This window comes from Manis pentadactyla, chromosome 6 (genome assembly GCF_030020395.1).
Source record: "Manis pentadactyla isolate mManPen7 chromosome 6, mManPen7.hap1, whole genome shotgun sequence".
Classification (NCBI taxonomy): domain Eukaryota; kingdom Metazoa; phylum Chordata; class Mammalia; order Pholidota; family Manidae; genus Manis; species Manis pentadactyla.
Window position 1 is genome coordinate 111979117 of NC_080024.1, and position 72089 is coordinate 112051205.

The following is a 72089-nucleotide window of genomic DNA, read 5'->3' on the forward strand; positions in this document are numbered from 1 at the left end:
TTTTAGGACTAGTGGGGAGAAAATAAAAGGAGGGGGAAAGGTATAATACAGAAGTCAGCTCTCAAACACTGTCTGATGATTCCTTATCTTTCTGTTTATAATCCATCAGTGTACCTATAACATCTTTATATTTGCCCTGAGAAATCACACTTTGATTTCAGGCAGAAATGGCATTCTAAGGCAAGGTCTGAGGATCAAACTCCTCCCAGAAGTCAACATGAGGCTGTGGGGTTATTTACACAGTACTCCCTCGTTCCTGGGGAGGAAGAAAGAGAGGGCAGGTGTCAGGTTGTGATGTACAGGGCTGAAGAACTTTGATCATCAAACAACTGAAGTTATATAGCTAACACATGGAATAATTATCCTGAAACCATAGCTTTTTCCTATTATGATCTAAAATCCTACATTTTAAAAGCCAGAGGTAAATAATCTGTACATAAGGCCATTTGCAATTTGGTCACTGCCTATATCCTCATTCTCATCTTTTCAGTGCTTTCCTAAGGGAGCCTTCTGTTTCCAATCACACCAAGAGACCCCTCATGGATCACACTTTCTTATGCTTCTGTCCCCACTTCCTGGAGTAGTATTCATTGTCTTCTCTATATGCTTAACTTTTATTCGCATTGCAAAATTCAATTTTCCAGAACAGTGAGTAAGGATTTTTGTAAATCCACTACTCTATAAAGTGATGAGAACACTGCAAGAACTGTGAATTTCAAGTTTATCAGAATCTGGAGAGTTTATACAAGAAAGCAGAATCTTGGTGAGAACAAGATTTATAGCATTTTTACTTGCCCTAATCCTATCTCCTTCTCACTAGTTCCATGGTAATCTTGAATATCAGCAGCCTCACAACTACGATAACTGCAAAATCAGCACCCTAGCAGTTCACAGGAGAAGGCAGAACAGATTTGGAGAGCCTCCAGAGACCCATATTTAGAGAACTGTTATTATTTGATATGTCTAGCAAGTCACTGAAAAACTTTATTCTTAGTACTTGAATTTATCTCACTCAATTCACAGTTCCAATTGTATGGATAGCACTATCTTTAGGTAATTTGCTGACAACAATCAAGAGCAATTGTTTGACACTGCAGCTTCCTGTGGCAGTGTTAGCAGTTAGGGCTAACAAGAAACTGACAAAAAGCTTAAAAATAAAAACTAAGTATGGAAGGTTTTCATGGGTTTTGAAAAGTTCCAGCATATTGGTGGAAATACAAAAGGCAATTCACATGGGCAGGGCCATGTGCATAAAAGGTAGAAAGCCCTAAACTCTCAGCTTTGGCTAAACTTGAGGCTCTATCTAAGCAGGAAGTAAAGTCTAAAGTGCAGTTGTAAGCACCGGATCATTGAAGCATGAATCAGCATGTTATAATCCCTCAGCAAAAGCTGGAAAAACATCTTGGATTGAGGTATTCAAGGAAATCTATATCAAGTCATTAGCTGAGCACTACCCTAACCAAGAAGAGAATTCAGTGGCCACATGGAACAAAAATGCGTACTTGACACAATCAGTCCATGAAAGTCAACAGGCAAACAGCAACAACAAAAAAATGGAGGAGGGAGAGGGATCTCATTTCCACAGTTGCCACTTTATATAATTATAAAGGTCTGCTTTTCAACATCAATAACTACAGAGTCAAACAAAGAAATAGTAAGGCATGGCTCATATAAAGATAAAAAGCAGTCAACAAACTAGCCCTGAAGAAGTTCAGACAAATTTACTAGAAAAAGACCTAAGCTATTACAAATAAGTTCAAAATTCTAAAAGACACTATATTCAAAGAATTAAAGACACTATATTTAAAGACACTATATTTGAGAAGAATGATGTCTTACCAAATACAGAATATTGATAAGTAGAAAAAAATTACAAAAGAAAAACAAATAGAAGTTCTAGAGTTGAAAAGTAAAATAACTGAAATGAAAAAAAAAACACAAACACCATTGCACTAAACTGTAAATTTGATCTGGCAAAAAAAGAAAAAGAAATTAACTTGAAGACAGATCAATTGAGATTATACAGTCTGAGAAACATAAATTTTAAAAAATGAAGAGTCCTAGAGACCTATAGAACACCAGTAAGTGCACCAGCACATGCATAATGGGAGTCCCAGAAGGAAAATAAAGGGGGCAGAAAAAAATATTTGAAGAATTAATGAATGAAACTTCCCAAATTTGATGAATAACACCAATCTACAATTCAAGAATCTTAATGAAATCCAAGTAGGATAAGCCTAAAGAGAGCCACACCTGGTCACATTATAGTCCAAAGCCAAGGCAGGACACCAATGTTCATACCAGCACTATTCATAACAGCCAAAAGGTAGAAACAACCAAAATGTCCATTAAAGAATGAATGAATAAACAAATAGTAGTATATACATACAAATGAAAAATTCATTAGCTTTAGAGGGAAGAAAATTCTGACACATTCTATGGCATGAATGAACCTTCAGGACATTATACTAAGTATAAGCTGGATAAAAAATGGCAAACATTGTGTGATCCCATTTATTTGAGGTACCTAGAATAGTCAAGTTCATAGAAGCAGAAGTAAAATGGTGTTTTCCAGGGGCTGGGGAAATGAGGAAGTATTGTTTCAATACTTCACAATGTGTGGTGATGATGATTGTATAACTATGCATATGAACTTAATGCCACAGAACTATAAACTTTAAATGGTTAGAATGATAAATTGCATTTTACATATATTTAACTACAATTGTAAAAAAAAAGAGAATGATAGAATCTTGAATGTAGCAAAAGAGAAGTGATTCATCACATACAAGGAATTTTTTTGTTAAGGTATCATTCATATACAATCTTATGAAGGTTTCACATGAGCAGCATTGTGGTTACTACATCTATCCATATTATCAACTCCCCCAATACACCCCATTACAGTCACTGTCCATCAGCAGAGTAAGATGCTATAGAGTCACTACTTGTCTTCTCCATGTGATACTGCTTTCCCTGTGACAGCCCTCTATTATGTGTTCTAATCATAATGCCCTTTAATCCCCTTCTTCCTCCCTCCCCACCCACCTTTCCCTTTGGTAACCACTAGTTCCTTTTTGGAGTCTGTGAGTCTGCTGCTGTTCTGTTACTTCAGTTTTGTTTTGTTGTTACACTCCATAAATAAGTGAAATCACTTGGTACTTGACTTTCTCTGCCTGGCTTATTTCACTGAGCATAATACCCTCCAGCTCCATCCATGTTGTTAATGGTAGGATTTGTTTTCTTCTTATGGCTGAATAATATTCCATTGTGTATATGTACCACATCTTCTTTATCTGTTCACCTACTGATGGACACTTAGGTTGCTTCCATATCTTGGCTATTGTAAACAGCATTGTGATAAACACAAGGGTGCATATGTCTTTTGAATCTGAGATCTTGTTTTCTTCGTGTCTATTCCTAGGAATGGAATTCTTGGGTCAAATGGTATTTCTATTTTTAGCTTTGAGGAACCCCCATATTGCTTTCCACAATGGTTGAACTAATTTACATTACCACCAACAATGTAGGAGCGTTCCCCTTTCTCCTCATCCTTGCCAGCATTTGCTGTTCCTTGTCTTTTGGATGTTGTACATCCTAACTGGTGTGAGGTGATATCTCATTGTGGTTTTAATTTGAGTTTCCCTGATGGATAGTGATGCAAAGCATCTTTTCATGTACCTATTGGCCATCTGAATTTCATCTTTGGAGAAGTGCTGTTCAGATCTTTCACTCATTTTTTAATTGGATTATTTGCTTTTTGGGTGTTGAGGCATGTGAGTTCTTTACATGTTTTGTATGTTAACCCTTCATTGGATATGTCATTTGTGAATATATTCTCCCATACTGTAGGATGCCTTTTTGTTCTGCTGATGGTGTCCTTTGCTGTACAATAGCTTTTTAGTTTGATGTAGTCCTATTTGTTGATTTTTGCTTTTGTTTCCCTTTTCCAAGGAGATATGTTCAGGAAAAAAGTTGATCATGTTTATATTCAAGAGGTTTTGCCCATGTTTTCTTCTAAGAGTTTTATGGTTCCATGACTTACTTCAGGTCTTTGATCCATTTTGAGTTTACTTTTGTGTATGGAGTTAGACAATAATCCAGTTTCATTCTCTTATATGTAGCTGTCCAGTTTTGCCAGCACCAGCTGTTGAAGAGGCTGTCATTTTCCCATTGTATATCAATGGCTCCTTTATCATACATTAATTGGCTGTAAATGTTTGGGTTTACAACAGGGCTTTTTATTCACTTACATTGATCTATGCATCTGTTCTTGTGCCAGTGCCAAATTGTTCTGATTACTGTGGTTTTGTAGTAGATTTGAAATTGGGGAGCATAATTCCCCCAGCTTTATTTTTCATTCTCAGGATTGCTTTGGCTATTTGGGGTATTTTGTGGTTCCATATGAATTTTAGAATGGTTTGTTCTAGTTCATTGAAAAATGATGTTCAAATTTTGATAGGAATCGCATTGAATCTATAGATTGCTTTAGGCAGGATGGCCATTTTCACAATATTAATTCTTCCTATCTATGAGCACAGGATGTATTTCCATTTATTTGTGTGTTCTTTAACTTTTTTCATGAATGTCTTGTAGTTTTCATGGTATAGGTCTTTCCTCTTCTTGGTTTATTCCTAGGTATTTTATTCTTTTTGCTGCAATTGTAAATTGAATCGTTTTCCTGATTTCTCTTTCCACCAGTCCATCATTAATATATAGGAATGCAACAGATTTCTGTGTAGTAATTTTGTATCCTGCAACTTTGCTGAATTCAGTTGTTAGTTCCAGCAGCTTTGGGGTGGATTCTTTAGGGTTTTTTATGTACAATATCATGTTATCTGCAAACAGTGACAGTTTAACTTCTTCCTTACCAATCTGAATGCATTTTATTTCTTTGCATTGTCTGATTTCTGTGGCTAGGACCTCCAGTACTATGTTGAGTAAAAGTGGGGAGAGTGGGCATTCTTGTCTTGTTCTCAATCTTAGATGAAAAGGTTTCAGCTTTTTGCTGTTAAGTATGATGTTGGCTGTGGGTTTGTCATATATTATGTTGGGGCACTTGCCCTCTATAGCCATTTTGTTGAGAGTTTTTATCATGAATGAATGTTGAGTTTTGTTGAATGCTTTTTCAGCATCTATGGAGATGATCATGTGATTTTTGTCCTTCTTTTTGTTGATGTATGAGGTTGATGGATTTTTAAATATTGTACCTTCCTTGCATCCCTGGAATAAATCCCACATGATCATGATGGGTTATCTTTTGATGTATTTTTGAATTTGGTTTGCTAATATTTTGTTGAGTATTTTGCATCTATGTTCATCAGGGATATCAGTCTGTACTTTTCTTTTTATTGTGGTGTCTTTGCCTGGTTTTGGTATTAGAGTGATGCTGGCCTCATAGAATGAGTTTGGAAGTATTCCCTTCTCTTCTACTTTTTGGAAAATTTTAAGGAGGATAAGTATTAGGTCCTCTCTAAACGTTTGATAAAATTCAGTAGTGAAGCCATCTGGTCCAGGAATTTGTTCTTAGGTAGATTTTTTTATCACCAATTCAATTTCATTGTTGGTAATTTGTATGTTCAGATTTTCTGTTTCTTCCTGGCTCAGCCTTGGAAGTTTGTATTTTTCTAGAAAGTTGTCTACTTTTTCTAGGTTATTCAATTTGTAGCATATAACTTTTCATAGTATTCTCTAACAATTCTTTGTATTTCTGTGGTGTCCATAGTGCTTTTTCCTTTATCAATTCCAATTCTGTTTATGTGTGTAGACTCTTTTTTTTCTTGATAAGTCTAGCTAGGGGCTTATCTATTTTTTTTTGTTTTCTCAAATACCCAGTTCCTGGTTTCATTGATTCTTTCTATTGTTTTATTCTTCTCAATTTTATTTATTTCTGCTCTGATCTTTATTATGTCCCTCCTTCTACTGACTTTGGGCCTCATTTGTTCTTATTTTTCTAGTTGCATTAATTGTGAGTTTAGACTGTTCATTTGGAATTGTTCTTCCTTCTTGAGTTAAGCCTGTTAATTAAGTATATTGCAATATACTTCCCTCATTATGGCCTTCAACGCATCCCACAGAATTTTCAGTGTTGAGTTCTTGTTTCCATTTGTTTCCATATATATGTATATTGCTTGATCTCTGTTTTTATTTGGTCATTGATCCATTGATTATTTAGTAGCAAGTTGTTAAGCCTCCACACGTTTGTGGGTTTTTTCTTCTCTGCACAATTTATTCCTAGTTTTATATCTTTGTGGTCTGGGAACTGGTTGGTGCAATTTCAATCTTTTTGACTTTTCTGAGGTTCTTTATGTGGCCTAATATGTGATCTATTCTTGAAAATGTTCCATGTGTACTTGAGAAGAATGTGTTTCCTGCTGCTTTGGGGTTGAGTTTTCTGTAGATGTCTGTTAAGTCCATCCATTCTAATGTGCTGTTCAGTGCCTCTGTCTCCTTACTTATTTTCTGTCTGGTGGATCTGTTATTTGGAGTGAGTGGTGTGTTGAATTCTCCTAAAATGATTGCATGGCATACTATTTCCCCCTTTAGTTCTGTTAGTATTTGTTTCACATATGTAGGTGCTCCTGTGTTGGGTGCATAGATATTTATAATGGTCATATCCTCTTGTTGGACTGACCCCTTTATCATTAGGTAATGTCCTTCTTTGTCTCCTGTTACTTTCTTTGTTTTGAAGTCTGTTTTTTCTGATACAAGTACAGCAACTTGTGCTTTTTGTTCCCTATTATTTGCATGAAATTTCTTTTTCCATCCCTTCACTTTCAGTTTGGGTTTGAAGTGCATCTCTTGTGGGCAGCATGCTGATGGGTCTTGCTTTTTTATCCATTCTGCCACTCTATGTCTTTTGATTGATGCATTCAGTCCATTTACATTTAAGGTGATTATTGATTGATATGTACTTATTGCCATTGCAGGCTTTGGATTTGTGGTTACCAAAGATTCAAGAGCAGCTTCTTTACTATCTAACAGTCTAACTTACCTTGCTTATTACACTATTGCAAACACAATCTAAAAGTTCTTTTCCTTTCCCTCCCTTCTTTTTCTTTCTCCTCCTCTCTTTATATATTAGATGTAATATTCTGTAGTCTTTGTGTATCCCTTGACTAATTTGTGGGTAGTTGATTTACTTTTGCATTTGCTTAGTAATTAATTGGTCTACTTCTTTTACTGCAGTTTTATTTTCTCTGTTGACAGTTATTTAACCTTAGGAGCACTTCCATCTAGAGCAGTCCCTTTAAAATACACCATAGAGATAGTTAGTGGGAGGTAAATTCCTTCAACTTTTGCTTATCTGGAAGTTGTTTAATCCCTTCTTCAAATTTAAGTGATAATCTTGCCAGGTAGAGTATTCTTGGTTTGAGGACAGTCTGTTTCTTTGCATTAAATATATCATGCCACTCCCTTCTGGCCTGTAAGGTTTCTGCTGAGGAGTCTGATGAGAGCCTGATAGGCTTTCCTTTGTATATGATCTTTTTATCTCTCTGGCTACTTTTAATACTCAGTCCTTGTCCTTTATCTTTGCCATTTTAATTATTATGTCTTGGTGTTGTCTTCCTTGGGTCCCTTTCATTGGGAGATCTGTGCACTTTCATGACCTGAGAGACTATTTCCTTTCCCAGATTGGGGAAGTTTTTTGTAATTATTTCCTCAAAGACACTTTCTATCCCTTTTTCTCTCTCTTCTTCTTCTGGTATAATACAAATATTGCTCCTTTTGGATTGGTTGCACATTTCTCTTACTATTATTTCATTCCTAGAGATCCTTTTTTCTCTCTGTGCCTCAGCTTCTTTGTATTCCTTTTCTCTAGTTTCTGTTTCATTTACTGTTTCCTTTAGCTTAGCTCATCTAATCTTTTAAATCCCTCTGTTGTATGTTTCATTTCAGATACTGTATTTTTCAAAGTTTCTATCTCTTTCTTGAAGTCCTCTCTGAGATCTTGAATATTTTTCTGTAGCTCCATGAGCATATTTATGATTTTTATTTTGAAATCTTTATCAAGAAGATTGGTAATTTTAGTTTCACTTACTCCTCTTTCTGGTGTTTGAGGGATTTTGGTTTGTTCAAGATCCTTTTGCCATTTCATATTTCTAATGATTACTATGGAATAATAACTGTGTAGGTGGTGCCCTCTAGTGCCCACAAACTCTACTTTCTGGAGCTGCCAGCACCTGGAACAATAGTGGGAGTCACAGGTACATGGCTCCAGTGCCAGCAGGGAGGAAAGGGATCTGTCCTGCTTCCCAGCTACAGTAACTGCCTCCACTGTCAGGGCCAGTGGGCCAAGCATGCTGGGAGGATCCTCTGTGCTATGCCCCTGTAGCTGCCATAAGTGGGGCTGCCCTCCTGCTGGTCTGGCATGATGGTTGGGGCAGCAGATGTGCGGACCAGTGCTGATCAGGAGGAAGGTGCAACAGGCTGTGGATCGCAGTGGGTAGCCTCAGTGTTGCATTGTCACTCAGCCAGGGGGATGGACTGCCTGAAGGTCCTGAAAGTTCCCAACCTGTTAGGCTGAGTGTGCTGGGAGGATTTTGTCCACCTGTCCTTTCTTGTAACCAGCAAGCTCTGTGTTATCCCCGTCTCTTTAGCACCCCTCTCATTGTTGAAAAGTCTTTCAAAGTGCCCTCCTTTCTTTTGTCCCAGAGCAGTCAGTTGTGGTTACCTGTTCTCCACAAGTGACTGGTATCTCAGTCTCTCTGAGTATTACCCCTGTCTTTGCTTTCCAACCCCTCTAATCTCCAGAGCACCAGGTAATGTGGGTTTGTGCTCCCAGAACAGGTCTAAACATCTAGGGATGGGTGTTTAGTAGTCCTGAACTTCTCTTCCCTCCCCAATCTGTTTCTGTTCCTCCCACCTGTGAGCTGAGGTTGGGGGGAGGGCTTGAGTCCTGCCAGATCATGGCTTTGCTACCTTACCCTTTTCTGTGAAGTTTTTCCCAGATGTAGGCAGCTTGTAGCAGTCTTCTGGTCACTCTTTCAGTATTAGTTGTGTTTGCTGTATTTTCATGTTATATATGGTTTTGGGAGGAGGTTTCTGCCTCACTTCTCATGCCACCATCTGCAGGCAGCAACGTCGGGCCCAGAGTCCTGGTGCTCCTCCTCCTCCTCCCCACCAGGCTGAGGTGGTGAGGTCCATACAAGGGATTTTTAAAAGTTTAAAAGCTAACTTCTTGTTAGAAACCATGAAGACCAAAGTCAATGGAATAATGTACTCAATATACCATGAGTTCTACCCAGCAAAACTATCCTTTTAAAACAACTGTGAAATTAAGACATTCCCAGAATACAAAACAAATAAATTTAATAAACCTGCTCTGCAAAAGACTAAGAACAATTTTTTACGCTGAAATAAAAGAACACCAGAGAGAAACTCAAACCTACACAAATAAATAAAAGATACTGGTTAAGATAAATATACAGATAAGCATAAAAGACAGTTTAATGTATTTTTTATAACTCTTTTATCCCCTATCTGATGTAAAAGAAAACTACTTAAAGCAATAATTATAAAAATATCTGAATGGGCTTGTAAGATATAAATACATAACTTATATGAAAATAATAATAAAAAGAGGGAGGAAAGGGAATGGAGCTATAATGGAGCAAATTATGTATACTACTGAAACAAAGTGGATATTAGTCTAGCTAGACTGTTTTAAGTTAGGATGTTCATTGTAATCCCCACAGCAACCACTAATAAAATAATTCAAAAGTAAATTATTACATAATCAGCAAGGGAATCAAAATGGTATGCCAAAAAAATATCTACTTAACACAAAAAAGGTCATGACAGAAGAATATGAGGACATAAAACATACAGATGATAAATAGCAAAATGATAAACAACTTTTAATAGTAATGATCATAAATGTAAATGTATAAACACTCCAATTAAATGACAAAGATTCACAAAATAGACATAAAAATCTCATCCAACTATATGTAGTTTAAAAGATACATATTTTAGATTCAAAATCACAAGTGGTTGGATGTAAAAGGCTGGAAAAAATGTGCTATAAAATAGGACATTTTATAAGATAAAAGGGTCAGTTCATCAAGAAAGTATAACAATTATAAACATATATGCACCTAACAAGAGAGCTCTAAAATAAATGAAACTGGCAGAATTGAAGAAAGAAATAGAAAATTCAACAAAAGTTTGACATTCAATATCCCATTTTCAATAACGAATAGAACATCTAAGGAGACCAAGGAAATAGAAAAATTAAATAACACTATAAAGCAGGTAGACTAACAAATATCTATACACACTCCACCCAGCAACAGCAGAATTCACATTCTTGTCAAGTGCACATGAAACATTCTCTAGGATAGACAACATCAGAGTCTATAAAATAAGTCTCAATCCTTTTAAAATTATTGAAATCATAAAGTATATTCTCTAATAACAATGGGACGAATTTAGAAATCATTAATTGAAGGAAATTTGGAGAGCTCATGAATATGTGGAAACTAAAAAACATAATCCTATATAATGGGCAATTCAAAGAAGAAATCACAACAGAAATTAGAAAATACTTAGAGAAAAAAATTAGAGACGAATGAACATGACAACACAATATATCAAAATTTGTGGAATTCAGTGAAGGCAGTGCTAAGAAGGAAAATTATAACTCTAAATATTTATAGCTGTAAATATTTAAAAAGAAGACTTCCCAAATCATTAACCTAACCTTATAATTTAATAAACAAGAAAAATAAAAGCCAACTAAACCCAAATCAAGCAGACAGGGGAAACAATAAAGATTAGAGAGCAGATAAATTAAATAAAAAGTGGAAAATAAACAGAATGAATCAATGAAACCAAAAGTTAGTTCTATGAAAACAGTTAATGAAATTGGCACACCTTTAGCTAGACTGACCAAAAAGAGAGAGAATATGCAAAATGTTTAAATAAGGAATAAAAAATAAGACATTGCTGTCAACCTTACAAAAATAAAATCAGTTATAAAGGACTACTATGAGCAATAGTATTCAACAAATTACATATCCTAGATTAAATGGAAAAATTGCTAGAAAGGCACAAACTGCCAAAACAGATTCAAGAGGAAACAGAAGATGTGAATGAACTTACAACAAGTAAGCAGATTGAATTAACAAACAAATTTTTTTCATAAAGAAAATGCCAAACCAGATGGCTTCACTGTTGAATTCTGAATCAAACGTATAAAAAAGAATAAACACGAATCCTTTACAGACTCTTCCAAAAAAAGAAAAAAGAGAAAAATAGGGTAATTCCAAAACTGGATACAGATACAACCAGAAAATGAATTTATAGACCAATATACTTGTAAATACAGATGCAAAATACTCAACAAAATGCTAGTAAATTTAATCTAGCAACATATAAAAAGGATTATGCACCAAGACCAAGTGGAATTTATCCTGGGAATGCAGTTTAGTTCAACATACAAAAATCAATCAGTTTAATGCATCATATGAATAGACTAAAGGACCATAACATACATTGTTATCTCAATAGATGCAGAAGAGCATTTTACAAAATCCAATATTCTTTCAACCAATTAAGAAAATAAGAGAGCTTACTCAACCTGATAAAAGCCATAGCTAACATAAGTATGAAGTCATAGTCATAGTGATTATACTGAATGCTTCTCCTCTAGGATTATGAACAAGACATGAATGTTCCCTTCATCCCTTCTACTCAGCATTGTACTTAAAGTTCTAGCCAAGGGAAGTAGGTGAGAAAAAGAAATAAGTATCAAGAGTTGAAAGGAAAATGTAAACTATCTCTATTCACCGATAACATCGCTTTGTATATAGAAAATCCTAACAAATCCACAAACCATCTATTAAAACTAATGTACTCATCAAGATTTTAGGATATAAGACCAGGAGAATATACAAAATTCAACTGTATTTCTAAACATTAACAATTAGCAATTCAAAAGTGAAATTAAGAAAACTACCCCATTTACCAAATCAGCAAAAAAACTCATTTAACTAAAGAAGTGCAAGATTCGTACCTACCCTGAGAACTGTAAGACATCATGTAAAGAAATTTAAGAATACCTAAATAAATAGAAATATATCCCATGTTTATGAATTGGAAGATGGGGTATTGAAAAGATGGTAACACTCCCCTATAAGACCTACACATACAAGCAATCTCAGTCAAAATTCCAACTGTCTTTTTGCAGAAATTGACAAGCCAATTCTAAAATGTATATGGAAGTACAAGGAACTCTGAATTACCAAAATGATCTTGAAAGAAAAGAACAAAATTGGAGGACTCACACCTCCCAGTTTCAAAGTTTCTACAAAGTTACAATAATCAAGATATGGTCCTGTCACAAGGATAGACATATAGATAAATGGAATAGAATGGAGGGTCCAGAATAAACCCACATATCCATGGTCAGTTGATTTTTGACAAAGATCAGGAGAATACAAAAGAATGAAGTTGGACCACTACCTCATACCATATACAAAATTTAACTTAAAATGGATCATAGCCCTAAATTTAATAACTAAAAATTTAAAACTCTTAGAAGAAAACGTAAGCATACATCACTGTGACCTCGCATTGGGCAATGGTTTCTTAGACATGACACCAAAAGCACAAACAGCAAAAGAAAATATAGATAAATTGGACATAATAAAATGTTTTAAACTTTCCTTTAATAATACCATCAAGAAAGTGAAAAGAGAATTCATACAAGAGGGAAAATACTTGTAAATCATGTATCTGAGACTTGCACATATAAAAAAATCATAAACAAGAAAATGCAAATAAACTAATTTAAAAGTAGGTAACGGATTGAATTACCATTTTCAAGAAGATATAAAATGGCAAATAAGCACATGAAAAGATCTTTAGTCACTAGGGAAATGGAAGTGAAAAATCACATCCACAGGATGGCTATAATCAAAAACACAGACAATAGTAAGTGTCTATAAGGATGTGTAAATGTTAGAAAACACATATTGCTGCTGGAAATGTAAAATGGTGCAGCAGCTATGGAAAACAATTTGGCAGTTCCTTAAAAAGATAAACTTAGTGTTACTGTTTGATGTAGCATTTCCATCCCCACATGATTTGAAAACAGGCCAATTGAAATTATATACCCACAAAACAACACCAATGTTCATAATAGCATTATTCATAAAAGTCAAAAATTGTAAACAATGCAAATGTCCACCAGTTGAATAATGGATAAACAAAATGTGGCAGACCCACATAATTAGTTAAAAGGAGTGAAGTACTGAACCGTGACAACATGGATGGATCTTAAAAAGATGCTAAGTGAAAGAAACCAGATACAAAAGGCCACATATTATATGATTCTATTTATATGAAATATGCAGAAGAGGCAAAGACATAGGGACAAAGAGTAGATTAGTGGTTGAGGGACATTCAGAATGGAGAGTAAGCATTTCTTTTGGGGGTGATGGTTACACAACTTTGTGAATATACTAAAACACTGAGTTATATACTTTAAAATTGTTGATTTTATCTTATGTGAGTTACGTCGCAATAATGCTGTTATATATACATTTTTATAAAGATTCAATGTGAACCATCTCTTTCTAATTTTCCTGTACAGTTTTGCAGGCAGATAAGTATCCTCCCTCTCACTGCATCCTGTACTTCTCTTCCGCATTCCAGCAGACTGTAATTAAGTCACTTCTCTGCTTTATTTCTGAGTCATCATCACTTACTGGCACAGGATAGCAAATTGTAATTCTGGGAGACGTAAGTGACCTTTGCACCACTTAATGCCCAGATTGTATCCAAGATAAGATGACCAGCTCTGCCACCATCTATGGGAACTCAGGAACATCTAACAGCCTCTCCAAGCAGAACTTGTATCATCTGTGAGGTAAGAATGGTAACAATGTCTACTCTGGTGGTTTAACCCCTCACTGGACAAGTAGGGTCCAGGGCTTGAGTCGGACTTTGGGGGATTGGGCTGGCTGAGGGAGCAAGGGTGGATCCTTCCATGATCAAAGAGGGGAGACCAGAACAGAAACTCTAGACAACAGGGTGGGCAGAGAAGTAGAATGTCCAGACACCAGGCACCAGGCACCAGGGTGTGTGGCATGGGGACCACAGACCAAGAAAGGAAGATCCCAGAACAAGGAGGTTTGAGTGGAGGGCAGAGCCTGTTGAGACTTCCTGAGCAGTGGATGTCATCTGGGGGAGCCTGAAGTATTGCTGGGAATGGGGAGGAAGCAGCCAAGCATTGCAAGCTGGCTGAGTTATGGGTGTCTTAGAGGCCAGCCAGACTCCCCATAGGTAAGAAGGGTGGGAGGGGAGAGTCTTCAAGTAATGGCCCTATGTCCCCATAGGAAATATGGGTAGAGAGTGAGGAATCAGAGTGGCCATGCTGGCTGCTGGTGGCCAGAGGGACCTAGAATGGTAAACAATGGAGGCAAAAGATGCAGATATAAGAATCATGATGACTCATGGTGAAAGGGACCTGCGGAAGTATAGTGATGGATGACATAAGAGCGCTTGCCATGACAACCCTATAAGATAAGTACACTTATATTATCTGTTTCAAGATGAGAAACTTGAGGCTGAGAAAGGGTAAGTTATTTACCTGGGGTCACTCAACTAGTAGGTGGGGCTGGGAGATACAGGCTATGTCTCCTTTGTCCTTCAAAGAGGGAAGAACCTGATGGGAGGATTGTGACTGAGATCTCCCCTTCTGACTTGAGAAGGGTGAGTACAGATGAGGCACACACATCGACAGCACAGGCATATTTCTGCATCTTCAGCAGATTAGACTTTGAGTCTGAGTCTTCCCAGCAGCAAGCTGTGCATCTGGTAGAGGCAGAGAGAAACAAGGTTGGAGTGGGCATGGCACCAAATCCACATTTTGTTTCACTGTGATGAAGGAGAGGAAATAATAGCCTAAAAGGAGTCTGTTTTGAAAACTCAAAGTGCTTGCTCATCCACAAAGACTCAGGTTTACAATCCAAACAACACGTGGAATTTAATGTTTTAGAGCCAAAATGGAGAAAATTAATCAGTTTGTAACACAATATATACCAAGGCACCTGCAGCCTTAAAAGGAAGGGAAAAGCCCATAGCTAGCATTGGCCCTGAATTTCCTATGATTTTCATAGATGTGTATTGTCTGAAAGGAATTATTTTGGGGGTCTGTTTTGCCTTTTTTGCCTTGAGAGAGAAAGACAAGGAGAGAGAGACAGACAGACAGAGAGACAGAGAGACAGAGAGACAGAGAGAGAGAGGAAGAAGCCATAGTCATAAACATGTCAAAAGTTGCTGTGGGATGATGAGAGTCAAGGGTCCACTTTCCTCTTGTGTATATCTTTGCTCTTGTGTGTATCTCCCCAAAACCTAATTGGGCAATGTAGCAGGGTTGGGGGAGATCTGTGGTGCTTAAGTGATTTCTTTATAATCTTTCCAAAAGCATGTGTCAGTGTTATGATATCAAGCTAAAAGCATGTAATCCATTCTATATTGATATTTATATTAAAGGCACCACAATTTGGGCACTAATGTGGCTGGGATACATAACTTAATGATTAAATGATATGGATTTCACAGTGGAGAACTTATTTTCAGCTTCTAATTAGAGCCAAAATGAGCTGTGTGCATTCTTGTTAACTCACATGGATTATCTTGTACATTATAATATTAATAAAACTTTTTTCATGTGATTTCCAAAGGAGTCAGGGAGCCAAAGTGGGCAATCAGAGAAAAGGGTTTTCTGCTGGGAGTCCCCAGCCCTAGTGCCTGAGGACAGGCCTGTGAATGGTGTGAGTACAGCTCAGGAACCCTCACCAACAGTCACTAGAGATGCCTACAGGATGCTCGGTACTGGGCATCAAATGGGGGCTGAACAGATGACCTTACAGCTACATGACAGTGAGAATCTGTTGTTCTTGTAGGGGTTGTTCTGTGACTCTCCTTCCAGGCAGTTCCTTGCTCCCCATGGCAGGAAAGGAGCAGGACTTGCTATGTCTACCCAAAGAGAGGATCCCTTTGTGGTGTTGAAAATATGCATTCATGAGAACTGCTATTTACTTAAGTAATCTTCATCTTGGCCATGGGAGTTTTCTGGCTTACTATTCATACACTTTTATTCACGTCCTTACAACAAGTACCTGTGTGCCCAAACAAACCAGCACCTCAGCTAACCGAGCATGCAGCTTTGACCTTTACCTGTGTTCTCGTACTAACAAGCCTCAGTTCCTCCTCAGCTCCTGCCAGTGAGGGAGGAAGAGGCTTCCTTGGCCGGGTCTGTGAATCAGGAAGATGCACTGGCCTCATCCACCTTACTCTTGGGCTTTGAGCAAGATGTAACTCTTCACTTAAACCAGGGAAAAAAAGAAGAAACAGGGAAGTAGTACTTTTTGTATTGACTAGTTTGGCCCTACACCACTTGTACATATGTTCCCTCATTCGATTCTCACAAAATCTCTGAAGGTGAGTGTTGCCATCTGCACTTTACAGATGATGAAACAGAGCTCAGGGAGGTTAAGCAATGGGTACATGATCACACGGCTCTAATTCAGAGCTGATTCAAAGAAGGGACCTCCACTGTATCGCAACGTGGCCCTCGGCAGCTGTCACCTTCTCCCATCTCTCCTGAGGAAGGCAGCTCCCCATGTCCTAAAGACGGGCCACTCACACTGTGCTGGGGGACGAAGCTCCAGCCGGTGCAGCAGTCATGGACTACTAGGAACTGGCGAGCTGGCGGGCCTGTAACGTGGACCTTCCTAGTTTCCCCCTCCTACCATGTCCTTTCCAAACTCTGCCTCTGCATCTAGATGTAAATAAATAATTGAGAAAACAAACATGTCTTCTGAAATTTGATTAGTTTCCTGTCTCTGCAGACTGTGAGAATATGTGCATTGTTCTCTCTGCTGAAGACAGTTTTCCTATAAATAAGGGATTCAGTGTGACTCTATTCACCAATGTTAAAATTCCATTTAAAAGTAAATTGACTTCCTGAAATATATGTATTGGCAGCAGTGGCCACCACAGCTGGTATTACATTTTGCATTTAACATAGTGCCATTTGCCATGACAGATTCCATATTTTTTCATACATAAATCAATAGAGTGATGTTTGAAGAGCTTGAAACTATCTTTCATCATTCCCCCCACTCCAACCCTGCATTCTAAAACCCATAAAGAAATAACTTTCCAGCAGGTGTCACTTAGTTGGAGACTATCATTTACAGCATTTGACCATAACACCATCCACTGCTAACTCAAACAGGAAATACTAGGATGGAGAGCCAGCAATGCTTCTGAAAGGGCATTCTAATGACTTTAAAATTCATATTTGTGTGTGTATGTATATGTGCATGTGTGTACATCTTTGTGTGTATGTGTTTTCATGTAAGTGTGTGCATGCATGCATTTGTGTATGTGCGTGTGTGTGTGTGTGTGTCTTAGGAGACCAGTTATACATTGGTGCATCATGACTCTCTGACCTCACTGTGGTGGGCACAGGTATGGTGGAAGAAGCAGGGAACGAGCATTCGTGGGAAATGGTTGGATGGGAGGAAATAAGAGTATGTTTGAAGGGAAATGGGGATGTAAGTGGAGGCTCATAGAAGTTCTGGATCTGGCCTCTCCTTGTGGAGCAGCACCTTTTAGGATCAGCATTTGGCTTTGGAAAGGAAGAAGACCACTCAGACATGTAACCTCCGCTCAGCTCCTTCCTTTAACCCTCAAGAAGGCAGGTATAAGTCAGATACTCACATTCTAAGCTGGAGATTTGGTTTATTGTCTAGTGGGCAGGGTTGGGGACCATACAGAAGTGTGTACAGAAAATGGGGAGTCTTGCTGGCTCCATTTTTTTTAATACAGCAGGATGGTAATGGTTTGAATCTTTTTTTTTTTAGACTAATGACCCATCATTTGTTGTTACCATAGAATGACATGACTTGTAGCCTAATTTTCTAGAATTGGTTGATTGATTTAAAACAAAGAATAAGTCAAGGACTCTTGGGACCTTGTACTGTTTAACACTGTGGACAAAGCCAGAGATGCTGAGTCACCATCATGGTAGATGAGGGCCATAAGGAAAAGGGAGGGTGCACGGAGATGAGACAGGCTTTGGGAGCCAGGAGCTCGCCCAGTTGTCCATATTTGCATGGCCCTAGGACACAGCTCAGTATGAACTGTTGTAGTATTCCTGTATTTTGGGAGGTCTCCACTCTTCCCCTCCCCAACTTGCCTCTGATGAAAAGATTATTTATTTTATTTTAATTTGAAACATTCTGTTTGTTTACATATATGAAAATTCACTGGTGTGAATTCAGAAGAATAATTTACTTTGTAATTTTTTTATTACTTTGTAATATTACAAATATTATTACTTTGTAATTTACTTTATAGTGCCTATATTTTCACATCATTTATTCTTTCCAATGAATGATATTCATTAGAAAGAGAATCTTATGTAATTTAAGTTTATTCCTTTGTCAGTCCATGTATTCTAATTTTAGGGACAGAAATGAGGGTCATTCTCATGACTTTCTACAAGAGAATTGTCTCTGTCCCCTTGAATACACTCTCAAGGGAGAAACCTGTAGGACCAATAGATAAGGCCACGTTTTTGGCAGGCTGAGTTTAGAGATAGGCATAAGCTTTTACTAGGCTGTGAGACCCTCTGCTCCAGTTCTCATCCATTAGGAATGTATCTATTTGGCCTTTGTGGAGCAGTATAATCCAAAATTTAGGTCTGGACATAGAGAAAAGAGGCTACTTAGGCCTCAGTCCTGAACAAATGAGTGTTTCAGGATCTAGTCATCCTATTGGGTTCTGCATTGGAATTTGGGCAAAAGCTATAGGCAATGCAAACAATTCTTTGCCTTTGATTTGCTAATGATTGTCCCTGTGCCTCGGGGACCTAGGAAGGAACTGTGATCAAGAGTGGGGTTTTAAGAGTCTTGGCTCCTTGATGAAGTGCTCTCAAATACCATCTGGAAGCTTCCAGTAGCACTATGTAACAACTGTACCAATAGGTCCTGTGATATTGACAGCTGGAGCATACAGAGAATTCCAATCATCCAGGTTACATGGCTAAGAACTGAATTAGAGAAACCCTGTTTAGATTCACTGGCCAGAAGACCACAGAGAGAAGCAGTTTGGTGAAAGCAGAGGAAACCAAACCCATCTACTCAGTGCTCCTTTGATCATCCAGCTGCATTTTCTGGATAATCAAATGGATAAGCCCTGGCTGTTTCCAGGAAGGTCTCTGATGAATTTTCACATCAGGGTGCTTTGCTTTTCCATCTGCTCATGGCACACAGAACACTCACCACCACTGTCCAGATCTTACCCACTCCTCAAGATCCAGTTCAAGTTCAAAGTCTTTCCTACAGTGCCAGACCATATGGACCCTTCCAGAGTCATTTGGAACATAATATGCTGTGTTCTTGTATTTCTTAAGTTTTCTTTTTTATTCTATATGATTTCTTTTTTCAACTAAGTTATAAACATCTTAGGGGTTTTCACCATATTTTATATTTCTCTGTACTCCCCACAGAACTTCACAGAGTGACTTGTAAATAGCATGTGCTCATATACTATTAATGGACTTCTGAATGAGTAGTCCAAAAGGCCAGTGAATGGGAAAACCTGCCTGGATTTTTCGTGAAAAAGGAAACCTAATACCTCAAATCTTCACCTACAAGGCTACTCTTGAATGAGAGCTTCCTTTGACACCTTCTTCGCATACTATCACTCCTACTGACTTATTTCAAACTGTAGTTAGTTACTGCATTATTACTATTATTATTATTATTATTATTATTTCCGATTTGGGGAAGAATGTGTACTCTGTATTCCAGCAACTCTGAAATGCACATTTTTTCACATTTAACACTGACAACTTTTATAATTAACACTATTTTTCCCTTTTCTTACTGTACTGTAAAATAATAATGTTTCTTGTAATGGATGATGACTTAAAACTAATGGAATAGGGTATGTTTGTATCTGTCATTCATCATCTGGCTATCTAGTAATTCATCTATAACTCCATGCAGTGGCCTTTACTCGACAAATGAATTTGGAAGGAGTCATTAGTTACATCAAAACGTGACAGCCTCCTTCCCTGGTTCTGCCCCTGCTGACAACACCTGGTTTTAGGCATTCCCTTAGTGCTTTGAGGGTGTAAGTGGACTCAGAAGTGGAAGAAGGGAAAGATGCATGAATAAAAGGAACAGTGAGAAAAGTGTATCCAGAGGAAGACACCCAGACACAGCCAGACCTTGGCACAACTAGTTGACTTAGTATTTCTACTTGCATTTTATCCTCTCTTTATTTGTTCTTTATGTTTATGTGGTCTAAAACCACTAATCTGTGATTTATTGTGATGTTGGGGGTAGAAATAATCATGTACTGTAAAAACACAAATATCTTAGTTATTGTCTTACCAACCTTACCATGTTCTTATCTGTCTAGCTTCTTCTTACTGTCCAACAGAGATCAGCAACCCCGATGCAAGGGACCGTGGAGGAGAGGGGCAGATGGTGTGAAGAACATGGGGCCATCATACGGGTTATTTTGCACTGGTCTACAAACCCCCAGTTTGATGTGGACTACTCTGGCTTCAGTGGAAGCCTGGATGTGCTGGCAAGAAGGCTGTAAGGAGCACAGGGGAAGGGGAAGGTTTACAATCTGGTCTCAGAAGGAAATGGAGAGAAAACTCTGCTCCCTCTTGCTTCGTGCTATAGCACCTGGTTGGACAGGGCTGTGGTATCTGGCTATCTGCTCTCCATCCTCCCTTTTCCTTTTCTCTCCAGGTATTGGCCTTTTCCCCTTTTATTCCAGGAGTTTCAGGGAGACCTCACCCCACTCCCACGCCTGATTGGCTAAAGTCATGAACACATTCCATCCCACAAAAAATGTTAAAAATGAACAAAAGACCCTATCTGGGGCAATGAGATGTGTGTGTCTGAGAAAGAATCTTCACTCTGTTTCTGAGAAGGCCAGAAGAAGAAGCACTTTCATATGCTGAGGCCATGGCGGCATGAGGCTACAAAGTCCCATTACCTTTTAGGGCTATGTAGATTTTTGTAGGTTGGCCTACAAACCCAACCAACATGTATATCACTGTTTTTCTCATTTTAATTTTTTTTGGTGTCATTAATATACAGTTACATGAACAACATTGTGGTTACTAGATTCTCCCCATTATCAAGTCCCCACCACATAACCCATTACAGTCACTGTACATCAGCATAGTAAGATGCTGTAGAACCACTACTTGTCTTCTCTGTGTTATACTGCCTTCCCTATGCTGCACTCCTACATTGTGTGTGCTAACCATAATGCCCCTTTTTCCCCTTATCCCTCATTTCCCATCCATCCTCCCCAGTCCCTTCCCCTTTGGTAACTGTTAGTCCATTCTTGGGTTCTGTGAGTCTGCTGCTGTTTTGTTCCTTCAGTTTTTGCTTTGCTCTTATACTCCACATATGAGTGGAATCATTTGGTACTTGTCTTTCTCCACCTGGCTTATTTCACTAAGCATAATACCCTCTAGCTCCAGCCATGTTGTTGCAAATGGCAGGATTTGTTTTCTTCTTATGGCTGAATAATATTCCATTGTGTATTTGTACCACATCTTCTTTATCCATTCATCTGCTGATGGACACTTAGGTTGCTTCCATTCCTTGGCTATTGTAAATAGTGCTGTGATAAACATAGGGGTGCATATGTCTTTTTCAAAATGGACTCCTACATTCTTATGGTAAATTTCTAGGAGTGGAATTCCTGGGTCAAAGGGTATTTCTGTTTTGAGTTTTTGAGGAACCTCCATACTGCTTTCCACAATGGATGAACTAATTTACATTCCCACCAGCAGTGTAGGAGGGTCACCTTTTCTGTACATCCTCTCCAACATTTGTTGTTGTTTGTCTTTTGGATGTTGGTCATCCTAACTGGTGTGAGGTGATATCTCATTGTGGTTTTAATTTGCATTTCTCTGATGACAAGCAATGTGGATCTTTTGCATCTCTGATGACAAGCAATCTCTGATGACAAGCAATGTGGATCAAAGCAATGTGACAAGCAATGTGGATCTTTTGCATCTCTGATGACAAGCATCTCTGATGACAAGCAATGTGGATCAAAGAAAAGCATCTTTTCATGTGTTTGTTGGCCATCTGAATTCCTTCTTTGGAGAACTGTCTATTCAGCTCCTCTGCCCATTTTTTAATTGGATTATTTGCTTTTTGTTTGTTGAGGTGCATGAGCTCTTTGTATATTTTGGATGTAAACCCCTTATTGGGTATGTCATTTATGAATATATTCTCCCATACTGTAGGCTGTCTTTTTCTCCTATTGATGGTGCCCCTTGCTGTACAAAAGTTTTTTAGTTTGATACAGTCCCACTTGTTCATTTCTGCTTTTGTTTCCCTTGCTCATGGAGATGTGTTCATGAAGAAGTTGTTCATGTTTATATTCAAGAGAATTTTGCCTATATTTTCTTCTAAGACTTTTATGGTTTCATGACTTACATTCAGGTCTTTGATCCATTTAGAGTTTACTTTTGTGTATGGAGTTAGACAGTAACCCAGTTTCATTCTCTTACATGTAGCTGTCCAGTTTTGCCAACATCAGCTGTTGAAGAGGCTGTCATTCCCCCATTGTATATCCATGACTTCTTTATCGTATATTAATTAACCATATATGCTTGGGTTAATATTCTGTTCCACTGTTCTATGGGTCTGTTCTTGTGCCAGTACCAAATTGTCTTGATTACTGTGGCTTTGTAGTAGAGCTTGAAGTTGGGAAGCGAGATCCCCTCAGCTTTATTCTTCCTTCTCAGGATTGCGTTGGCTATTCGGGGTTTTTGGTGGTTCCATATGAATTTTAGAACTATTTGTTCCAGTTCATTGAAGAATGCTGTCAGTATTTCGATAGGGATTGCATTGAATCTGTAGAATGCTTCAGGCAGGATGGCCATTTTAACAACATTAATTCTTCCTAGCCAAGAGCATGGGAAGAATTTCCATTTATTAGTATCCTTTTTAATTTCTCTTAGGAGTGTCTTGTAGTTTTCAGATTGTAGGTCTTTCACTTCCTTGGTTAGGTTTATTCCTAGGTATTTTATTCTTTTTGATGCTATTGTGAATGGAATTGTTTTCCTGATTTCTCTTTCTGCTACTTCATCATTAGTGTATAGGAATGCAACAGATTTCTGTGTATTCATTTTGTATCCTGCAACTTTGCTGAATTCAGATATTAGTTCTAGTAGTTTTGGAGTGGATTCATTAGGACTTTTTATGTACAATATCATGTCATCTGCAAACAGTGACAGTTTTGCTTCTTCCTTACCAATCTGGATGCCTTGTATTTCTTTGTGTTGTCTGATTGCTGTGGCTAGGACCTCCAGTACTATGTTGAATAAAAGTGGAGGAAGTGGGCATCCTTGTCTTGTTACTGATCTTAGAGAAAAAGCTTTCAGCTTCTCACTGTTAAGTATGATATTGGCTATGGGTTTGTCATATATGGCCTTTATTATGTTGAGGTACTTTCCCTCTATACCCATTTTGTTGAGAGTTTTTATCATGAAGGATGTTGAATTTTGTCAAATGCTTTTTCAGCATCTATGGAAATGATCATGTGGTTTTTGTCCTTCTTTTTGTTGATGTGGTGGATGATGTTGATGGATTTTCGAATGTTGTACTGTCCTTGCATCCCTGAGATGAATCTCACTTGATCATGGTGTTTGATCCTCTTGATTTATTTTTGAATTTTGTTTGCTAATATTTTGTTGAGTATTTTTGCATCTATGTTCATTATGGATATTGGTATGTAGTTTTCTTTTTTTGTGGTTTTGGTATTAGAGTGTTGCTGGCTTCATAGAATGAGTCTGGAAGTATGTCCTCCTCTTTTATTTTTGGACAATTTTAAGGAGAATGGGTATTATGTCTTCTCTAAATGTCTGATAAAATTCATCAGTGAATCCATCTGGCCCAGGGATTTCATTCTGGGGTAGTTTTTTGATTACCAATTCAATTCCATTGCTCTTAATTGATCTGTTTAGATTTTCTATTTCATCCTGGGGCAGACTTGAAAGGTTGTATTTTTCTAGAAAGTTGTCCATTTCTTCTAGGTTATCCAGTTGGTTAGCACATAGTTTTTCATAGTATGCTCTAATAATTCTTTGTATTTCTGTGGTGTCCATTGTGATTTTTCCTTTCTCATTTCTGATTCTGTTTATGTGTGTAGATTCTCTTTTTCTCTTAAAAAGTCTGGCTAGGGGTTTATCTATTTTGTTTATTTTCTTAAAGAACCAGGTCTTGGTTTTATTCATTTTTTCTGTTGTTTTATTCTTCTCAATTTTATTTATTCTTCTCTGATCTTTATTATGTCCCTCCTTCTGCTGACTTTTGGTCTCATTTGTTCTTCTTTTTCCAGTTTCAATAATTGTGACTTTTGACTATTTATTTGGGATTGTTCTTCCTTCTTTAAATAGGCCTGTATTCCTATATACTTCTCTCTTAGAACTGCCTTCACTGCATCCCACAGAAGTTGGGGCATTGAGCTGTTGTTTTCATTTGTTTCCGTATATTGCTTGATCTCTTTTAATTAGGTCATTGATCCATTGATTATTTAGGAGCATGCTGATAAGCCTCCATGTGTTTGTGAGCCTTTTTGTTTTCTTTGTACAATTTATTTCTAGTTTTATACCCTTGTGATCTGAGAAGTTGGTTGGTACAATTTAAATCTTTTTGAAATTTCTCAGGCTCTTTTTGTGGCCTGGTATGTAGTCTACTCTGGAAAATGTTCCATGTGCACTTGAAAAGAATGTGTGTCCTGCTCCTTTGGGTGTAGAGTTCTGTAGATGTCTTTTAGGTCCATCTGTTCTAATGTGTTGTTCAATGCCTCTGTCTCCTTATATTCTGTCTGGTTGATCTGTCCTTTGGAGTGAGTGGAGAGTTGAAGTCTCCTAGAATGAATACACTACACTGTATTTCCCCTTTTAATTCTGTTAGTATTTGTTTCACATATGTAGGTGCTCCTGTGTTGGGTGCATAAATATTTATAATGGTTGTATCTTCTTTTTGGATTGACCCCTTTATCATTATGTAATATCCATCTTTCTCTCTTGTGAATTTCTTTGTTTTGAAGTCTATTTTGTCTGTTACAAGTACTGTAGCACCTGCTTTTTCCTCCCCTTTAGTTTCATATTAGCATGAAATATCTTTTCCATCCATTCACTTTTAGTCTGTGTATATCTTTGGGTTTGAAGTGAGTCTCTTGTAGGCAGCATATAGTTGGTTCTTGTTTTTTATCCATTCAGTGACACTGTGTCTTTTGATTGGTGCATTCAGACCATTTACATTTAGGGTGATTATCGATATGTATGTACTTATTGCCATTGCAGGCTTTAGATTCATGGTTACCAAAGGTTCAAGGTTAACTTCCTTACTATCTAAGAGTCTAACTTAACTCACTTAGTATGTTATTACAAGTGCAATCTAAAGGTTCTTTTTTATCACCCCTTCTTTTCTTCCTCCTCCATTCTTTCTATATTATGTATCATATTATGTACTCTTTGTGTATCCCCTTTTATTACCTCTGATGGCAGCTATTTAACCTTAGGAACACTTCCATCTACAGCAGTCCCTCCAAAATACACTGTAGAGATGGTTTATGAGAGCTAAATTCTCTTAGCTTTTGCTTACCTGGAAATTGTTTAATCCCTCCTTCAAATTTAAATGATAATCTTGCTGGATAAAGTATTCTTGGTTTGAGGACCTTCTGCTTCATTGTGTTAAATACATCTTGCCACCTTCTGTCCTGTAAGGTTTCTTTCTGAGAAGTCTGATGATAGCCTGATGGATTTTCCTTTGTATGTGATCTTATTTCTCTGTCTGGCTGTTTTTAATAGTCTGTTCTTATCCTTAATCTTTGTCATTTCGATTATTATATATCTTGGTGTTGTCCTCCTTGGGTCCCATGTGTTGGTAGATCTGTGCACCTCCATGGCCTGAGAGACTAACTCCTTCCCCAGATTGGGGAAGTTTTTAGAAATTACTTCCTCAAAGACACTTTCTATCTCTTTTACTCTCTCTTCTTCTTCTGGTACCCCTATAATACAAATATTGTTCCATTTGGATTGGTCACCCAGTTCTCTCAGTATTCTTTCATTCTTAGAAATTCTTTTTTCTCTCTGTGCCTCAGCTTCTTTGTATTCCTCTTCCCTAATTTCTGTTTCATTTATCATCTCCTCTACCATATCTAATCTGCTTTTAATACCCTCCATTGTGTTCTTCAACAATTGGATCTCCATCTTAAATTCATTCCTGAGTTCTTGAATATTTTTCTGTACCTCCATGAGTATGTTAATGATTTTTGTCTTGAAATCTTTTTCAGAAAGATTCATGAGGTCAATATCACTTGAATCTTTCTCAGATGTATTCATAATTTTGCTTGAACCAGGTTGCTTTGACATTTCATAATTTGTCTGTGGCATCTGCCCAGAAACTCTACTCTATGGAGCTGCTCAGCCCCTTGAGCAATGTTGGGGGTCACAGGGGAGCAGTGTTGGTGCTTGTGGGGAGGAAAGAGCTGTTTCCTGCTTCCTGGCTGCTATGCCTGTCTCCACTGCCAGAACCAGTGGGCCAAACACACAGGTGTAAGCCTCTATGCTTTGTGTTTGTAGCTGCCATAGGCAGGGCTTCCCTCTGGCTGGCCTGATGCCAGGACAGGGGTTGCTGGTTTGTAAGCCTGAGCCAGGTGCAGGCTAGCCAGGAGGAAGACACAACAGGCTGCATCACATTGGGGGCCTTAGAGCTGTGTAGCCAGCCAGGGAAATGGAGCACTTGAAGACCGTTTAAGCACCCAACCTGCTGTGCAGATTGCACCCAGACAATTTTGTCTACCTGTCATTTCTCCTGAGCAATAAGCTCTGTGCAATCCTTGCCCCTTTAGCAGCCCTCTCACTTTTAGGAAGTCTCTCAGACTTCCCACCCAAATCTACCCAGTATGAATCCCTGTTTTCCACAAGCAGCTGGAATCTCCATCTCTCCAGGTATTCCACCTGTCTTAGTTTTCCAACCCCACTAAGTCATCACAGCACCATGCAATGTAGGTTCATGCTCCCAGAGCAGATATCCAGGGCTAGGTGTTCAGCAGTCCCAGACCTCCATTGCCCTCCCCACTCTGTTTCTCTTCCTCCCACTGGTGAGCTGGGGTGGGGAAAGGGCTTGGGCCCTGCCAGGTCACGGCTTTGGTCCCTTACCTTGTTCTGTGAGGTCTACTCTTTTCTCCATGTGTATGCAGTCTGGTGCAGCCTTCTTTTCTGTTGCTCTTTCAGGATTAGTTGTATCATATTTTTGTATTATATCCAGTTTTAGGAGGAGGTCTCTGTCTTACCTCTCACGCTGCCATCTTTAATCCATATATCACTTTTATAATAGAAAAACTCTTCCTCTTGGGAAACCCTGTTTATTTCAAACAAGCTTTTGGATACTGACCTGTTCATAAATTCTAGAGTAATAGTGGCAATTTTTGAATAATATGAGTCATTGATAGGTACCCAAGAAGTGAAGAAATCTTTTCTATAATGTTTCAAAAATTTTAGAATGACATTGTGTCCTGAAGTGATATATTAGATTAGAAGGAATATGACACCCTGATATAAAAATGCAAGAAACTGAAGTAATTTATAAAGTGCTAGCAGCTAGCTTCATGTTCATTCTCACTGTATGAGCTTTAAATTACTTTGGACACAGCAGTGAGATGCTTCATTTCATCGTGCTATGAAAGCACTAGGTTCAAGGTTCAAGGGTTGAAAGTGGTCTCTGACCCAGCTCTTGGGAAGGGGGTCTGCCCAGCATATGTGTAGAGGAGGTCTATTCCAGCTCAACCTGTTCCATGGAGGGGGGGTCCAAGACATTGGTGAGTAGAGATCCATTTGGATCCAGAATGATCCTTAAAGGTTTGCTTCAACTGTGGGCAATCTTCACTTTCACATAATAAGTAGATAATAATAACAGCCAATGATTTAAGAGGATTTCCCAGTTTGTAAAATGCTTTTAAATGCTTATCTTAGTTGTTTTCAGGAGAAAGAGCATTCCTGTTCTAAAGAGCAGCAAACAGATAAGGGAGAGCTCAGGGTCTCACAGCAGAGCTGGGACTCCAACAGATGTTCTAACTCCCAAACATAAAACTCAAGTTTATTAGCTAATCCAGATGCTTCCACTACATCTTGCCTTGAGCTTTACAGAGAAAATTGAGACCGCCAGGTGTGAGTTCCCTTGTTTTCTATCTTCCCCATTTTAATGTTTCTTTGCCATATTTGTACTTTCTCCATTTTCTCTTAACTAAAAGGAAAAGATTATCCCTCCTATATCTAGAGCTAATTAGTTTGCCTGTGTTCCTTCCTCCACTATGCATCCTTAGATCATCTTTGTTTTCTTTGTCTCCTGCCTCCTTACCCCTTGTCTCCAAATATGTTGAACTCTGCCTTAAATAAAAAACAAATCTTTTTCCTCTGTCATGATCCTTATCCTTTCCCTTCCTTTCTTCCACCCTTTTTACCTTCTAGAGGAAGCAATTGCCACCTGCAGCCTCACCAAACATCCCTCTCCCTTCCCCACACATCCAGACTCTCATCAGAGTTGTTAGTTCTGCTTTTATCCTGGCTCTAGATTTATTTCCCCTTCTCTATGCTCAAGGAAACCATAATAATTCAAGCCCTTATTACCTGTTAAGAACCAAATTGTGTTCACCCAAAATTCATATGAAGTCCTAACTCCCAGTACCTCAGAATGTGACTGTATTTGGAGATAGGGCCTCTAAAGCAGTAATTAAGATAAAATGAGGCCATGAGGGTGGGCCCTAATCTGGTACAACTGGTGCCTTTTCAAGAAAATACTAGGACACAGACATATACAGAGAGCCCATGTGAAGATACAAGGAGAAGACAGCCATCTACAAGGAGAGGGGCCTCAGGACAAACCAACCCTGCTGGCACCTTAAGCTCAGATTTCTAGCCTCCAAAGCTATGAGAAAATAAATGTCTGCTCTTTAAGCCCCCTAGTCTGTGGTACTTCATTATAGCTGCCCTAGCACATGAACACATCCCCAAGTTCTAACTAGCTTACTAACCACTTTTCCTGCTCCCAGTTTCTTCTCTTCAATGACAGTGTCCTTCTGCATGACCCAGAATGATTTTCCTAAACCACCAGATGGACTATAGCACGCCTCTTCTCAGGAAGTTCCTATGCCCACCCCACTGCCTGTATAGTAAATATGACATTTTCATCCTAGTGTTTCAGGATGTTTGATCTCCCATCCCCCATTCCCAGACCATCTTCCTTAACTGCTTACCTGAATTTTCTGCTGCTTTTATATCATCTACCTTCTCTATTCCACCATGTTTTCCCTGTGCACATCTATCCCGCGTCCCTTAGTATCTCTATTTAAGGAGTACCTGCCCTCGTGTCATCCCAAGGCCATATGACACCTCCCAAAAGTCTTGCCTTAATTTCTTTTTCTTCTAAATTCCATAAGAAAATAAAATACATTCTACTCATAGGTCACATAACCCACCTCACCTAATTAGCTATGTGTGCACTAGACATAATCTTACTTTTCAGCTAGACTCTAATCTCCTGGAGGACTAGAATCAATGTTTTATGCTTTTTTTTTTTTTTGGTGTGGGTAAAATTGTAGTATTTCCAGAATATCTCACCTGGCCTTACTGCATCTGCATCCTCAGGGGTTGAGAGAAATATGGCTTTAGTGCATCTGCATATCAATAGGCTTTCCTCAGTGGTGGAGAAAGGTATGGCTTCAGTGCATCTGCATATCAATAGGCATTCCTCAGGGGTGGAAATAGTTCATCTCCATATCAGTGGGTAATTACCTGGGCAAGGGGGGCTTATCTGAACTTGAGAGGTGAGGGGGAGGGCTGGGTTTGCTTCTGTTGGAGCAGGAAAGAGGGATGGCCCTAGACTGCAGTTTGTAAGCAATAAATGGATTTTAAACTTTATTTCTCCCTTGACTGATTTTGGTTTTATAGATATTTTGCCCTGGGATTTCCTCTCCCAGGACTTACATGTAGTATTCTCTATACTTCTTGCCAGAATATTTTATACATAGAAGGTGATCAGTAACTATTACTAATAAAGTAATAAATCAAAGTATGGGTTAAAGCGAATATTTATTGTCTCCTAATTCTTAGGTTAAAAAAATAGTTTGAGGGGTACAGAAATGTGGCATCTAGTTCAATATTTTGCAATGGACTTAAATTATTTTTAGTGCACTTATTGTCTTGGTTTTTATTTCTCTATCTCCTGTATCTTACTTGTGGATTGTTTTGTTTTTCATCAGTTTATGAAGAAGTGTTGATATAGAATACTGCTCCACTTCACTTGGGTTCTCAATTACTTTTGTAATGTATTCATTGCATTATTTGAAGTAAGCAGTTCTTGTATCACTTCTATGATTGAGTGTATTCATTTCATGAAGATTAAAAATGGATAGCAAACCATTTTTATTATCATATATGTGTTATTAAGGAAAGTATGCTATTGCTTTGGAACTTTTGATTGAGAATTTCCTTTTGTTTACTGCATTGCTGAATAATTCCCTGTTCCCCACCCCGACACCTTTTCAGAATAGCTATGGCTTTCACAGTGCTTGCTGGCTAGACAAATAGATCACTGCAATTGGAAAAATACCACAAGAGGGACAGTTCCAGTTTCAAAAATAGGGCAATTAGCTCTCAGCATGAAAAGGTGCGTCAGATGTTACTGAAATGGAGTGACAGAGAATATCGACTTGAGTCTGGCATAACACAAAGGCTGAAATGGCTACGTAAGATGCCTCCCTGCATGTTTCTGTCAAAGAAGATGACTTCTGAACCGAATTCCACTGCTCACCCCAGGATAATTCACCACGGGGTAGTTGTGCAGAGGTGTGTATAGATGCAGGGTCAAATATTCATTCTTCTACCTGTTTCCTTTATTAGGGAAGGAGGAATTCTTTTATTACTTGTATTTATTAAGCAGGACGAATTCTGCTGTACAAATGATATGTGTTTTTTTGTGTTTTTTTTTTTTTGTATTTTTGTAGATAATTATTTTTTATTGAAGGGTAGTTAACACACAGTATTACATCACATTAGTTTCAGGTGTACAACATAGTGATTCAACATTTATATACATGATAATTCTAGGTACCAGCTATCACCATACCAAGTTGTTACAACATTTTTACTATATTCCTTATGCTATACATTACATCCCGGTTACTTATTTATTTTACAATTGGAAGTGAGTACGATTTTTGTTTTTGTTTTTGTTTGTTTGTGAGGGCATCTCTCATATTTATTGATCAAATGGTTGTTAACAACAATAAAATTCTGAATAGGGGAGTCAATGTTCAGTGCACAATCATTAATCAACCCCAAGCCTAATTTTTGTCAGTCTCCAATCTTCTGAGGCATAACAAACAAGTTCTTACGTGGAGAACAAATTCTTACATAGTGAATAAGTTACATGGTGAACAGTACAAGGGCAGTCATCACAGAAACTTTCGGTTTTGCTCATGCATTATGAACTATAAACAGTCAGTTCAAATATGAATACTCATTTGATTTTTATACTTGATTTATATGTGAATACCACATTTCTCTCTTTATTATTATTATTTTTAATAAAATGCTGAAGTGGTAGGTAGATACAAGATAAAGGTAGAAAACATAGTTTAGTGTTGTAAGAGAGCAAATGTAGATGATCAGGTATGTGCCTGTAGACTATGTGTTAATCCAAGCTAGACAAGGGCAATAAAACATCCACGTATGCAGAAGATTTCTCTCAGAACAGGGGGGGTGAGGTTCTAAGCCTCACCTCTGTTGATCCCCAATTTCTCACCTGATGACCCCCCTGCGACTGTGCCTGTCTTAGGTTGTTCCTCCCTTGAGGAATCGTACCCGTCTCTGGCTAACCAGTCATCTTCCAGGGCCATACAGGGAAATGTAAAGTTGGTAAGTGAGTGAGAAGCCTTATTGTTTGAAATGGTTAGCTTTTTATTTCTTTGCATATTTATGCCCTGTAGCTTCTATGCCCAGCATTTGTCTTGAGGTATCTTTACCACTTGGAAGAATTATGATACTCGGTAAATTTGATATGAGGCACGAATTCTATTTAAGGGTTGTAGTTAGGAAGGAAGAAGAAAAGCTATAGAAGTAGCAGGAGGAAGAAAACATGGGAAGATTTGATTATTTCTTTGACATATCTTCTTGTAGAGTAACTTCAGCATGTATAGGTTTTAAGCTACTACTTAAATTGCGCACACACATTAACATAATAGGAGTATAGTTACATAACCAAAGCATACCTGTAATTACCAGCCATCTCCAGTGAAACCAAGAAAACCAGTTAGGCACCTTAGGCATTTGTGAAAACTTATCTATAATATGGTGGATATTGTCCAACTGAACTTGAACAGTCTGAGAGAAATCAGACAAATTAAAACAACCCATTCCTGGGGAATGTTCACATCCCTTATGTTCTTTTAACAGTAAATAGTCTGTAGTTGTAAGATTTTGGAACGCTACAATTTGCACTTCTCCTAATTCTTGATTGAGTTCCAACAGTATAGATCCAGTCAAATTTGTTGTTTTACTGTATGCACAGGCCAGCTTAGATATCTCCTTCCTCATTCCCATGGCAAGTCCAGGAACCGGTGGGATGAGTGCATCTACACCTGTAGCAGTGCGTGGATCTTTGTTGGGGTTTTTTAATGATCATTTTCTGGCATGAGTCTTAAAGAGAGTGCTGATGTTGGAAGTTTCTTTTCATATCGTATCTTAGTTCATTTTCGGGGTAGCCCAATTAGGCTTTGATCCTCTGTATAAACACAAACAGACCCTTTGCCTACACTTTTATATGCCCTTTATACCCTTGTGTAGAACTCATTGTAGGTTACGACACAGGAACTGCCTTTTTTTTTTTTTTTTTTTTGGTATCACTAATCTACACTTACGTGACGAATATTATGTTTACTAGGCTCTCCCCTATACCAGGTCCCCCCATAAACCCCTTTACAGTCACTGTCCATCAGCATAGCAAAATGTTGTAGAATCACTACTTGCCTTCTCTGTGTTGTACAGCCCTCCCCTTTCTCCCACCCCCCATGCATGCTAATCTTAATACCCCCCTACTACTCCCCCTCTTACCCCTCCCTACCCACCCATCCTCTCCAGTCCCTTTCCCTTTGGTACCTGTTAGTCCATTCTTGAGTTCTGTGATTCTGCTGCTGTTTTGTTCCTTCAGTTTTTCCTTTGTTCTTATATTCCACAGATAAGTGAAATCATTTGGTATTTCTCTTTCTCCGCTTGGCTTGTTTCACTGAGCATAATACCCTCCAGCTCCATCCATGTTGCTGCAAATGATTGGATTTGCCCTTTTCTTATGGCTGAGTAGTATTCCATTGTGTATATGTACCACATCTTCTTTATCCATTCATCTATTGATGGACATTTAGGTTGCTTCCAATTCTTGGCTATTGTAAATAGTGCTGCAGTAAACATAGGGGTGCACTGATCTTTCTCATACTTGATTGCTGCATTCTTAGGGTAAATTCCTAGGAGTGCAATTCCTGGGTCAAATGGTAAGTCTGTTTTGAGCATTTTGATGTACCTCCATACTGCTTTCCACAATGGTTGAAATAACTTACATTCCCACCAGCAGTGTAGGAGGGTTCCCCTTTCTCCACAGCCTCGCCAACATTTGTTGTTGTTTGTATTTTGGATGACAGCCATCCTTACTGGTGTGAGGTGATACCCCATTGTAGTTTTAATTTGCATTTCTCTGATAATTAGCGATGTGGAGCATCTTTTCATGTGTCTGTTGGCCATCTGTATTTCTTTTTTGGAGAACTGTCTGTTCATTTCCTCTGCCCATTTTTTAATTGGGTTATTTGTTTTTTGTTTGTTGAGGCATGTGAGCTCTTTATATATTCTGGACGTCAAGCCTTTATCGGATGTGTCATTCTCAAATATATTCTCCCATACTGTAGGGTTCCTTTTTATTCTACTGATGGTGTCTTTTGCTGTACAGAAGCTTTTCAGCTTAATATAGTCCCACTCATTCATTTTTGCTATTGTTTTCCTTGCCCAGGGAGATATGTTCAAGAAGAGGTCACTCATGTTTATGTCTAAGGGGTTTTTGCCTATATTTTCTTCCAAGAGTTTAATGGTTTCATGACTTACATTCAGGTCTTTGATCCATTTTGAATTTACTTTTGTATATGGGGTTAGACAATGGTCCAGTTTCATTCTCCTACATGTAGCTGTCCAGTTTTGCCAGCACCATCTGTTGAAGAGACTGTCATTTCGCCATTGTATGACCATGGCTCCATTATCAAATATTAATTGACCATATATGTCTGGGTTAATGTCTGGATTCTCTAGTCTGTTCCATTGGTCTGTGGCTCTGCTCTTTTGCCAGTACCAAATTGTCTTGATTACTATGGCTTTATAGTAGAGCTTGAAGTTGGGGAGTGAGATCCCCCCTACTTTATTCTTCTTTCCCAAAATTGCTTTGGCTATTCAGGGTCTTTGGTGTTTCCATATGAATTTTGGAATTATTTGTTCCAGTTTGTTGAAGAATGTTGCTGGTAGTTTCATAGGGATTGCATCAAATCTGTATATTGCTTTGGGCAGGATGGCCATTTTGACGATATTAATTCTTCCTAGTCACGAGCATGGGATGAGTTTCCATCTGTTAGTGTCCCCTTTAATTTCTCTTAAGAGTGACTTGTAGTTTTCAGAGTGTAAATCTTTCACTTCTTTGGTTAGGTTTATTCCTAGGTATTTTATTTCTTTGATGCAATTGTGAATGGAGTTGTTTTCCTGATTTCTCTTTCTGTTGGTTCATTGTTAGTGTATAGGAAAGCCACAGATTTCTGTGTGTTGATTTTGTATCCTGCAACTTTGCTGTACTCCGCTATCAGTTCTAGTAGTTTTGGGGTGGAGTCTTTAGGGTTTTTTATGTACAGTATCATGTCATCTGCAAATAGTGACAGTTTAACTTCTTCTTTACCAATCTGGATTCCTTGTATTTTTTTGTTTTGTTTTGTCTGATTGCCGTGGTTAGGACCTCCAGTATTATGTTAAATAACAGTGGGGAGAGTGGGCATCCTTGTCTTCTTCCCGATCTCAGAGGAAAAGCTTTTTGCTTCTTGCTGTTCAGTATAACATTAGCTGTGGGTTTATCATATATGGCCTTTATTATGTTGAGGTACTTGCCCTCTATACCCGTTTTGCTGACAGTTTTTATCATGAATGGATGTTGAATTTTGTCAAATGCTTTTTCAGCATCTATGGAGATGATCATGTGGTTTTTGTCTTTCTTTTTGTTGATGTGGTGGATGATGTTGATGGAGTTTTGAATGTTGTACCATCCTTGCATCCCTGGGATGAATCCCACTTGGTCATGGTGTATGATCCTTTTGATGTATTTTTGAATTCGGTTTGCTAATATTTTGTTGAGTATTTTTGCATCTACGTTCATCAGGGATATTGGTCTGTAGTTTTCTTTTTTGGTGGGGTCTTTGCCTGGTTTTGGTATTAGGGTGATGTTAGCTTCATAGAATGAGTTTGGGAGTATCCCCTCCTCCTCTATTTTTTGGAAAACTTTAAGGAGAATGTGTATTATGTCTCCCCTGTATGTCTGATAAAATTCTGAGGTAAATCCATCTGGCCCGGGGGTTTTGTTCTTTGGTATTTTTTTGATTACCGCTTCAATTTCGTTGCTGGTAATTGGTCTGTTTAGATTTTCTGTTTCTTTCTGGTTCAGTCTTGGAAGGTTGTATTTTTCTAGAAAGTGGTCCATTTCTCCTAGGTTTCCCAGCTTGTTAGCATATAGGTTTTCATAGTATTCTCTAATAATTCTTTGTATTTCTGTGGGGTCCGTCGTGATTTTTCCTTTCTCGTTTCTGATTCTGTTGATTTGTGTTGACTCTCTTTTCTTCTTAATAAGTCTGGCTAAAGGCTTATCGATTTTGTTTATTTTCTCGAAGAACCAGCTCTTGGTTTCATTGATTTTTGCTATTGTTTTATTCTTTTCAATTTTATTTATTTATTCTCTGATCTTTATTATGTCCCTCCTTCTGCTGATCTTAGGCCTCATTTGTTCTTCTTTTTCCAATTTCAATAATTGTGACATTAGACCATTCATTTGGGATTGTTCTTCCTATTTTAAATATCCTTGGATTTCTATATACTTTCCTCTTAAGACTGCTTTTGCTGTGTCCCACAGAAGTTGGGGCTTAGTGTTGTTGTTGTCATTTGTTTCCATATATTGCTGGATCTCCATTTTGATTTGGTCATTGATCCATTGATTATTTAGGAGCGTGTTGTTAAGCCTCCATGTGCTTGTGAGCCTCTTTGCTTTCTTTGTACAGTTTATTTCTAGTTTCATGCCTTTGTGGTCTGAAAAGTTGGTTGGTAGGATTTCAATCTTTTGGAATTTTCTGAGGCTCTTTTTGTGGCCTAGTATGTGGTCTAATCTGGAGAATGTTCCCTGTGCACTTGAGAAGAATGTATATCCTGTTGCTTTTGGATGTAGAGTTCTATAGATGTCTATTAGGTCCATCTGCTCTACTGTGTTGTTCAGTGCTTCCATGTCCTTACTTATTTTCTGCCCAGTGGATCTATCCTTTGGGGTGAGTGGTGTGTTGAAGTCTCCTAGAATGAATGCATTGTAGTCTATTTCCCCCTTTAGTTCTGTTAGTATTTGTTTCACATATGCTGGGGCTCCTGTGTTGGGTGCATATATATTTAGAATGGTTATATCATCTTGTTGGACTGAGCCCTTTATCATTATGTAGTGTCCTTCTTTATCTCTTGTTACTTTCTTTGTTTTGAAGTCTATTTTGTCTGATATTAGTACTGCAACCCCTGCTTTCTTCTCGCTGTTGTTTGCTTGAAATATGTTTTTCCATCCCTTGACTTTTAGTCTGTGCATGTCTTTGGGTTTGAGGTGAGTTTCTTGGAAGCAGCATATAGATGGGTCTTGCTTTTTTATCCATTCTATTACTCTGTGTCTTTTGATTGGTGCATTAAGTCCATTTACATTTAGGGTGACTATTGAAGGATATGTACTTATTGCCATTGCAGGCTTTAAATTTGTGGTTACCAAAGGTTCAAGTTTAGCCTCTTTAGTATCTTACTGCCTAACTTAGCTCGCTTATTGAGCTGTTATATACACTGTCTGGAGATTCTTTTCTTCTCTCCCTTCTTATTTCTCCTCCTCCATTCTTCATATGTTGTGTGTTTTGTTCTGTGCTCTTTCTAGGAGTGCTCCCATCTAGAGCAGTCCCTGTAAGATGTCCTGTAGAGGTGGTTTGTGGGAAGCAAAATCCCTCAGCTTTTGTTTGTCTGGAATTGTTTAATCCCACCATCATATTTGAATGATAGTCGTGCTGGATACAGTATCCTTGGTTCAAGGCCCTTCTGTTTCATTGTATTAAATATATCATGCCATTCTCTTCTGGCCTGTAGGGTTTCTGTTGAGAAGTCTGATGTTAGCCTGATGGGTTTTCCTTTATAGGTGACCTTTTTCTCTCTAGCTGCCTTTAAAACTCTTTCCTTGTCCTTGATCTTTGCCGTTTTAATTATTATGTGTCTTGGTGTTGTCCTCCTTGGATCCTTTCTGTTGGGGGTTCTGTGTATTTCCGTGGTCTGTTCAATTATTTCCTCCCCCAGTTTGGGGAAGTTTTCAGCAATTATTTCTTCTAAGATGCTTTCCATCTCTTTTCCTCTCTCTTCTTCTTCTGGAACCCCTATAATATGGATATTGTTCCTTTTTTAATTGGTCACACATTTCTCTTAATATTGTTTCATTCCTGGAGATCCTTTTATCTCTCTCTATGTCAGCTTCTATGCGTTCCTGTTCTCTGGTTTCAATTCCATCAATGGCCTCTTGCATCCTATCCATTCTGCTTATAAACCCTTCCAGAGTTTGTTTCATTTCTGCAATCTCCTTTCTGGCATCTGTGATCTCCCTCCGGACTTCATCCCATATCTCTTGCGTATTTCTCCGCATCTCTGTCAGCATATTTATGATTCTTATTTTGAATTCTTTTTCAGGAAGACTGGTTAGGTCTGTCTCCTTCTCTGGTGTTGTCTCTGTGATCTTTGTCTGCCTGTAGCTTTGCCTTTTCATGGTGATAGGAATAGTTTGAAGAGCTGGGGCGAGTGACGGCTGGAAGAACTTCCCTTCTTGTTGGTTTGTGGCCCTTCTCTCCTGGGAGAACAGCGACCTTTAGTGGCTTGTGCTGCTCAGCTGCGCGCAGACAGGGTTTCTGCTTCCTGCCCGGCTGCTATGGAGTTTATCTCCACTGTTGCTATGGGTGTGGCCTGGCTCGGGACGCTGCTCCAAAACTGTGGAGTCACGTTGGAGGGGGAACGCCTGGGAGGCTATTTATCTCCGTAAGGGGCCTCCCTGCTCCCTGCAGCCCAGGGGTTAGGGTGCCCAGAGATCCCCGGATTCCCTACCTCTGGATTAAGTGTCCCACCCTATCCCTTTAAGACTTCCAAAAAGCACCCGCCAAAACAAAACAACGATCAGAAAAAAAAAATTTTTTTTTAATTAAAAAAAAAAAAAAAGTGGCCACTCGTTTTTCTTTATTCTCCAGCACCGGCCTCAGGCATCTGCTCACTGGTCTTACTACCCTGTTTCCCTAGTATTGGGGTCCCTATCCCTTGAAGATTTCCAAAAAGCGCTCGCCAAAACAAAACAGCAAAAAAAAAAAAAAAAAATGGTCGCTCGTTTTTCTTATGTCCTCCGGTGCCCGGCTTCCGGTGCCCACTCACTGTTCTTGCTGCCCTGATTTCCTAGTATCCAGGGCCCCCTGCACACGCACTGTGTCTGCACTCTGGCCCGGATGGCTGGGGCTGGGTGCTCGGCAGTCCTGGGCTCCGTCTCCCTTCCGCTCTGCCTATTCTTCTCCCGCCGGGAGTTGGGGGGATGGGCACTCGGCTCCCCCGAGGCAGGGGGTTATATCTTACACCCTTCACAAGGCACTGGGTTCTCTCTGGTGTGGATGTGGTCTGGATATTGTCCTGTGTCCTCTGGTCTTTATTCTAGGAAGAGTTATCTTTGTTATATTTTCATAGATATATGTGGTTTGGGGAGGAGATTTCCGCTGCTCTTCTCACGCCGCCATCTTCCGATCCCTCTCCCAAATGATATGTTGACTCTTCAGAAAAACCACCCTAGCAGATACTAGATGTGGATATCAATAGCAGCCTCTTCCTTTGGAGAGGCTTTTCTTCAGCTCTTGTCTCTGCTAGGGCTACCAACATGGTTCATAACCTGCCCAGAGTATCCTAGCACCAGCCCTGTGCCCAGTTACTGGCCACAGCAGGAAGTATGTCAGTCACACTGGGCCAGTGGCAGACCTTCCCTGGACATCATATACACTCTGAGGCAGGAAGGAGAGGGTCCTTTCCTCTGGGTTGCTACACGGACATGACAGATGCCTGGTTTTAGCACTACACCATGTCAAGTACATAGAATCTGTTTGGATTACAAGGGAAGGATGAAGCCAGTTTTCCAAGATAACCAAAGACAAGCTGAGGAGAGAGAGAAAAAGAGACAGAGAGAGAACGGTAACATTATTTGCATCACTGTATCCAGCCTTTTCTGAGGCCTTTTCTCCTGTTTTCCCAGTTCTACAAGTGGACAGTCCTCTTTTACTCCTGTACATGTTAGGCAGAAGAGCTAACCCTGGAGAGGAGGTTGGTGGTGGTGGGTGTGGAAGCACGGGACACCTTCCTACAGGCGGCTGCCTCTTTGTCCTCCCTGTGCAGGAGTTGTGCCGGGAAACACCACAGAAGGCCTCGTGTGAGCCAGGCTGCCAGGTAAGAGAGACACTGTGGTTGTATGTGGTTTTCCAGCATGTAGTTTCTGTCCCAAACCCATTCAATCTAGTCAAGGAGATAAAACAAGGCACTCAGAGAAATAGCATTGTGGGGGCACCCTGCCTCAGACCCCCAGCATACATGGTGTGCTCTCCGGTGCTGGAGGGCTGTGGAGAAGAGCGGGCAGCTGGGCTTGGAGAGTCACTGAGGGTCCTTGGGGGCTGTTGTCCTTGATCGGGGGTTGGAAGGCCAGCTAGAGTTTGTAATGAAGTAGAATCCCAACTTTAAGTGACAGAATAAAATTATTCTCTTTGCCTTTTAGATTTTTAGAAGAACTGGAAGTATCGGATTCCTACTTGTCTTGAAAGTTTTAGCCTTTTCTTTTTGTCTTACTCTTTAGTTGTCCCAAGGATTCCCAGGGTGATGCCCAAATTACAGGGCAGACACAGCACTTACTCTGGTCTTGGCCAACTGGAGCACCTGTCTCTCCTTTTCCCATGGGACATACCTCTACACTACTGTTTGTTCTACTGACCTCTCAGTATTAGTGTAACCAACCAATAAGGATCTGTGCAGTACCACTTCAGAAAGGCAAATACTGAGTATTGTCAATCAATGCCTCTCAGCTCTGACACCATGTGTGTTATCCAAGTGAACAACCCAGAGCTTACAGATTTTGTGTGCATGGCTCAGCACGGTCCTTGCTCAGAAATGCCATGAATGGATGGATTAGGTAGCCTCCATCCAGACTGTTATTCTAGCTAATTATGCTGATGGATCCTTTTTCTTTTAAGTTCTTACAAGGAAAAAATTTACTCCATAAATCATGAATGGAAAATGATAATAAAGCACTTACTTAACCCCCTGTAATTTATAAAATAATTTATATGTGTAAACTCATAAGATACTGCAGATTTAAAGCAGATTAAAGCTTTAAAAAAAAAGAATAGTCAGTGAGAAATAGAGCAAAGAGAACAAGTATATTTGTGGCAAGTACTGTTCAAAACAATTTAAAGTTTCAGGGACTAAATTCTTTTCCTACAGATCAAGAACCCCTGGGAAGATAGAACTGATGTAGCCATCTCAATCCATCCCATGTGAGTACTAACACCTTGAATGAGATAGTGAACAGCTTTTATAGAAATGAATCTTCATTCCAGGAATGAATATTAAATTTTACATTTCATAAAGGACTTGAGTCAGATCTACTGCATGAAAAGTGACTCTCCGTTAATGTCGTCCACAGAAAAAACACCTTCTCCTTGCTTGTGACTTGGATTGCCTGTAAAAGAAAAGGTAATGCCAGCAAAACAAGGTAGCCATTTCCTCCTCACAGATACCTGCACTGTCCCTTGTATATTAAAGGATATTTTAATTCTGCACCAGGGCCAAAAGGTTGTTGAATCTATTAAGATTCAACTGAACATAAGTTTGGTCATCAAGAAGTGTAGAGAATATAATGTCTCGAGCTTCTGGAAACTTGTCTAGCTGGTAAACATGGTGAAACGAGACTAACTCATCAGAGAAAGTGACTTTGGGGTGGGACGTGCCTCTTGAACGGTACTTCCCAGCACCTCTGAATCAGTGCTGGTTTGTTCAGGAATGTAGAGAATGTTCTAGTAGGTCAAGAAGGAAGAGTCTGGATAGAGGGAAGTAGGTGTTTATAAAACCATTGCATGCCTGAAGGAGGGAAAATCTGGGGACCTCCGTAACTTTCAGGTTTGCTGCTAGATAGGGAACGGCTGATGTTGCCCTTAGACAAGAACCTGCAGACAGCTGCCGCAGGTCTCATAGACGATCCTCTGTCGGCCCAAGGCAGGCAACACGTCGGAGCTGAAGCTGCTGTGTAACTCCTGTCTGGCAAGACCACAGCCATGGCCTCCAGAGAAAGGAATGGAATGGCTCCTACCACCCGTCCACTTCCCTAATACAAGTGAGTCCATCTCATTGATGGAATTTAAAAAGGTATGCAGAACACCGCTGGCAAAGGAGAAGGGGAAAGGTAGTTTCCAGGCTTCTGGCCTGTAAAACATGAGAAAAACACAGGAAGCGATGTATTGCCAACAGCTAACACCCAGCCCAAACTCCTCCTTCAGCATTTCTCGTTTGGTATCCTTCCCTCACCAGCCACCCTCCTTCTTAACTTGGGCCACTGTACAGTTCTGCTTGGTGCCTGCCCACTGATGCTTATTGTCCCAAATGAATGGTTTTCCCAATGAAAGGCAATGAGAAAGTGGTCTTCAGAATCATTCTCCATTTACTTCTATTTTCTCTTCTTTGGACCCAAACCTCACTAAATCCTTCCACCTTTGTTTTTTTGATTAAAAAAAAAAAAAGAAAGAAAAATTGCATAAGTTAATAACCTAACAAAAAATGGGAATGTCAGTATTTGTCAAATTAATTACATCTGACAAGATGTCACTGTCGTAATAGAAGCCGTTGAAAGTGCAGCGGCTATGTCTAGTTTAGAAGCACGTTAATTCAGTTCGGCATTTTCATTTTGCATTTTGACATACTTTTCCCGCTCTTGTATCTGATCTTCATGAAAAGTAAAACCATGCTAGGAAAACAGGAAGATGTAATGGTGGTGGTGCTGGGCCATGTGGAAAAGATGAAGAACTTTATGTGAGTCTTCAAGCAATAGAGAGGAAGTTAAATTATGCTACTTTGAGTGAAATTCTATGTCACATTGGAGCGATAAAAGGAAATGAGTCAAGTGGTCACACTGGCCCCTGAGGGCTGGGAGCCACATGGAAGAGGACCCTGACTTCAGTCCCAGGCCCCGGTCCTGCCCGCTCTGGGTTGAAGCCCAGAGCTAGGAGCGTGAAGGTCTGCGGGTGCTCATGACTCCGCGGTGGTTGCCACGAGCTGCCCCCGTGAGGCAGCTACTGGGACTGCAAGCCACGGTGGGAGAGCTCCCAAGGGACGGCAGAGGAAGGAGGGGGTGGGAGGGTCTCATTCTCCTGTGTGCTCCCCCTTCCTCTGAGCATCCCCCAGCTACAGTTTATCCGTCGGGGCACTTCCTCTCCACAGCATAGCCTATCTAGTTTGCTGTTTCTTGAGCACTCACAGAACCGCCCTCAACTCATTACATTGCTCAGAGACCAGCACCAGCCGAGCAGAGCTTCCTCTTCAGGAGGCCTCTGAGCCCTCAGGAATGATGCTCCAGCCCCTGGAGGGGCGGCTGGCCTCTGACCACCACCTCCAGATACCTTGAAGTTCTCCTTATGTTTATATCTAGTTACCTAATTAACAACTTATGCATAGTTTACTGTATTTTATATTAGATACTCTCTGGCTCCTGACTGGACCCTGACTGATGCTCTGTGCAAACAGCACTTTTGGAATACAGGAGGCTTCTATCTGTTGAATGAATGAATGGATGAATGAATGAACCAGTGCTCCCTGTGCTATTTGGTGGCTGACCAAAGGCCATGTTCAAGCTTGCTCAGTGGGAGCAGACAAGTATGCCTCTCTGGGAGGCCAGCAGGGTGCCCTGGGAGAGGCTTCCTGAAGACCCCCTTGCTTATTACCCAGACTCTTCACCAGCTTCATAGGCAAATTTTTCCAGACACCCGACTCTGGGCTCCTTTGCTCCAGCAGGAACAGGCAGTAGATTCAGACTCTGTACCCAGGGTGAACATCCCTGGCCAATGCGGTGTCCGCATGAGGCCACTTGGAGCTCTAGGAAGGGACAACCCTCTCTGCATGTAAATAAAGCATTTCCGTTGTCGGCCAGACCTTCACTGTCAACTCCCAAACTGGCAAATACCAAACCTCAAACCCTGCTCTAGGAAAGAACATAGCCAGGGGAGAAGTCGGGTTGACTATTACCCAATTGAAATAACACTGTTGGAAGCAAATGAACCTGATTAAAGAAAATGGAGTACGTTTCTGGCTTGGCAGAGAAAAAAACATAGAAATAAATTTTGAACTGCGCCTGAAATTTTCCCTTTACTGCCTTACTTAGAAACTGGAATCCCTACAACAAGATCGCCACCTGCTGTCCATTGTCAGACCTGCAAGTAGTGGACACTTCAAAGCAGATGCCCAAAGTGTATGATTACCGACGAAACATTCTAAGTTAACATTTTATGTTGTATGAAGGCGTATATGCACGGCTACCTACGTCATTTAGTTTCCACAAGGTGTTTGGCCTTGTTCAGAGCAGGCAAACTTATCACCCTGTCACCCACCAGAGGCATGGTCTCAGGCACCCGAATCTTTGAACAGTTTATCTGAAGATGAGAAGTGTGCCACACTTTGAGTTAATGCTTGGAAATAAATACTCTGGCTACCTATTGCTATCTGTTTATTGGTTATTATATGTAATAAGATCATAGGAAACTATTCCATGGAATCAATGAACCATAGGATGTTAGAACTAGAAGAGGCCTTAGAATATTTTTTACAAGAGCAGTACAAGCCTTAAGAGAGTGTGAAGTGGTTGACGGCTCACAGGTGCCAATTTAGGGCACAGGAGAGGATGGTGCCATGGAAGGGCTTTGAAAGTGTACAGTGGTGGCGGTGATGATGATGATGCTAAATATTATTTATTAAGTCCCTCACTGGATGAGGAAAAAAAAAAAAGGCCACCTTTCCTAACCAGTTTCTGAAAACCCTTAGTAAAAGACCTAACTCTTCCAGAAAAAGTTGAAGGTGAGGGTTAAAATGAAAATACTGCAGAGAACACAGATTCTCATGTGTTACTCCAATAAGCAGAGAGCACTAAAATAACTTTTTTCCTGAGACAAGTTTTGGAGTGGTGCCTATGTGTGTGTGGAGGGTGCAGCAGGGGTGAGCCTAAGATTTAAAAAAAAAATTTTAAAGATTGGTAATGGTGATCAAGTTGGGGCCACAGGAAGCTCAAAAGACTGGGGCGGCATCAGGCCAGGCACGCCTCATGGTGATGCGACGAGGACAGGCGGTGCCCGCCGCGTCTGCAGGTGAGGCGCGTCCTCGCCCTCCTGCCCGTCAGCGCGTCCACCCGCGAGCCCCGGACAGCGTGGCGGGAGGCCTGCGAGGGCCGCGGTCCTGCCAGCGAAGCCGCCGCGTGCCTCGCGTCCAGGATAACCTAATACGATGGTCTCCATTGGAAGAGGGCCTTTCTGTGTTCTCTTTTCAACTTTTTACTTCGTTTTTATTTCATGTGGAACTTGCTTCACAGCTTTGTGGTAGATGTGCGATCCACCCTGTGCCCTGCCACCAGGGAAACTCCTCATTACGGCCCGCGTGTATTCATGCCGGCTCTGCTGCCTGCATGGGGTTCATCACGGCTGCATTCACCAGCACATGCGTGGAATCAAGTGGTATTCACAGCGAGACCTAACAAGATCCTAAGGCGCAGCCGAATCAGCAGTGACTGGATTATGCTCAGTGAAATTTGAGTGCCAAGTATATCTTCCTATGATTCCATTTCTTAAAATTGAACATCAACATTGCTAAATGTGACATTTGGGGACTCGCTGTTAACCAGGCTATCAATTAACCAGCGTTCCTCTTTCAAGTGTGCTTACACATCATTTGCAATAGAAGCTAATAAAAGTCAAATTAGTTTCTATACTGATAGAACATTTTCATTTCTGTGATAATTGAAGGCTTTCTGGGCGAGAGAAATGTCCATCTCAAAAAGTTGGTGAATAAGGTAAACCTCAAAATAAGGAAAATAGGCTTAATCTCAAGAAATTATGGAAGAATATCAAAACATGTCAGTCATAACTGATGTTTGCATGATCTTGATAATGCTGACTTGGTAAAACTGTCTGAGGAGCCCACAGTACCTCAGATTTGTCCTCAACACTGTGGGCATAAAGAGTGATTCAGCTGTGATCTCGCCTCCTCCAACTACTTTGTCAAAAACTGCCTCTTTCTGCCACCACTCCTCCTCCCCATGTTACTGTCTATACCATTTACATGGATTGATTTTTCTCCAGTGATTAACACTAACATAAAATATAATGCTTATAGAACAAAAGAGTGTAATGAACACTCACAAAAACACCACTATTATGTGATTCTCTCCTTGTTGATTTTCTGCATTTCCCAGGAGAAGGTAGTGTCCGTGAGGAGAGAGACTTTGTCTCAATCTCGACTGAATCCCCAGTGACTAGAACTGCAAAGTGCTCAGTAAGTATTTGTTGAACCAGGAATAATGGCTAAACAAATCTATTTCTTTTTTTATATATACTGGTTTATTTTTTTTTCCATTTTAAGTAAACCCAGATGTTTCTTGTTTATACAAAATGATGTTGAAATGTGGTAGGTGCTTTTAAAGTGCTGTGCATTTTATATACCTTTAAGAATGAAATATTTTTAAGCCCTCTCTTCCTAACTCATTCATTTCCTACCAAATTACAAATCTCACATTATTAAATACATCCTTTGCACAAGTGTCATTTACTTCTTAGCCATTGGCAGCCCTTTCACGTTAAAATGTATAACCAGAAATATCATAAATCTGAAACAGGTCAGGACCTGGACATTTATGTTGTCCTGCAGTGCAGCCATTTATTGATTGAATACTGCATGCCAGGGATGTACAGCCACTTTGCATATGTTTCTTTGTAACTACATGAAGGCTCCATAAAATAAACATTCTCCTCATTTTTTTCAAATAAGAAACCTGAGCCCCAGGACCGTTTAGCAATAACCCTAAGATTTAATATCTAATAAATGTTAGATCCTGGATCAAACTCTCCTGACTCCCAAATCCAGGCTTTCCTATGACCATTCACATTTGCCTTTTCACATAAAAATAGAACACAAACAGTATTGTTTGTATAGATCAGGAACACCAGTTTTGCCAGTAAAGATGGCATTTCCTGCCATTGATTAGGTATTTGAATGTCACTGATGATGGGGGCCACCTCAAATAGTTGATTCAGGTAGCGTAGGGGTGATAGGGAGCTACAGGCAAGGGGTGCCACAGCTCATGGCTGCAACAAGTTTGCAGTGCAATCAGCTCACGTGCTGGGAGCTCAGGTGTGCTGGGAACTCAGTGATGCCATGTGTTCAGAGGTGCTGTGGACTGAGCTCTGTGGAGCTATCACTTCAAAGGTGCTCTGAGTTTAAGGCTGCAGTGAGCTCAGAGGTGCTAAGAGTTCAGGGGTGCAATGAGATCAGGGGTTCTGATTTAGGGGTCTGTGGTTTCAGAGGTACTACGGGCTCAGGTACTGTGAGTTCACGGCAGGGCTGCATTATGACCTCCATGAGCTGGAGGTGTTTTTGCTTCTGTGTGCCTCTCCCTCCATAAAGATACTAAAAATTATATTGTATGCCTCTTCTGGTATAATGATAAATATAACACAGGCTGAATTCATTATTATATATTGGTTATTGTTACATCCTGTTTTTCTTCTCATTTAGAAAGAAATTATAATTTAAACATTTTCCTGGGCCCCTGAAACTATCATGGGCGCTGTGCCTCCGGGTCAAACAGATGTCAGCCCTGGTTCAGCGGGGGAAGCAGCACGCCCCACACAAATGTGTTTTTTTGCTACTGGAATTCCTACTATTAGAAAACTATTTGTTTACATTGTATAGCTATTAAGGTATAAGTACCTTTGGAAGAATAGACATTAGGTCAGCGCCTTATATACAATTCAAACTGACAGGAGCAAAGACCCGAGCCCAGGTTCGCTGTTGAAGAGAAGAGGTGTTGGGAGCAGCACCCGCTGGGCAGTGGCCCTGCTGACTGGCCAGGCTCCCTGGGAACGCGCCACTTCCATCAGCTCCCTGCAGCTGACATCCTGGATACCTGATCTGCTCATCCGGTCCCACCTTCCTCTTCTGTTGTTTTTGTTGTTATATCGTTTGTTTTCTCTAAATATAAAAGCGATGTATGTTCTTGAAGAAAACAACAGATTTTGGCCCTTCCTTCTCAGTCTTTTGTCTGACATACACCCACATGTGCACACACACATTAAAGCCAGAATCACATGTGCACACAAATATTAAAGCTGGAATCACACTGTAAATAGATTCAGTTAGGCCTATTTTCCCTTGTCCTTAAACACATCCTGTTCTTTATGGCTCTTTGCTAGGTCTTATGTTTTAGGATTTTTGTTAACGCACTGGGTTTTCTTGCTTTGTATCACTTTCAAAGATTTGGAAGTCATTTCCTTTTTAAAATCTAACAAGAGCTTTGTTTTAAGCTGTAAAAACCTTACTTCACAGAGTAAAACCATGACACAGGAGCTTCTGTGTATCCCACACAAGATGAAGTGTTTACTGTTGCTTTAATTCAATGTCACCTCCTATATCTCAGACTTTATTGATAAGATCTGGAATTTTAGACCAATTCGCTCTTATTAAACTACTATTTTTCTATCAAATATAATTCTATGTTAAATTTGAAACTTTCAGGGTGTTTTCAAACAAAATTTATAACAAATTTATAGGTTTTATACTGTATTTAGCAGATGTCATTGTTTTCAGCATTAATCTTTCATATCACAATTATCCACTCACTAATAACAGTTAATTTTTGGTTGCCTAGAGGACACCTAAAGCAATTTTTACCAGAACAGTACAATAATGCCTATTCTTGAGCTCTAACTATTCGGGAATATTGTCCTGTTGTCTTCATATGAAAGATAATTCAATTGACCATATATATATATTGGGGTTGCAGCTGTTTTGCTTCAAAATAGCACATGTTCCATCATCTGGTGCTTAATGATTCTCTGAGGCCACCCCCATTTCTGAACTTCTGTAGGTAACCTATTTTTTCTGCCTGAATATTTGTTGGATTTTTTTTCCTGGTACTAGCAATTCAAAAATATTATAATGACATGTCATTGATGCCTCAGACTGGTGACCTCTGTCTAATACATGCTCACATCTTCTTTTCAGCTGTCAGCCTCAGTAAAGTCCTCCTGCCCTGTCTCGGCTGTGTTTTTTATTATTTACCATCTGTCCCACTTGTTTTGTCTTTTTTCTAGGGAACAGCCCTGAGGTCTCTCCTCTGTCTCTCTCTGTCTCCTTTGACCCACATGAAATGCTTACCTATGCCACACGTCATGCTAATTTGCTTGTTACCCCCTCAGTAGTGCTAGGAGCAGATATCATGATCACTGTTGTGCAAATGAAAGATCTGCCCAAGTCCACATACACAGTAAGTGCTGCACTGAGCTTCATGTGCACCGTAACCCTGAAGCCCTTTGACCTCCCCACTGTACTTTCTTCCTTTCCTGTCAGTCCCATCTTTCTCCCAGTTTTTGTGCGTGAATTCTTTCTCCCTTCCTGCTGAGAGAGTGTCTTCGGTTTTTCTACCTCACTGCTGGTCAGAGTTTGCAAAGTGTCATTTCCACTCTTCACAGTATCCGGGTGGATTCACTCTGAATTTTTAGTTTCCTCTAATACTACCTTCTTTTATTAACTCCTTTCCTTCACATTCTGTCTTGGTTCCATATCAGTCCTCTCTCTTTCACATTTTGTTTCTGTTTCATGAACAATACGATCTTTCACCCTACAAAGGATGATACTTTTTCTCTAAAATGTTTTAGTGGTTTTGGTAGAAAACCATCACATCCAGTGAAGTTTTAGCATGGGGTTCACATCCTTTGGTCTGTGAGACTTTTTCAAAACCTTCCCTCTTTCCCTGTTTGCTTGTCCAGGAGCACAGAGCTTATCCTAGTGCAACAGGAGAATGAACATGCCACGTGGCCGGTCTCCACTCTGTCCTAGGAAGAGAGGGGATGCACACATCCCCCTCAGGTGCCAGTGTCTGTGGGGCTTGCATCTAGTACACCTTTCTTCCCCTTTACTGTCTCACCTTCTGACCTGCTATAAAATTTGAGGCCTGAAGAGTTGCAGCCTCAGGAGGCACTGCCCCCAAGGCTCTCTCATTTTCAGCTGTGCTCTATTAGAGGGCCTGCTCTCTCCAGAATGCCACGTTCTTCCTCAGACAGCCCAGAATTATCTAACCCCGTGTAACCACACAAGTACTTTAGTGGGGAAGAGGATAACAGAATCTGACTGTGTCAAAAAGTACCTTCTGCAGGTGGAGACAAGATGGTGGCGTGAGTAGAGCAGTGGAAATCTCCTCCCAAAACCACATATATTTATGAAAATATGACAAAGACAACTCTTCCCAGAATAGAGACCAGAGGACACAGGACAACATCCAGACCACATCCACACCTGCGAGAAACCAGCACCTCACAAAGGGGGTAAGATACAAGCCCCAGCCCGGCGGGACCTGAGTGCCCCTCCCCCCAACTCCCGGTGGGAGGAGAGGAGTCAGAGCGGGAGGGAGAGGGAGCCCAGGACTGCTGAACACCCAGCCCCAGCCATCCGGGCCAGAGTGCAGACACAGTACATGCGTGGGGTGCTGGATACTAGGGAAACAGGGCAGCAAGACTGGTGAGAGGGCCCTGAGGCCGGCACCTGAGGACAAAGAAAAGTGAGCGGCTTTTTTTTTTTTAATTATTAATTTAATGTTTTTTCTTTTTAGTTTTGTTTTGGCGAGTGCTTTTTGGAAGTCTTAAAGGGACAGGATGAGACACGTAGTCTAGAGGCAGGGAATCTGGGGATCTCTGGGCACTCTAACCCCCTGGGCAGCAGGGAGCACGGAGTCCCCTCATGGAGATAAATAGCCTCCCGGCCATTTCCCCTCCAACGTGGCTGCACCATATCAGAGCAGCAGCCCGAGGCAGGCCACCCCACAACAACAGCGGAGATAAACTCCATAGCAGCCGGGCAAGAATCAGAAGCCCTTTCTGCGCACAGCTGCCCAGCACAAGCCACTAGAGGTCGCTGTTCTACCAGGAGAGGAGGGCCACAAACCAACAAGAAAGGAAGTCCTTCCAGCCGTCACTCGTCCCAGTTCTGCAGACTATTCCTATCACCATGAAAAGGCAAAGCTACAGGCAGACAAAGATCACAGAGACAACACCAGAGAAGGAGACAGACCTAACCAGTCTCCCTGAAAAAGAATTCAAAATAAGAATCATAAACATGCTGACAGAGATGCAGAGAAATACGCAAGAGAAATGGGATGAAGTCCGGAAGGAGATCACAGATGCCAGAAAGGAGATTGCAGAAATGAAACAAACTCTGGAAGGGTTTATAAGCAGAATGGATAGGATGCAAGAGGCCATTGATGGAATTGAAACCAGAGAACAGGAACGCATAGAAGCTGACATAGAGAGAGATAAAAGGATCTCCAGGAATGAAACAATATTAAGAGAAATGAGTGACCAATCCAAAAGGAACAATATCCGTACTATAGGGGTACCAGAAGAAGAAGAGAGAGAAAAAGGGATAGAAAGTGTCTTTGAAGAAATAATTGCTGAAAACTTCCCCAAACTGGCGGAGGAAATAATCAAACAGACCACAGAAATACACAGAACTCCCAACAGAAAGGACCCAAGGAGGACAACACCAAGACACATAATAATTAAAATGGCAAAGATCAAGGACAAGGAAAGAGTTTTAAAGGCAGCTAGAGAGAAAAAGGTCACCTATAAAGGAAAACCCATCAGGCTAACATCAGACTTCTCGACAGAAACCCTACAGGCCAGAAGAGAATGGCATGATATAATTAATACAATGAAACAGAAGGGCCTTGAACCAAGAATACTGTTTTCAGCACGACTATCATTTAAACATGATGGCGGGATTAAACAATTCCCAGACAAGCAAAAGCTGAGGGAATTTGCCTCCCACAAACCACCTCTACAGGGCATCTTACAGGGACTGCTCTAGATGGGAGCACTCCTAGAAAGAGCACAGAACAAAACACACAACATATGAAGAATGGAGGAGGAGAAATAAGAAGGGAGAGAAGAAAAGAATCTCCAGACAGTGTATATAACAGCTCAATAAGCGAGCTAAGTTAGGCAGTAAGATACTAAAGAGGCTAAACTTGAACCTTTGGTAACCACAAATTTAAAGCCTGCAATGGCAATAAGTACATATCCTTCAATAGTCACCCTAAATGTAAATGGACTTAATGCACCAATCAAAAGACACAGAGTAATAGAATGGATAAAAAAGCAAGACCCATCTATATGCTGCTTCCAAGAAACTCACCTCAAACCCAAAGACATGCACAGACTAAAAGTCAAGGGATGGAAAAACATATTTCAGGCAAACAACAGCGAGAAGAAAGCAGGGGTTGCAGTACTAATATCAGACAAAATAGACTTCAAAACAAAGAAAGTAACAAGAGATAAAGAAGGACACTACATAATGATAAAGGGCTCAGTCCAACAAGATGATATAACCATTCTAAATATATATGCACCCAACACAGGAGCCCCAGCATATGTGAAACAAATACTAACAGAACTAAAGGGGGAAATAGACTACAATGCATTCATTCTAGGAGACTTCAACACACCACTCACCCCAAAGGATAGATCCACTGGGCAGAAAATAAGTAAGGACATGGAAGCACTGAACAACACAGTAGAGCAGATGGACCTAATAGACATCTATAGAACTCTACATCCAAAAGCAACAGGATATACATTCTTCTGAAGTGCACATGGAACATTCTCCAGAATAGACCACATAGTAGGCCACAAAAAGAGCCTCAGAAAATTCCAAAAGATTGAAATCCTACCAACCAACTTTTCAGACCACAAAGGCATGAAACTAGAAATAAACTGTACAAAGAAAGCAAAGAGGCTCACAAGCACATGGAGGCTTAACAACACGCTCCTAAATAATCAATGGATCAATGACCAAATCAAAATGGAGATCCAGCAATATATGGAAACAAATGACAACAACAACACTAAGCCCCAACTTCTGTGGGACACAGCAAAAGCAGTCTTAAGAGGAAAGTATATAGCGATCCAGGCACACTTGAAGAAGGAAGAACAATCCCAAATGAATAGTCTAACATCACAATTCTCGAAACTGGAAAAAGAAGAACAAATGTGGCCTAAAGTCAGCAGAAGGAGGGACATAATAAAGATCAGAGAAGAAATAAACAAAATTGAGAAGAATAAAACAATAGCAAAAATCAATGAAACCAAGAGCTGGTCCTTTGAGAAAATAAACAAAATAGATAAGCCTCTAGCCAAACTTATTAAGAGAAAAAGAGAATCAACACAAATCAACAGAATCAGAAATGAGAACGGAAAAACTACGAGACTCCACAGAAATACAAAGAATTATTAAAGACTATTATGAAAACCTATATGCCAACAAGCTGGAAAACCTAGAAGAAATGGACAACTTCCTAGAAAAATACAATCTTCCAAGACTGACCAAGGAAGAAACACAAAAGTTAAACAAACCAATTATGAGCAAAGAAATTGAAACGGTAATCAAAAAACTACCCAAGAACAAAACCCCTGGGCCGGACGGATTTACCTCGAAATTTTGTCAGACACACAGAGAAGACATAATACCCATTCTCCTTAAAGTTTTCCAAAAAATAGAAGAGGAGGGAGTACTCACAAACTCATTCTATGAAGCCAACATCACCCTAATACCAAAACCAGGCAAAGACCCCACCAAAAAAGAAAATTATAGACTAATATCCTTGATGAATGTACATGCAAAAATACTCAATAAAATATTAGCAAACCAAATTCAAAAATATATCAAAAGGATCTCCAGACAGTGTATATAACAGCTCAATAAGTGAGCTAAGTTAGGCACTAAGATACTAAAGAGGCTAAACTTGAACCTTTGGTAACCACGAATTTAAAGCCTGCAATGGCAATAAGTACATATCCTTCAATACTCACCCTAAATGTAAATGGACTTAATGCACCAATCAAAAGACACAGAGTCACTGAATGGATAAAAAAGCAAGACCCATCTATATGCTGCTTACAAGAAACTCACCTCAAACCCAAAGACATGTACAGACTAAAAGTCAAGGGATGGAAAAACATATTTCAGGCAAATAACAGCGAGAAGAAAGCAGGGGTTGCAGTACTAATATCAGACAAAATAGACTTCAAAACAAAGAAAGTAACAAGAGATAAAGAAGGACACTACATAATGATAAAGGGCTCAGTCAAACAAGAGGATATAACCATTCTAAATATATTAGCACCCAACACAGGAGCACCCAACACCATAACCAAGTGTGATTCATCCCAGGGATGCAAGGAAGGTACAACATTCGAAAATCCATCAACATCATCCACCACATCAACAAAAAGAAAGACAAAAACCACATGATCATCTCCATAGATGCTGAAAAAGCATTTGACAAAATTCAACATCCATTCATGATAAAAACTGTCAGCAAAATGGGTATAGAGGGCAAGTACCTCAACATAATAAAGGCCATATATGATAAACCCACAGCTAATGTTATACTGAACAGCAAGAAGCAAAAAGCTTTTCCTTTGAGATCGGGAACAAGACAAGGATCCCCAGTCTCCCCACTGTTATTTAACATAGTACTGGAGGTCCTAGCCATGGCAATCAGACAAAACAAAAAAATACAAGGAATCCAGATTGGTAAAGAAGAAGTTAAACTGTCACTATTTGCAGATGACATGATACTGTACATAAAAAACCCTAAAGACTCCACCCCAAAACTACTAGAACTGATATTGGAATACAGCAAAGTTGCAGGATACAAAAACAACACACAGAAATCTGTGGCTTTCCTATACACTAACAATGAACCAACAGAAAGAGAAATCAGGAAAACAACTCCATTCACAATTGCATCAAAGAAATAAAATACCTAGGAATAAACCTAACCAAAGAAGTGAAAGATTTACACTCTGAAAACTGCAAGTCACTCTTAAGAGAAATTAAAGGGGACACTAACAGATGGAAACTCATCCCATGCTCATGGCTAGGAAGAATTAATATCGTCAAAATGGCCATCCTGCCCAAAGCAATATACAGATTTGATGCAATTCCTATCAAATTACCAGCAGCATTCTTCAATAAACTGAAACAAATAATTCAAAAAATCATATGGAAACACCAAAGATACCGAATAGCCAAAGCAATCCTGAGAAAGAAGAATTAAGTAGGGGGGATCTCACTCCCCAACTTTAAGCTCTAATACAAAGCCATAGTAATCAAGACAATTTGGTACTGGCACAAGAACAGAGCCACAGACCAGTGGAACAGATTAGAGACTCCAGACATTAATCCAAACATATATGGTCAATTAATATTTGATAAAGGAGCCATGGACATACAATGGTGAAATGACAGTCTCTTCAACAGATGGTGCTGGCAAAACTGGAGAGCTCCATGTAAGAGAATGAAATTGGAACACTCTCTAACCCCATACACAAAAGTAAATTCAAAATGGATCAAAGGCCTGAATGTAAGTCATGAAACCATAAAATTCTTAGAAAAAAACATAGGCAAAAACCTCTTAGACATAAACATGAGTGACCTCTTCTTGAACATATCTCCCCAGGCAAGGAAAACAACAGCAAAAATGAACAAGTGGGACTATATTAAGGTGAAAAGCTTTTGTACAGCAAAAGACACCATATCAATAGAACAAAAAGGTATCCTACAGTATGGGAGAATATATTCGTAAATGACAGATCCAAGAAAGGTTTGACGTCCAAAATATATAAAGAGCTCACACGCCTCAACAAACAAAAAACAAATAATCCAATTTAAAAATGGGCAGAGGAGCTGAACAGACAGTTCTCCAAAGAAGAAATTCAGATGGCCAACAGACACATGAAAAGATGCTCCACATCGCTAACCATCAGAGAAATGCAAATTAAAACCACAATGAGGTATCACCTCACACCAGTAAGGATGGCCACCATCCAAAAGACAAACAACAACAAATGTTGGCGAGGTTGTGGAGAAAGGGGAACCCTCCTACACTGCTGGTGGGAATGTAAATTAGTTCAACCATTGTGGAAAGCAGTATGGAGGTTCCTCAAAATGTTCAAAATAGGCATACCATTTGTCCTAGGAATTCCACTCCTTGGAATTTACCCTAAGAACGCAGCACTCAAGTTTGAAAAAGACAGATGCACCCCTATGTTTATCGCAGCACTATTTATAATAGCCAAGAATTGGAAGCAACCTAAGTGTCCATCAGTAGATGAATGAATAAAGAAGAAGTGGTACATATACACAATGGAATACTACTCAGCCATAAGAAGAGGGCAAATCCTACCATTTGCAGCAGCATGGATGGAGCTGGAGGGTATTATGCTCAGTGAAATAAGCCAAGCAGAGAAAGAGAAATACCAAATGATTTCACTCATCTGTGGAGTATAAGAACAAAGGAAAAACTGAAGGAACAAAACAGCAGCAGAATCACAGAACCCAAGAATGGACTAACAGGTACCAAAGGGAAAGGGACTGGGGAGGATGGGTGGGTAGGGAGGGATAAGGGGGGAGAAGAAGAAAGGGGGTATTATGATTAACATGCATAATGGGGGGGTGGGAGAAAGGGGAGGGCTGTACAACACAGAGAAGACAAGTTGTGATTCTACAACATTTTGCTATGCTGATGGACAGTGACTCTAACGGGGTTTGTGGGGGGGACTTGGTATAGGGGAGAGCCTAGTAAACATAATATTCTTCATGTAATTGTAGATTAATGATAAATTTAAAAAAAGAAAGAAAGAAAAGGGGGATTACTCCCTGATAGGATACAACGAACTGTAAATCAACGATTAATGCATGCTTTAAATATCCTTAATTTTGATCATTTAAAGGGTGTCAGATGATCAGCTATGGAAGTACATTTTTCTGATAATATTCTTTTCTCTTAAAAAAAAAACAGTTCCTGTGTGGTGATCTCCAATAAGTTCTTCACAATGATATAAAGGGCATATCAAAGTGTGGGCAAAGGGTTTGTTTGGGTTTATACAGAGGATCAAAGCCTAATGTGGCTACCCAGAAAACGAATTAAGATACGATATGAAGAAGAACTTCCAACATCAACATTCTCTGGAAGAGTCATTCCAGAAGATGATCATCAAAAATCTTCAACAAAGATCCTGGCGCTGTTGCAGTTGTAGCTGCATTCATCCCACCGGTTCCTGGACTTGACATTGGAATGAAGAAGGAGATATCTAAGCTGGCCTGTGCATACAGTAAAACAACAAATTTGACTGGATTTATACTGTCGGAACTCAACCAAGAATTAGGAGAAGTGCAAGTTGCAGCGCTCCAAAATCTTGAGACTACAGACTATCTACTGTTAAAAGAACATAGGGATGTGAACAGTTCCCAGGAATGTGTTGTTTTAATTTGTCTGATTTTTCTCAAACTATTCAAATTCAGTTAGACAACATCCATCATATCATTGATAAGTTTTCACAAATGCCTAGGGTGCCTAACTGGTTTTCTTGGTTTCACTGGAGATGGCTGGTAATTGTAGGTCTGCTTTGGTTATGTAGCTGTATTCCTATTATGTTAATGTGTGTGCACAATTTAATTAGTAGTTTAAAACCTATACATGCTTATGTTACTCTACAAGAAGATATGTCAAAGAAATAATCAATCTTCCCATGTTTTCTTCCATCTGCTACTTCTATAGCTTTTCTTCTTCCTTCCTAATTACAACCCTTAAGTAGAACTCGTGCTTCATAACGAAATTACCGAGTATTATAATTCTTCCAAGTGGTAAAGATACCTCAAGACAAATGCTGGGCATAGAAGCCACAGGACATAAATCTGCAAAGAAGTAAAAAACTAACCTTTTCAAACAATATTGCTTCTCTCTCACTTACCAACTTTACATTTCCCTGTATGGCCCCGGAAGATGACTGGTTAGCCAGAGACAGGTAAGATTCCTCAAGGGAGGAACAACCTAAGATAGGCACAGTCGCAGGGGGCCATCAGGTAAGAAATTGGGGGTCAACAGAGGTGAGGCTTAGAACCTCACCCCCCCTGTTTTGAGAGAAATCTTCTGCATCCGTGAATGTTTTGTTGCCCTTGTCTAACTTGGATTAATACTTAGTGTATAGGCACACACCTGATCATGTACATTTGCTCTCTTACAGCACTAAACTATGTTTTCTACCTTTATCTTGCATCTACCTACCACTTCAGCATTTTATTAAAAATAATAATAATAATAATAATAAGGGAGAAATGTGGGATTCACATATAAATCAAGTATAAAAATCAAACGAATAATCATATTTGACCTGATTGTTTATAGTTCATGATGCATGATCAAAACTGAAAGTTTCTATGATGACTGCCCTTGCACTGTTCACCATGTAAGAACTTATTCACTATGTAAGAACTTGTTCACCATGTAAGAACTTGTTTGTTATGCTTCAGAAGATTGGAGACTGTTGAGAATTAGGCTTGGGGTTGATTAATGATTGTGCATTGAGTCCCCTATACAGAATTTTATTGTTGTTAACAACCATTTGATCAATAAATATGAGAGATGCCCTCTCAAAAAAAAAAAAAAAAGGGAACCATGCTAGGTTATAGTTCCATGAGGGTAGAAAACATTCTTCATGCTTGTCATTTTTCCATGAGGGTCACATGCAGTGCTTTGCATATGCAAAGTCCTGAACTATTTGTGAATATGTGAGAAAAAATCAACTTTCTAAAATTTAGAGCACTGAATAAATTATACTTGAATATCAAGAAAAAAAAAAGTACCTTCTGCAGAGGCACAGCACGAAGCTTCCTTACTATCACAGGAGCAAAGCTATTAACTGGGGCAGACGTTGGGGGAGGGAGGAAAGGGGTCCCTGCCCCTCCAGCTAGCTGGATGGCTCCACTTCTGGGGGGCCAGCTGGGACGGGCCAGTTACTGTGTTCTCAGCTGAGTTCCATTAGTCTCTTACAGTTGGTGGAAATTCTTCCCAAACTCTGGCAAGAGACTGACTGTCAGTCCTAACTATGGGCCTTGTGAATGTATTCTTTTCTTAAAGGTTAATAGTATTTTAATGGGTGTTTGATGAGGGCTGGATCAGAAGCTGCTGGATAGATGACCTTTTAAATTAGAAACCTCCCTGCATACCCCTCCCCCCCATGTAGAAATAGCTGCCACTGACTAACTCCAAGAGACCTTAACACTGAAAGTTGTAAGTGTCTAATCAATAAACAGATAAAAGGGAATGGATGATACTGATATGGTCGAGTGCTCACTGCCCTGTCCACGGGTGGGGCACCACTTGCTGGAGCAGATCCAGGGAGAATCAAGCACTGTGCTTCTCTCCTGCACCTCTCGGTGTCCAGGGACTCATTCAGTGCAGAGTGTCTGCTTCCAGGGAGATCCTCTCGCTCTCCTGCCTGCACCAGCGTTGTATGCCAGTGCAGAGACTCACACCAGTCACCATCAGAGGCCTTCCCTGGGGATGCCAGACTGGCCTGGCAGCTTGCTATTCTAGGTCCTGTCTGGATTCCTCCCATGCCCCAGAATTTCTGCGTATTAAGTGAGAAGGGTTGTTCAAGGAAGTACCAAAAGTACTCACACTATTTGTAATTTGAATGGAACACACTATTTCAACAAAAACAAGCTCTCAACCACTGACAGAACCAGTCTGACAATGAACTGCTACCCAGAAATCAATAGGTTTACTGTCCCTTTCAGCAACTCTTTACAAACGTTCAGGATACTTAAAGCCAAATAATGTGGCCTGTGCAGTGGGCCCTCACTTCTGCTGAGCCCTGCCTCACTCCTTTGCTAGGGCTGGGGCTGGGGATCCCCACGGCCCTCTGGTGTCTGTCCCCATGGGAAAGCATGGTACCTCCACCCCAGCTCTCAGGGCCATCGTCTGCCGGGGGGCGGCCCCTCCGGATCAGCTGTCAGAGCGAGTACCTACAAACCATGCTGATGACGTGACCTGAACGCAATGGTGCCAATGTCTCTTACTGTGCCGTGGGCCTGGAACCTGGAGCCAGACAGGTCAGACATCAGACTGGACTGAGAGGGACTTTGGGAACAAGAAATCTTGGGTTAGAGATCTTCAGTCTGCCATTTGCTTGTATCCAGCAATTACGTAATCATTCTCAGCCTCCATTTCCTCATCTATAATCTGGGGTGATTGTGAAAATTTAGTGACACAATATTTGTAGAGTGCCTAATAGCCTTGCATAGAGTAGAAATGCCAGCTTTGCTACTTTCCCTCTTATGTAAGAATGAGACCTATACATCCTGCCAAATGGCCAAGTGGATATGAATTATGACCACATTCTTTCCCCCACCCCAAAAAATCTGTCAGAACAAAAGCTATCAACATAACCTCCAGAGGATCTCTCCGATATTTTGCATCCCTCAGGCTCTTTGGAGACCGGGGGAACTTTGAGAGATAAAGAGATATCAGAGATCTGCATTCCCCGGTCACATAGGGATCAGGCCTCTGGCCTTTGTGGGTGACTGGCTAATAAAGGGCTTTGGGGGTGCCCCAGGATTCTGGGTCTGGTGACAGTTCTTTCTGAACTATTAGAGCAAACCAAGGCCACCTCCATCCCACCCTGACTCTCAGCCTCACCCCTGTGCACCAGCTTCCAGGGAGAAGAGCCCAGTGGGTCCTGTGCTTGTGGGGTCCTCTCAAACAGCAAGGCTCCACCCTCTGAATCCAGAGATGAAGAATTTTTACTGAACTTTCTCTCTGTAGTTACCATAGTGTGTTGCTATGTAGAAATATATCAAACTTATCCTTTGTCCTATTAGAATTTTCCTTGATTGTTTTCTATTTTTTTGTTGGGGAGGAGCTGAGAAGAGATCAGATACTGGAGGAGATATACCAGGGAAGCCACTAGAAGGAAGGAGCACTGGGTCTCTGGGGAAGCAGGGCACCTGGAATCAGGGCAGAGTGTGGTGCCCTGGGAGGAGCCAGTGGGGAGAGAGCCAGAGATGAGGGGAAATCGGAGCCCAAGACATGGGCTGCTCCACGGGGCCAGGAGTGCTGCCCTTCACGGCAGGGGGAGCATCAGTGGTTGGGGATAGTTGGATCAGGGGTACGTAAGGAACTGGAAATAAGGATGCTCCAGAAGTCTGTGTATAAGGTATCAGAATTTTCCTATGATACGTGTTACCAAGAAACTATTTTGTCCAGGATCTTGAAACAAACCAACAGACACAGAAACAAAAATCCAAGGGTCCAAGGGGAAAACTATGTGCACATGTCCTCATTTTACCGCTTTCCCAATTCCAGCATGCCTTGAGGGTCCCAGAAGCCATGAGGCAGCTGATAATTTGCCATTATCTGACATTCCAAAAGAATCTTAAAACAGCTGTTTTAGCCACTTCTGCAAAGTAAGGGAATATGTTTCTTGCCAGCTCCTTGTTTGAATAGAAACATTTCAGTGATGCAGCCAGTAAAACTGGTAGCCTTTGACCTCTGGAGACTGTGACAAAATCCTGCTTTGCTTTCAAATAACAAACTGATTGTTTTCCAGCCTTTGATAGATATTTGGCCACTGCCCCAAACTATATCATTGGCATCCTTTACTTCTATCAACCAGAAATTCCATAGATAAAGCTCTGGAACTATCACACAGAGAGGCAATTAAGCTAATTAGGTAACTTCCATAACCTAAATGCATTGACCAATAACCCCCAATTTCACCCCAGGCTTGAAAGCATTAGTCAATCAATTGTTTGTTCTAAGAGCCATTTCTCTGGCCTCCTGCTTGGTTTCCAGCTCTCTTTTGCAAGTGGGAGACCTGTGGTGAGTTCAAAGCAGAGGGAGGGAGGGCCAGGTACAGGAATCCCACAGAGGTTGGCAGGAGACAGGAGCAGGGCCAGCCTGTGTCACATGCAATAATCCGGCCCTCTGAGAGTTTGCAACTGTACTGTGGGGGGACTGACAGCCATCTAAAGGGGCCACCTGGACATAGTGACAATTCAGTTGTCTTTGTCTTAGAGGTAGTATTGTTTAATTATCACAGGAAAACAATCTAAAAATGGATACCAGCTACTTAATATATAAATTAATAACAGTGCTGTGAGTCAATTATTTAAGCAGTCTATTTAAAATTCTGTTTTATGTGAGCCTGAGGATTCTGAATGAAGGCTTCTTTTTTCTTGTGCTTTTCTTTTATGGCACTAAATAGAACTCTGCAAGTGACAAAGCTTCAGCAGATCCCAGTTTTGTGAACAAGCAAACCAGACACCAGGTTGGGGAATGTCTACGCATGTCTCTTCCATCCACAGCAGATGCCAAGTTAGCGGGTGGGAGACAAGCAGAGGCACTTTTACCAACATGCGCCACCCAAGAAGGGAGTGTGAAGGAGACATGCGCAAATTCTGTCCATGAGGGAGAGAGCAGAGAGTGATTTTCTAGGTGTCCTCAAACTCATTATTTGTTAGAGGAAAGTGTGCAAGGTTGAGGGGTGAATCCCACCACCCTGGGGACAGGAGGGACAAGGACTTCTTCCCTCATTCTAGGGCATCTCATGATTCAGAGAAAATCCTTCCAGCTTGTTCAGCCATTCAGCCATCTCCTCAGGGAGTGTTTAGATTAACAAATGCAAACATTCTAACATTACTGGAGGGGTTATTACATCATGTTAAATATTTCATTTAACTGACATCACTGCTCTAATTTATTAAATCTGCCTCCTAGTAATACAATTTGATCATTTTTTCCCAGTAGATTAGATATTCAATGTCCTCTTCTGCCACACCTACAAACATGCTTCTTCCCTTCTGCTTCCATCTGGTTTCCCCCAAGTGGCATGTGGGAGGTGGTGAATCCTTGGCTATGTAAGTAGAGCAAGTGGACAGGCTGAGAATCAATGGAAAGGGCAAAAAGAAGTAAGTTTGCATCAAAAGCTGGTATGGATAGACATCTGGTCAGTCTGCTGGACAAAGTCCGGACTCAGACAATAAGCATGGAAACAAGGGGCCACCCCCCAGTCTGGATGCCTGATGCATCCTTGGGACAGCTGGAATACCCCAGTAGAAAGTTATCAACAAGGCTGGTCCCACTGAAATCTTGATAGGGCAATAATACATATCTTGCTTCTGTCTTTCAAGATCCATTCTGTAACTGACAATTTTGTCCATTCATTCAATGACTACTGGTAGAACAACTACTACGTGCTATTTTAGAAGTAATGCTAAACAATGGTCTCAGAACTCATGGACTTACACAGCCAGGTGAAATCACTGCCAATCCTTTTGCCAGATACATTAGAGAGACCATTTTCAATCCTTCCAACAACCCCGCAATAATAGATACCATCACTATGTTGTAAATGAGATTTAAGCACCTCTTGTGAGTTCATGCACCCAGTAAGTCTCTGGCCTAGGTTTTGGGTTTTTGTGACACTAAAACCTGTGCTTTTTGTCATAGAGGACAAAATTTTATTCATCCCAAATAAAGTGTAATGGTTGTTACTCTTCATTTTTCTCTACAGAGTCAAAGGATAGTGTATACACACCCAGGACTTGGTGAAGGAGTTAAGAAATGACACTTCATCTTCTGTGCTCGCTGAGGACTAATGGGAGGTGCTCAGGGTCTCCCAGGTCTTGCTGACATCTCTGGGCCTGAGTTCTTGCATTGGAGTCCTCTCCCACAGTACTCTGCATCCCTTATACCTCTGCCCATCAGAAAACTGTGGCTATGTTCATGTGGAGAAAAAAGCACGGTTATGGACCAAAATATTTCAGATCAATTGGAGATTTTTATCACTCTTCAGAGCTTGTAATTTGGATAAAATGCCCCAGTTTGGCACAGGGATTCAAGGAGAGATGTTCAAGCCTTTGCAGGGGGCATGAAGTAAATGCAATTGTATTTCTGTCTCAGAGACAGGCCAGCAAAGGTGTGAGTTACTGTGAAACTTCTTTAATTGTAATTGCATTATTATATTGAAGCATTTTTATAAATACAAACTTTAATTCTCTTTTTTAAATTAGGACTTTCAACCCCAGTCCTAATTTCATCATATATCCCTTTCTATTAAATGGAGTTCAAACACAGTCTGCAGCAGCATTTAAATGATGGCAATGTCACTTCTGCCTGGCCTTAGTCCTTCATAGCTAGACATTTTACCACCCCTCATTGAGTGGCCCTGCTTCTTCAATTACTACTCCCTCGTGGTTTTCTGAGTGCATTCTTTTGATTACATCCACCAGACAGATTACAGGGAAGAATGTAGTATATCTTACAAGCAGTTAAATGATCTGCCATGGCCTTAGAATAGAAAGTGAAAGAAATAATGTTATCCTGTGACTTAGATCTCAAAAAAGAATGATTATCTTCCAATTAAATAAGTCAATCTAAAACAATGTATTCTCAATTACTTAAAAATAGGATAGCATATCAGAAGTTATGTAAAAGTAGATACAACAAACATGAACAGTGGCTGCTTCTGGGTGGTGGGATTAGGGAAGATAACAATTTTGTTATTGATACTTTTCCAATCCACTTAGTGTCTGTAATAAGCAGGGAATAATGTTGTAATAAGAACAACCACAATAAACACTACATTAAATCTTAATTGACAAAATGTTACCAAAAAACATTCACATTTAAACTGTGTTCAACACACATGAAGTCACTTGAGAGCCAGAGATTTAAATTGACATTTCTATAAAGTCCCAATTCCAGGCTTTCCACCGTGGCAAAACCTGAGTGATGATCCCACATAAAACAAAGAAAAATTCTGGGTATTGTATTTTAAAAATTGTTTTTTAAATTGGTAGTGACCTGGCAAGTGGAAATTTAGGGAGGGAAGGGAATCACTGGGGTAAATATTTTCCAAACCAAAATAGTTGCCCAACCTAGATGAACCTGAGCTTAAATTCCCATAGCTTTTTGGGGCATGAGGGATAGGAGACAAAGTCCAGGGGCTGCCCAAGGTGAGAAGTCTGCCCTCTGCCCTGCAAACAAACAAAAAAAAGAAAACCCTAACTCCAAACAAATGGCTAACCCTTAAGATAAGGTCGACTGGGAATAAACTCACATTCCATTTCCCAGGGAATAGCTATAGAAATGTCCTGCCTTAATGATTTGAACGAGGTAGAGAAAAAAAGTTCCCACCTAGAATTCATAACAACATACCAGGCATCAAGCAGGTGTTTAGCCCAGGCTTCCACTATACAGGAAGTCCAAAGTTTTAATCCTATACATTAGCTTAAAGCTGCCCAGGTAGGTGAGGTACCCAAGGGGCAGAGGCAGGTGCGGATCCTCTCTGGAGGAATCCCCACCCCACCTTCCACATAGGTTCCAAAAGATTCTTTCACTTCCGTCCAGTAAAGCTGCACAGTCAAAAATCATAACAATGATGCTCATTTCTGTTGCAAGAGGCAACAGAATCAGAAATAAGCAGAATTAGAATAAAACATTAGATATTGGAATTATCAAACAATGGATAGAAAATAAGTATGTTTAATATGATAAATGACATGAAAGTAAAAATTAAAAATATGAATGAGGAAAAAAACAAAGTAAAACCTAAGAGACTGACTGAACTAAGAACACAGTAGATATTCTAGAAATTAAATATAATAATTGAAACTAAATATTCAATGAATGTTTAACTAATCAAGATATAAATGAAGAGACACTAACTGAGCTGGGGGATAGGCCTGAAAATATTTTCTAGAATTCAGCCTAGAGAGACAGTGAATAAAATATGAAAAAGAGATATATGACAGAGTGAAAAAAGATATATGATAGAGTGAGGAAAATTTAACGAACAATTAATTGGAGTTGCAGAAAGAGTGGCTAAAAGAGAGAGAGGCAATTGTATAACTGCTGAGAATTTTCCAGAACTGAGGAAAAACATCAGGCCAAATTTAAGAAACTAGTAAATCCCAGCCATGCCTGATAAAAATAAAATACCAAAACACGGAATAATAAAGTGAGGAACAGCAGAGGCAAAGGGGGGAAAATTCATGAAATCGACTACAGATGAAAGATGAATTGCCTAAAAAGAATAGTAATTAGGCTGACAGCTGACTTCTCAAAAACAGCAATGGAAGACAACATACAGTGGGAAAAAAACAATGTGCTAAAATAACAGTCATCCTAGAGTTGTATGCCTGGCAAAGAAAGATATCAGAATGAGGATAAATAAAAGATATTTGAAAAAAAAATGCATATTAAGTAGGGAAAGAAGTAATCAGAATTATTTTGAAGACCTTGTATAAGACTGTAGAGACAGAGATTAATTTTGGGCTCTGACAAATATGCACTTGAAAAACATATTGCATCCTTTCTCAAATACTAAAAGGAAAAGTAAAATGAGAAAAAAATTAGATCTAAAAGAAAGTAAGAAAGGAAAGAATAAACTTAGGATTGCAAAACAAATAGGACCCAATAGATAGTAGAAAAAAGTTATCTCAATTCCATATAGGATTTAGAGTACCAGTTCTGGAACACCGTGGTTATTAACCTTAGATATGTAAGCAAGTGGAAAAATCAGAAGTTGATTAGCTTCTTTCCCCAAACCACTGCTGTGAGAGATGGAATGTGTGTCTCTTTGGAACAGGTCCGTCTTCTTCAAGAACATACTACCATGACCAGAATTCTACTCAAGAGAAGACCATATCCTCTGAATGCAGTCACAAACATTGAGGGAGTCCTATGTTCACAAAGGACGAAACATCAGAATTAAGGGTGCAGGACAGGGATCTATGTTGCAACTACTCAATTCTGTTATTTTAATGTAAATGCAGCCAGAAACAATGAGTAAAGGAATGAGCACTGGCTGTGTTCCACTAAAATTTATTTACACAAACAGGCAGTGAATCAGATGTGGTATGCAGTCTGTAATTTGCTGATCCTGATTTAGTTCAAAAGGAGCAATAAAAAGAGATACTTTATTTCATCTAATGATATTAATTCCATCTTTTAATTAGACTTGGAAAGCTATAAAAGAGAGGAACTGAGCCATTAATTGCTATACATGCATTTCTTAGAAGAGTACCTGATACATCACTGATATCCAATAAATGTTTTGTTTCCCAGACTTTTAAAAATATGTCAGAATTTTAAATAATAGCTCGTATAACTGGATAGCCTGATAAAATTTAATTGGTAGTTACTGTAATTTAGTCTCTGTGGCAACTGACCATGCCGACACCACGTAAGGAACTATTATAGGCAGCATTGGGGCTGGGCCAGATCATTCACATGTTGCCATATGGCATCCATGATGCCAGAAATCTACTGTCACCAACAAATGGAACAAAAGGACCCGGTCACTCAGGTGCCATCTTTGGATAAGTGTCCTTCTCAGGCACATACCTGGCACATGCCTACCACCATGCCTAGGCAATGCTGAGACGTCAACTGTAGCAGCTATGGATACTCCCCTGGTTGATGTCCCAGTACAGTAGAAGGATTAGCCTTGTCAAAATGTATTGATAAATATAGTGGAGGACAGGTGGTTGTACCTCATGACTGAAATTGGAGGCACAGCAAGAAGCTGAAAAGAAAGTGACACTAATCCCCTTCAACCACTTAACAAGGAATGCCAGGACAGCATTTCAAACACGCAGCTTGTGGGGGTATGCTATCCAGAACAGCATCTCAGCAAGGGGCAGCAAGAGAGTCCTGGAATCAGAGAAGTCAATGGCTTACTTGCACCTTGACACGAAAGGTTTCATACAGCAGAGTGAAGTAACTTCAGAGGAATCTGAATGGAAACTGGAGCCAGAAATAGACCCCGGAAACTGCAGTGAATGAGACATGAAACCCGATACACAGAGACCTTCAGGAGGCACAATGAATGCAAAGTCTGAGAGAAACGGCCTCCTGCTTGGAAGGACTCTGCTGGCGAATGAGGCTGTTAGGAGACAATGGGGTCGGCACGTGAAAATTCTGAAGTGGGCCACCCTGGGGCCCTGATAGAGCTGTTGATCTCCTGCCTTGCATCACTGCTCTCTCCTAGTCAGGAGAATAAACTGCAGAATAAAGTGCCTGGACACCCACATCTCACAAGGATATCCCAGGGCATGGAAGTTCCTATGGAATGAGACTCAACTTTGCCCTACATTTATTATTTTGTTTCTTTTGACTTAGAACTACATAGTGCAAAAAGCATGCTCTGTGTCAGCAGCCTAAGCAGCTCATCTGGGATGTGCAAGCATCGTCCATCACACTGGGCATTTTGATCCAGTGTTCAGTCGGAGGCTTGGCATTGCAGAGCTGCCACCATATGTGAAATCTTGTCTTCGCTGTTTACTGTTTCATTTCATCCTTGAATTACTGTCACTTTTAGGGGTATTGAACACAATATTGAAGGGCTGAGTTGATGTCTGCAACACTCCTTAAACTATCTTCGATTTCGACAGCCAAATATTTTAACAAAATTGCTTGCAACTGAAACCACATATAAAAACATTTGTATTTGTTTACTGGTAAGAAAAACGATCTGTAAACTATTACTACAATGTTTGGCGATCTGTTTGAATAACGATGGACTATATGTTGGGACAGAATGGCATGTTTGGAGTCTGAACCAGTGAAGGTGCTCTACAGCCAGGAAGCAGTGGGTTTAAGGCAACTAACCACACTGTCCTGCTTGGCCTGCCGTGAGGAAGCATGTCCCAGACAGCATGCAACCTGGGGGGACAGATTCCAGCCTCAGCCCACGAGCCAAAAGGAAGATGCCTGTGGGGAGACAGGGCGACAAGGGGAGGACAGGCTGCCTGGACAGTGGCCAGCATGCCTCCCAGATGAGAATTTCTTTCCCAGTAAACACCACGGAAGTCTGGGAATGTGCCCACAAGAGCCGGAGACGCCCTTGAGCCCAGGGTGGGAGGTGCGCATGGAGGATCCCCTGAATCCAGAGCGGTGCGAGTCTGGGCATCAACCGCTAGAAGCTCAAAGATTATCCCTGGGAGAAATGTGGCCGGGGAAGAGGGGATGTACTCCTTGCAGGGGAAGTGCAGTTTTTCTTGGCAGGATAATCTGCAGGCCTCCGGGGCACAGAAACAATCGGCTCTCCTAGAGTGGCACAGTTTGTTACAGAAAAGGACAGCTTGGTCACGAGAGCAGGGACAGTGCAGACTAGAAGGGAAGAAGCAAAGCAGAATCTCAAAGGAAGAGGTCTTCCAGAACGGGGAAGAGCTGGCCCCCAAAACTCCTGGCTGGGTGGTGGGAGGAATGAGGGCTGCAGGGATCTGCCCACCTGCCCCGGCCCCTGCAGAGCCATTCACCAGCCCAGCCCAACACCTGTGCTGGAATCCTGTGGGATCCAGCCCCTCCATTTCACCCGCTCCTACCCACCCCTCCTTTCTCTTATTTCCTCCAGCTTCGACTCACACTGACTTGCAGTTCTCCCCATGAAGGTCCCTGCCTTGGTGGCATCCCCCGTTCAAGCAGGTGGGGACAGTTCCCTATGGCAACATTCACTGAGCAGCAGCCTGGAGATGTACCTTCCCAGTGGGGGCCGGGAAGCCGTCCACCCAGGCCAGGAGAGGCGTCAGCTCTCTGCCAGCTTGCTGCTCCTGACCCATGACTGTGGGTATGCTCTGCATTCCACTTTCCTCATTTACAGAGAATAACAAGAAACAAGGTTGTTGTTGTGGAATCGAATTAGGAGATACAAATCACTAAATAGTTACTCCAAATAAATCAGTTCTCAGATGAGGGTTCCCCAGTACACATGTTGAGCAAACTGTAATGATACCAAAAACTGCTGTAGACATGTTTGCATATTAATGATCTTTCTTAAATACACACTCAGGTGTACAAACTGAATTTAATTATCAGTACACTACACAGCTCTCTTCAGTCTTTTCTTGTAAAATTCTGAGTTAAATCATTGTGTGCTGTGGAGGGGAGATATCTAAGCAAAAAGGAAGGGATCCCCTGTAATCACAATCCTGATGCCCTCCTGGTAGATTAAGGAAACATACCTGAGACAACACAGCACAGTGGTTAAGAGCAAGGTTACTGGAATCAGACACCCTGGGCGTCACTGCCCAGCTCCTTCAATCACTAGATTGACCAGTAATTTAAGCTCCCCAAGTGTCAGTCCCCCTAATTGTAAAGTGGGGTGATACTGGAACCTCTGTGATGGAGATCTTAGAAGAATTAAATAGACCTTACTCAGGGTAAGTGCTCAGTAAATGTTGCCTATACTTGTATTATTTTCATATCTAATCATTCTTATTCTTTACATACTGTCACTAAGAAACATATGTAGCCAAAATGCATCCACACTAGATTATGTTCTCTACCAAACAGTAAAGGAGATGATACAGCCATGGTGTCTATTCTGTCCCCAAGCTAATCATTTATTTACTTAACTCATGACTGTGAGTTTAATTATGCATGCACTGTTAATGTTAAAGTTAACCTAAATAAGTGATGAAGGCTTCATATATTTGTTCTTTACTCCTCAAGTACAATGTTGTCAACAAATGTAACTTTGTTTTATACTAAAAGGCATTTCTTAATCAGGGATACACATACACCATTTGGTTGATAAAACAAATTTCAGCTAAGACACAATTTCTAAATTATTAATTTGTAATAACTGAATATGAATGTATTCTGTGCATTGCATTAAGTACTTAAAGTGAGCCACGAAGAAAGTTCTAGGAGGGATAAATCAGCAGTGAAATAAGGCAGATATGCTGCCTACTGTCATGGGTCAGAAGATAGGTATTATACAAGCTATACGTCACATGTATATATGTCATTACTTAGACGTTTAATTAAAGTTGTGCACAATTGAGCCTGCATATAATTTCAGTTATGGTGAGTACTATGAGGGAAAGCTTTTCTCAGAAAGTGTACTTGAGCTAAAATTTGAAGGGTGAGTAGACTTTAGCCAGGCAAGATCATTCCAGGGGGATAGAACAGTGTGCTAGAAAGTTCTAAGGCAGAACAGTGCTCAAAATCTTTAGGAACTAAAGAATGCCAGGATGGGTGCACATTGGTGGGAGGATAGAGTGGTGGACAATGAGTCTGAAGAAATAGTCAGAGCTAGAGTTTGAAAACACTTGTAAATCTTGTTAAGGATGTTGGATTTTATTGCAAATACATATTGAAGGACTTTAAGATGGAATCCCACATGATCCAATTTTCATTTTTAAAAATCTCTCTTAATGTCTGTGTGTCAGATGGATGCAAAAGGGGCCGAGAGCAAGAAATAGAGAGAAGAGAATGAGACAGAGGGATGGATTGGACAGAAGGACAGTAGAAGAGATTGGGAAGTAGACTTAGGATTGGGTGAAAGATTAAATGAAAGGATTAAGAGAAGGAAATGGCTAGAATGAATCCCAAGTTTCTGAGTGGATGGAAGAGCCGTTTGCTGAGTTGGAGAACAAGAGAGAAGGATTATATTTAGGAGAGAAATATCAAGAGCTCAATGGACTGGACTGTTTGCACACAGGTGAGCCCCTGTTACCAAAAGTGTTTGAACACGAATGGTTTTTTTTTTTTTTTGTGAGGGCATCTCTCATATTTATTGATCAAATGGTTGTTAACAACAATAAAATTCTGTATAGGGGGGTCAATGCTCAATGCACAATCATTAATCCACCCCAAGCCTAATTTTCGTCAGTCTCCAGTATTCTGAGGCATAACAAACAAGTTCTTACGTGGAGAACAAATTCTTACATATTGAATAAGTTACATGGTGAACAGTACAAGGGCAGTCATCACAGAAACTTTCGGTTTTGCTCATGCATTATGAACTATAAACAGTCAGTTCAAATATGAATACTCATTTGGTTTTTATACTTGATTTATATGTGGATACCACATTTCTCTCTTTATTATTATTATTTTTAATAAAATGCTGAAGTGGTAGGTAGATACAAGATAAAGGTAGAAAACATAGTTCAGTGTTTTAAGAGAGCAAATGTAGATGATCAGGTGTGTGCCTGTAGACTATGTGTTAATCCAAGCTAGACAAGGGCAATAAAACATCCACGTATGCAGAAGATTTCTCTCAGAACGGGGAGGGGGGAGGTTCTAAGCCTCACCTCTGTTGATCCCCATTTTCTCACCTGATGGCCCCCCTGCGACTGTGCCTGTCTTAGGTTGTTCCTCCCTTGAGGAATCTTACCCTTCTCTGGCTAACCAGTCATCTTCCAGGGCCATACAGGGAAATGTTAAGTTGGTAAGTGAGTGAGAAGCCTTATTGTTTGAAAAGGTTAGCTTTTTACTTCTTTGCATATTTATGCCCTGTGGCTTCTATGCCCAGCATTTGTCTTGAGGTGTCTTTACCACTTGGAAGAATTATGATACTCAGTAAATTCGATATGTGGCATGAATTCTATTGAAGGGTTGTAATTAGGAAGGAAGAAGAAAAGCTATAGAAGTAGCAGGCAGAAGAAAACCTGGGAAGATTGATTATTTCTTTGACATATCTTCTTGTAGAGTAACTTC

The 72089-nt window shown here is 40.2% G+C and overlaps 2 long non-coding RNA genes across 2 annotated transcripts; both read left to right on the forward strand.

Annotated features, from left to right (window-relative positions):
* Positions 1-39841: 39841 nt before the first annotated feature.
* LOC118909944 (uncharacterized) lies at positions 39842-41216 on the forward strand. Its single transcript, XR_005023778.2, has 3 exons — positions 39842-39889; positions 40934-40986; positions 41136-41216. It is a non-coding gene; the product is annotated as an uncharacterized LOC118909944 (long non-coding RNA).
* A 480-nt stretch (positions 41217-41696) lies between these two features.
* On the forward strand, positions 41697-47845 carry LOC118909945 (uncharacterized). Its single transcript, XR_005023779.2, has 3 exons — positions 41697-41822; positions 45936-46008; positions 47503-47845. It is a non-coding gene; the product is annotated as an uncharacterized LOC118909945 (long non-coding RNA).
* Positions 47846-72089: the final 24244 nt, after the last annotated feature.